The 60,948-nt window shown below is 41.1% G+C and overlaps 4 protein-coding genes across 8 annotated transcripts; 1 reads left to right on the top strand and 3 right to left on the bottom strand.

Moving 5' to 3' along the window:
• The first annotated feature begins 3,412 nt into the window (after positions 1 to 3,412).
• Positions 3,413 to 17,998, top strand: LOC139062055 (uncharacterized). Its single transcript, XM_070542251.1, has 18 exons — positions 3,413 to 3,537; positions 11,566 to 11,653; positions 12,673 to 12,878; positions 13,013 to 13,241; positions 13,378 to 13,453; positions 13,537 to 13,814; positions 13,923 to 13,994; positions 14,361 to 14,446; positions 14,531 to 14,608; positions 14,689 to 14,894; positions 15,002 to 15,101; positions 15,222 to 15,378; positions 15,795 to 15,892; positions 16,148 to 16,292; positions 16,367 to 16,487; positions 16,668 to 16,671; positions 16,798 to 16,876; positions 17,966 to 17,998. The coding sequence occupies exons 1-18, from the start codon at positions 3,413 to 3,415 to the stop codon at positions 17,996 to 17,998; spliced, it is 2,181 nt and encodes a 726-aa protein (XP_070398352.1).
• Positions 17,999 to 18,515: 517 nt separating this feature from the next.
• Positions 18,516 to 31,054, bottom strand: LOC107395523 (uncharacterized). Its single transcript, XM_070548044.1, has 7 exons — positions 30,919 to 31,054; positions 22,054 to 22,724; positions 21,933 to 21,978; positions 21,713 to 21,804; positions 20,989 to 21,099; positions 19,077 to 19,353; positions 18,516 to 18,812 (listed from the first exon to the last, which is right to left on the bottom strand). Exons 2-6 carry the CDS (start codon positions 22,719 to 22,721, stop codon positions 19,227 to 19,229), a joined length of 1,044 nt encoding a protein of 347 aa, XP_070404145.1. The 5' UTR covers positions 22,722 to 22,724; positions 30,919 to 31,054; the 3' UTR covers positions 18,516 to 18,812; positions 19,077 to 19,226.
• A 327-nt stretch (positions 31,055 to 31,381) lies between these two features.
• On the bottom strand, positions 31,382 to 43,260 carry LOC129165506 (zinc finger protein 862-like). 2 transcript variants are annotated; one of them, XM_054748792.2, is made up of 5 exons: positions 40,034 to 43,260; positions 39,684 to 39,907; positions 38,204 to 38,313; positions 35,387 to 35,524; positions 31,382 to 35,171 (listed from the first exon to the last, which is right to left on the bottom strand). In XM_054748792.2, the coding sequence occupies exons 1-3, from the start codon at positions 40,634 to 40,636 to the stop codon at positions 38,277 to 38,279; spliced, it is 864 nt and encodes a 287-aa protein (XP_054604767.1). In that variant the 5' UTR covers positions 40,637 to 43,260; the 3' UTR covers positions 31,382 to 35,171; positions 35,387 to 35,524; positions 38,204 to 38,276. The 2 variants fall into 2 exon arrangements, with proteins under 2 accessions (XP_054604767.1, XP_070404146.1); XM_070548045.1 differs by having other exon boundaries at positions 35,387 to 38,313.
• Positions 43,261 to 43,382: 122 nt separating this feature from the next.
• Positions 43,383 to 47,411, bottom strand: LOC129165503 (uncharacterized). Of its 4 annotated transcripts, none has more exons than XM_070548051.1 (12): positions 46,158 to 47,411; positions 45,981 to 46,058; positions 45,602 to 45,765; positions 45,396 to 45,515; positions 45,273 to 45,320; positions 45,109 to 45,199; positions 44,620 to 44,997; positions 44,140 to 44,200; positions 43,992 to 44,042; positions 43,859 to 43,903; positions 43,527 to 43,635; positions 43,383 to 43,408 (listed from the first exon to the last, which is right to left on the bottom strand). In XM_070548051.1, exons 1-6 carry the CDS (start codon positions 46,279 to 46,281, stop codon positions 45,128 to 45,130), a joined length of 606 nt encoding a protein of 201 aa, XP_070404152.1. In that variant the 5' UTR covers positions 46,282 to 47,411; the 3' UTR covers positions 43,383 to 43,408; positions 43,527 to 43,635; positions 43,859 to 43,903; positions 43,992 to 44,042; positions 44,140 to 44,200; positions 44,620 to 44,997; positions 45,109 to 45,127. The 4 variants fall into 4 exon arrangements, with proteins under 4 accessions (XP_070404152.1, XP_070404150.1, XP_070404149.1 ...); XM_070548049.1 differs by having other exon boundaries at positions 44,140 to 44,804; positions 44,932 to 44,997; XM_070548050.1 differs by having other exon boundaries at positions 43,390 to 43,408; positions 44,932 to 44,997.
• Positions 47,412 to 60,948: the final 13,537 nt, after the last annotated feature.

Here is a 60,948-nt window from a genome sequence, read left to right as displayed (position 1 = left end):
CAGGAAGTACCTACTAAAACCTTACAGGGTACTCTGGTACCTGTCAACCTACACTATGTTCTGATTAATGAATCTCTACGTGCAATCAAGACTTTGTCTGAATCCATACATCAGGATATTGTGTACACACGAGTGGTGAGAGATGTGATGCAGGACCTGCTCAGGGAAGTAAGCTCCACGCTAGACAGCTTGGATGAAAGTCGTATTTCCCCGTACTTACCCCTCTACTGTGCACCTTTCACAAATCCACCTAGCGTACAGCCTAGGTAGTGCAATTCCCATTCAAGTTGATGCAGAAAAAATTAGAACTCGGTTTCCTGTTACATGTTCCCATAATTGTGACACCTCACATCTATAGGTTTAAGTCGATGCTTAACATTGGTATTTGAAAGGACGGTAGGCATTTCCACCTTGAACTAGAAACCTGGCACTCCATCATCTCAACCTCGAACAGCATGACTCAGAGATTGAAATCATGGACGCTTTCCAGGGTTATAACTTTACAATCGATTTAGAAATTGACCAACAATTACTGATTGAAGGAACGAAACTCGTTAAGTTCACACAAACCTCGCGTGAACTTACTTTGACGCCCATGAATAGATACCCAAGACGCTACATTGACACAGATTATACCACTGTAATCTGCACATTGGTCGCCCTGGGGATGGGATGGCTCATCACGGCCGTGATTGCTTATTCCGCCTACAGGCGTGTTAAGAAACTCCAAGATAAGATGCACTTGCTCACCTACGGTGTGCCTCGTAACCGCGTTCGGGGAGACTCCAAGCGTGAATGTACCACACCTGTCTAAAGGGGGTGAGCAATATTTTCTTTGTTATTTTGTAACCCTACGAGTAGTTCTCACTTTAGTCTACCTCACATTTTTATCTGAGTGTTGCATTATGTCACATTCTTTATAAGCTAAACACTGAATGTATAACCTAAGAATGTTTTTTATGAGACCTCAAGGTTGCTATGAATGTTCTTGGATGTTATATGTTTTTTTTTTTTTTGTTTTGGGTTTTCTGTATTTTTGTTTCGTACTTGGTCACATATTAACTAGTGGTTATGTGCCGGCCCAGCTCAGTCTGTCAATGACTCTGTCTGACGCACCAGCACATTGTAGTACCTCTTAGTTTTATGGTCCTTGTTTTAGCCCAAAGACTGTCCTGATCCACCCTTTGGACCAAAAAGGGGGGAATCTTGGGACCACATAGGTCAATGCGCGTTTGCGGACTATGGACCTCGTACATCACCGCGTGCTCCATAAACTGAACTGTATGGCCGGCGGTGAGATGCCTTTGTGTCCCCTCGTGGAGTTAACCGCCCACCGACCTTCCTCCTTCTACACTACTACCTCTCGCATGGACGACATCATCATTGCGTACCACCTGCGTGAGTGGCTTCTTCTCGTTATGCGCGTTGAGGACTATCCCGTTTCCTATCCTCTTTTGTTTTGTGCCTGACCAGGATCCAAGACAAAGACCAAAGACAAAGGCGTCCAAGGAGACCAACGTCCTAAGGGACAAACCCACCTGTGCTTCCGACAATCAAGTCGACCTACGTTCATGAGGAACAAACCCACCTGTGCTTCCGACAATCAAGTCGACCTACGTTCATGAGGAACAAACCCATCTGTGCTTCCGACGATCGAGCTTTGGGCGCGATCCCCGAAACCAAAAGGGGGAATGTTGAGGGTCTGACCTCATGAGGAAATTACTATGCAGTGATTTTCTCCAAAATGACTGTGCTTAAATTGCTCTGAAAAGCAAATAATCACATCAGCGCCAAGAAACTTCATTTCCCATGATGCTTTGCACACGGAAGCATTGTGATGATGTCACCGCCTAATACCAGAAACACGTTCTGCGCATGTGCGGGAGGCCGTGGAGCTTTTCCCGCGAACTAAGACCATAAATCTTCAGCAGAGACAAAGAAATCTCGTTCTTTTGCCCAGGATACCTGGCGGTAAGGACACGCTTGTCGAACGCTCCGACTCCCTTGAGCACGCGGAAGCTCTAAGTGCCCAAGATTGAGCCACGCAACCGCTGGAAACCACTCCAACTCCATCGGGACCTGACTGGGAACGAGCGGAGCTCCATCCAGCTCTCAGAGACGCTGTAAGTTGTCAAACTCAGCACAAAAGAAACTTCGTTCTCTTTGTGTCCAGCCCGTGGAGAAACACTCCCGGAGAACGCCAAAACAGCGGACAAAGCCATCAAACCGACGGACGACGCCAAACTGCGGAGAAACACGGAGAACCGTCAAATCAAACAGCGGGGACGCCTTGCTGTTCTGGTGATCAGAAAACTCAGTTCTCTCTCTCCTTTTCTTCTCCCGTTTCCTCTATAGTCCAGAATAAGCAATAAAACCGCGCTATTGCTTAAAAAGTAGCTTCGTGTTTTCCTCTTTCGTTCCCAAACACGTCCGTCGGGTCATTTTGAAAGAATAAACTGCTTATTGATCATTGTTTGGTATCTTTAAATGTTTTCTGCTTGGCCACGTGGTTAAACTAAAAGATATTATTCGTGATTAATCTTTTGTGTTGTTTCATGATCCTTTGAAATGTTTTGAGTGAATTTAAGGTTAAGTTACTTATGATTCTAAGTGCCTTGGAAGTTAAAGTGCAAGTTGCCACCCACACTTTAGCCAGACAAAGGGGTCAGCCATCTTGCATACAGACTCCATTTTAGAAACACACACACACACATACATACACACAAAACACCTTGAACATTATTTTGAATATACATCCTTTTATTATATCACATGGTTATTATTCATTTATGCCACTGTTTATTCATTTGACAAATTGTTAATTAAACGTTATAAAATTCAGATTTTCGTCTCCAGTAGCTTTGTTGTGTCGAAGAGAAGTCTCTGCTCCAACGATTCTACGAACTTCAAGAAAGACTGATAAGAGTTTTGGATTCAATTTTTCCCCAGTTGAAGGGGAATGGTGCCCCGGAGATGTCTAAGAATATCTTAATTAATTAATAAATCAGTAAATATTCTCATATTTACAGAATTTATTGAAGAATCCAAAAGTAAGTTAACGCTTACTAATTGTTCGCTCCTAATAACCCCTACAATGTGGAGCTTTTATCTTTTCTTGCTGAACATGATACCGACTTGCATTACCACCTGACCACAAACAGGGTCTTTACTGGGACATCAGGCAGAATACAAAACAACCTCATTTATGCTATTGCTGAAGTGATGGAAGATGAGATCAAAATGGAGATCAGAAGAGCCCCTATTGTTACCATCATGGTTGATGAAACCAATGACGCTCGCACTCGTCCTGCGCTATGAGACATCCTCAAGTATCGAGGAGCATTTTGTCAAATTTGTGGATGTAACTAGTGGCAGGCGAGCTGATGACTTATTTTCCATATTCTTGAGGAATATGAACGCTGTTTGGACAAAGGTGTTACAGTGTTACGATGGCACAGCGGTGATGGCATCTGGACTAAATGGGTGCAAGCTCAAGTTAAGGAAAAGGCACATATGGCCTTATTCATTCACTGTTATGTACATAATCTTAATTTAGTGCTGACTCAAGGGGCCTCAAAGCATAAAGAGTGCAAGGTCTTTTTTGCCAATCTGAATGGCCTCGCTGAATTTTTCTCCAGATCCCTGAAGCACACACACCTGTTCAACTTCTCCTTAATGCAATTACCTAATCAATCAATCACATGGCAGTTGCTTCAATTCAATTCAAGTTTATTTATATAGCGCCAAATCATGACAAGAGTCGTCTCAAGGCACTTCACATAATAAACATTCCAATTCACAGTTCATTAAGCCAATCAGAAATAATGTTTCCTATATAAGGAACCCAGCGAATTGTATCAAGTCACTGACGAGTGTCGGTGACTATACAGCATTCCTCATACTAAGCAAGCATGCAACAGCGGAGAGGAAAACTCCCTTTTAACAGGAAGAAACCTCCAGAGAATCCTGGCTCAGTATAAGTAGCCATCCTCCACGACTCACTGGGGATCGAGAAGACAGAGCAGGCAGGCAGGCAGGCAGACACACACACACACACACACACACACACACACACACACACACACACACACACACACACACACACACACACATACACACACACACACACAATAATGTGTCTATAGTTAGGGCTGCTCAATTAATCAAATTTTAATCACGATTACGATCTGAGTTTTGAACGATTATAAAAAACAAAACAAGTCGATTATTTGCACCTCCCACTTGCGCTGCCCTGAGATGCAAATGAAGCGCTCCTCCCACAGTGTTGCCAACTTCGCGACTTTGACGCTATTTCTAACAGCTTCTCAGACCCCCTTCTTGACTTTTTAAATCTTAAAAGTACCTAGCGAACACCTCCGAAACATCTCTGGTAACCCTTAGCTACTTTCTGGATAACTGTCGTCGACGTTTCCTGCAGGTTTGCTAAACACTCCGCCTGCGCTCCGGACTGTTCTTCACAACATTAGGAAAGGGAATGATGTAGTGATGTGTCGGTCGCTAAAGAAACAGCTCTCGGAGCCGGCTCCCTGTTGGATTAACCAGAGTGAGTGACACACACACCGCATCTGCGGACTCCTGGCTAAATGTGCGTGTGCGGCGCGCTAAACACACGTGCAGCTTGCCCCGACTGCTGAGACCGGGTTGGGGGGTGGGGGGGTGCAGCTGTGGTTGGGACATTTATTACATTAACTGATGGACTTGTACATACATAGTTTATAAATAAGGTAGAAATAAATAGAAGTAAGTTCCTCATGCTGATAAATAACTAATCTCTGAGGACACGGTGCTAGTGCACTCTCCTACAGCACCTTGACACTACTTCAATACATGTTATGCAACATTTTGTGAACATCAATTTATTTGTTATAAATGCCACTGTATAATTCTTGCTGTCAGTGTTTGCAAGATATTGGTATTTGGATATGTACTGGTTAGACTTAAATGAGTTAAACCAAGGTCTAAATGCCTTGGGTCATAAACTATGAGCTATAAGTATATTGGTCTTTTTATACTGGGGAATCAGGAGTTATTTTAGTGATCATCTTGTTTCTTAGTTATTTTTGTCCTGATTGTGCCCTGAGCAATTTTATGACTGAATAAAAACAAAAATCAACATAAATAGAAAAATCTTCCTAAATAATCACGATCTCAATTTCACTCACCATAATCGAGATTGTTATTTTTGCCATAATCGAGCAGCCCTATCTATAGCTCTATTGTGATGTCTTAGTAAATATTCTGTTTGGTGAGATCAACTTTATTGTATTTATCCTTGAGGATCTCTAATTAAATGGGTAAACTAGCAGTAACACGTTCAACGTCAAGGAAAGCAAAAAGTTATTATCAGGAGAAGGAGAACGTTTAAGTGATTAGCAGCAGTGTGTTAGACGATGGCCCCCTCCATGAGGCCACCACAGCTCAGCAGAACATCATTGTAGCTTCTTCTGGGGAGAAAAACACTTTGAGAGAAAATAAAGTTAACAGCTGAAATTGCAGAAAGTTATACAGTTAAAGAGCAGATAGTAGAAGAAAGCAGTAGAGTGTGGAAAGTGGTCAGTGTATCCTCCAGCAGTCTAAGCCTATAGCAGCATAACTACAGAGATAACTCTGGATAATCTATCCTATTTAGATGGAGGCATGTTGGAGGCAGGGCAAAGGAGAGTCGCCTTTACCGACTGTACACTCCACCTCCCTCTACTCCCCCACTTGTCCTGATTTAGGCTAACATCAGATTTTAACCATAGGCCCTATCAAATAAAAATGTTTTAAGCCTATTCTTAAATGTAGACAAAGTGTCTGCCTCATGGACTAAGGCTGGGAGCTGGTTCCACAGGAGAGAAGCCTGATAACTAAAAGATCTGCCTCCCATCCTAATTTTAGATATTCTGGGAACCACCAGTAGACCTGCAGTCTGAGAGCGAAGTGCTCGGTTAGGAACGTATGGAACAATCAGATCACTGATGTATGATGGAGCTTGATTATTAAGAGATTTATATGTGAGAAGGAGGATCTTAAAATCTATTCGGAATTTAACAGGTAGCCAATGTAGGGAAGCCAAGACAGGAGAGATATGATCGCTCTTTTTAATTCTCATCAGAACTCTAGCTGCAGCATTTTGGACAAGCGGAAGACTTTTAACTACATTCTGTGGACTTCCTGAGAGTAATGAATTACAGTAATCCAGTCTTGATGTAATAAATGCATGAACTAGCTTTTCAGCATCACTCCTGGAAAGTATGCTTCTAATCTTAGCAATATTCCGAAGATGGAAAAAGGAAATCCTACAAACTTGTGAAACCTGGGATTTGAATGACATGTCCTGGTCAAAGATAACACCAAGGGTCCTTACTTTGTTCTCGGAGATTAGTGTAATGCCATTCAAGTCAGGTGATTGGCTAAGCAATTTCCTTTTCTGGATTTCTGGTCCAAAGATGAGAACTTCCGTCTTGTCTTGATTTAAAAGCAAAAAGTTTAGAGTCATCCAATGTTTTATGTCCTCAAGACGAGCCTGTAATCTACCCAACCGATTAGGTTCATCAGGGTTAATGGATAAATATAGCTGAGTGTCGTCAGCATAACAGTGGAAGTTTATCCCATGCTGTCTAATGATTTTACCAATTGGGAGCATATATATAGTAAAAAGAATTGGTCCAAGCACTGAACCCTGTGGTACTCCACAAGTAACCCTGGAGTATGAAGAAGATTTGTCATGTACATTTACAAAATGAAATCTGTCAGACAGGTAGGATTTAAACCAGCCTAACGCTGCTCCTTTGATCCCTACAACATGTTCAAGTCTTTCTAAAAGAACATTGTGATCAACTGTGTCAAAGGCAGCACTGAGAACTAACAAGACTAGAACAGACACAAGATTCTTATCTGAGGCCATAAGAATATCATTTGTAACTCTCACTAATGCAGTTTCAGTGCTGTGATACTCTCTAAAACCAGACTGAAATTCCTCAAACAGAGCATTAGTGTTTAAATGCTCACATACTTGGATGGCCACTATTTTCTCCAGGACTTTGGATAAAAATGGAAGGTTAGATATTGGTCTATAATTCATTGGGTCATCTGGATCCAGAGAAGGCTTCTTAAGTGAAGGTTTGATTACAGCAACCTTAAAATCTTGTGGTACATACCCATTTTCTAAGGATAGATTGGTTACTGCCCCCATTCTAAATATAATCAAAGGAAATGCTTCTTTAAATAATTTGGTTGGGATTGGATCCAAAATGCAAGTTGAAGGTTTAGATGAAGCTAATTTTTGATAACTCTGAAAGCTCAACTGGATCAAAATGGTTAAAGCACAGATGAGGGTCTAAAGTCACCTCTGATGCTGCCTCACTTACTGAGGAAGAAGAAATCGCATTAGGGAGAATGTTAAAGATTTTGTTTCTAATAGAATTAATTTCACTTGTAAAAAATCCCATGAAGTCATTGCTGCTGAGGGCTAAGGGAATAGATGGCTCAGAGCTATGATTCTGTGTAAGTTTAGCAACTGTACTGAAAAGAAATTTAGGATTCTTCTCAATTAATGCTGAAAAATAAGCAGTTCTAGTTTGTCGAAGCTTATTTTTATAAAGCACAAGACTATTTTTCCAGGATAGGTAGGCCTCCTCATGGTGCGTAGAGCGCCATGTTCTCTCCAATTTCCTAGAGTTTTGTTTTAAGGCTCATAAATGAGAATTAAACCAGGGAGCCAACTTCCTGTCCCTAATTACCTTCTTTTTTAAAGGGGCAACATCATCTAATGCCACACGTAAAGAGGAATTAACATGATGAACTAAGGCATCAATTTGTGAGGGGCTAGAACTGAAAATATTGCCCTCTGCTACGTTCCTCTGAGATGCTGAGGACAGTAAAGATGGAACAGTTGATTTAAAAGATGCAACTGCGTTGTCAGAAAGAGACCGACTATAGTGAAATTTACTTTCATGTCTCGAAAACTCAGTTATAAAAAACTCAAAGGTTATCAGAAAGTGGTCCGAGAGGACTGGATTATGTGGAAAGATCGTTATTTCCTCACACTCTATGCCATAAGTCAGCACAAGGTCCAATGTATGATGGCAGGAGTGGGTGGAGCTATGTATTCTTTGAGTAAAACCAATTGAGTCTAAGATATTACTAAAGGCTACATTGAGGCTATCATTTTCAATGTCCACATGAATATTAAAATCCCCCACTACAATGACCTTATCAGTATTTAGCACCAAATCTGATAAAAAAAATCAGAGGTCTGATCCAAAAACTCAGAGTAAGGGCCTGGTGGACGATATAAAACTACAAACAAGAGTGGTTTCACAGTTTTGCAATCTGGATTAGGAAAACTAAGAATAAGATGTTCGGACGAACTGTAGCTTTTAATCTGTAAGGGACTGATTAATAAGTCAGAATGAAAAATGGTTGCTACTCCTCCTCCTCGCCCTGTACTTCGAGCAATATGATGATTTAAATAATTTGAAGGAGTCGACTTGTTTAAGCTAACATAGTTCTCTTGCTGCAGCCAGGATTCTGTGAGAGAGAGCAAAGAGATCTGATTATCACAAATCAAGTCATTAACTAAGTCTTAGAAAAAATGGATCTAATGTTCAACAACCCACATTTAATTTTTCCGGTTTTCTGCTCAGTTGAATTTGTTCTAATATTAATGAGATTTCCATGGTTTGCTTTATTAAGCCTGATATTTAATCTGTGTGATTTTGGCCGTGGGCAGGACACTGTCTCTATGGGGTAGTGGGTGGTTAACAGTACAGAAGCTGCAGAGGGGTGGGTTAAACTACGACTCTGCTTCCTGGTCTGGACCCTGGGTAGTCATGGAGGACTAATAAAACTGGCCATATTCCAAGAAAGAAGAGCTGCTCCATCCAAAGAGGGATGGATGCCGTCTCTCCGCATCAGACCAGGTTTTCCCCAAAAAGTTTTCCAATTATCAATGTAGCCCACGTTGTTTTCAGGACACCACCTAGACAACCAGCGGTTGAAGGACAGCATGCGGCTAAACATGTCGTCACTGGTCCGATCAGGCAGGGGGCCAGAGAAAATTACGGAGTCCGACATTGTTTTGGCAAACTTACACACCGAAGCAACATTAATTTTAGTGACCTCCGATTGGCGTAACCGGGTGTCGTTACCGCCAGCGTGAAGAACAATCTTACTGTATTTACGCTTATCCTTAGCCAGCAGTTTCAGATAAGATTTAATGTTGCCCGCTCTGGCCCCAGGTAAACATTTAACTATGGTTGCTGGAGTCTCTAATGCCACGTTTCTGACTATGGAGCTGCCAATGATCAGAGTCAGCTTGTCAGTGGGTGCGTCACTGAGCGGGGAAAATCTATTAGAAACGTGGACAGGTTGGTGGTGGCCCACGGGCTGGGTTCTATGCTTCCTGCGTACCGTCACCCAGCCGGCCTGAGGTCCCGGCTGCTCGGGTTCTTCTGCTGGAGGACCGCTACGGGGTGGTTCTGAGCTAGTCAGCCCCGCGCTAGCTAAGTAGCTATGGCTGTTTACGGGTTTTTCAACAGCGCGGAGCCGGGACTCCAATTCCGACACCCTCGCCTCCAAAGCTACAAAAATGCTACATTTATTACAGGTACCATTATCACTAAAGGAGGCAGAGGAGTAACTAAACATCTGACACAGAGAGCAAGAGATAGGAGACGGAGAAGCAGAGATGGAAGTAGCCATAGCCGTGCTGAGGCTAAGCTAACTGGACAGCAAACTGTTCAACACCAAATAAACTGCGTGCGAACTCAAATGGTTCCCTAAAAGCTAGGTGGAACAACAGAAAATGTGTGTTTTGGCGTGCTTATGTGCTACGATAACTCAGAGATATCCTGTTACAGAGAAATTAAATCGGTTTTAGCGAGCCCCAAACACCAAACAGCTTCACGGAGTGCAACACTGAAAACAGGAAACAGGAAACGCCTTACCGCCAGGTGCAGCCAATCAGAGAGACTGAACTCCCAGGTGACAGCAGCCAATCCAAAAACCAAAATAAGCTACTTCAATGCATTTAGGGGAGTGGTCCTGGTCAAGACAATCTCCTGAACTCCAAACCAAATGTCAGAATGGGAAAGAAAGGTGATTTAAGCTAGGGCTGCTCAATTAATCAAATTTTAATCACGATTACAATCTGAGCTTTGAACGATTATAAAAACAAAACAAGCCGATTATTTGCTCCTCCCACTTGCGCTGCCCTGAGTTGCAAATGAAGCGCTCCTCCCAAAGTGTTGCCAACTTGCCGACTTTGACGCTATTTCCAACAGCTTTTCAGACCCCCTTCTTGACTTTTTAAATCTTAAAAGTACCTAGCGAACACCTCAGAAACATCTCTGGTAACCCTTAGCTACTTTCTGGATAACTATCGTCGACATTTCCTGCAGGTTAGCTAAACACTCCGCCTGCACTCCGGACTGTTCTTCAGGACATTAGGAAAGGGAATGATGTAGTGATGTGTCAGTCGCTAAAGAAACAGCTCTTGGAGCCGGCTCCTTGTTGGAGTAACCAGAGTGAGTGACACACACACCGTACCTGCGGGCTCCTGAGCTGCTAAAAACGGCTAAATGTGCGCGTGCGGCGCGCTAAACACATGTGCAGCTTGCCCCGATTGCTGTGAGACCGGGTGGGGGGGTGCAGCTGTGGTTGGGACAATTATTACATTAACTGATGGACGACTTGTAAATAAATAGTTTATAAATAAGGTAGAAATAACTTCCTCACGCTGATAAATAATAACTAATCTCTCTGAGGACACGGTGCTAGTGCACTCTCCTACAGCACCTTGAAACGACTCAATAAATGTTATGCAACATTTTGTGAACATCAATTTATTTGCATTTATTTGTTATAAATGCCACTGTATAATTCTTCCTTTCAGTATTTGCAAGATATTGGTATTTGGGTCTGTAATGGTTAGACTTAAATGAGTTAAACCAAAATCTATGGCCCTTGGGTCATAGACTATGAGCTATAAGTATATTGGTCTTTTTATACTGGGAATCAGGAGTTCTTTTAGTGATCATCTTGTTTCTTATTTTTGTCCTGATTGTGCCCTTATGGCATCAAAATGGGCTCAGCTCAGTGTAAAAATAAAAAACAACATTGAAAACTCGAAAAATGAAATTGTAAAATCTAATGAAATTTCAAAACTTGAAAAAAAAAATTGTAAATTCCAACAAAAAATGGGAAATTTTAAAAATGAATTTGTAAATTCGAACTAAAATATGTAAGTGTGGAAAAATAAATTGTAAATTAATAAATTAAGTAAATAAAAAAATATGACTAAACTTAAAACTGCAAGCAAAAATTAAAAGATTTAAATTAAGGAGAACACACTGAAACAAGTTTCGGCTGAGTTTACCTTTCTGCTCCCCGCCTCTGCATTCAGTCCAGAGATTTACGATTACGTTCAGTTTTTTTTTTTCGTTTACGAAGCTGAGCCTGATTTTATGAGGGGGCGGGCTTTGTGCTCATTGGCTACATGGAAAATAATTGACATCCAGGTGAAAGCGCCTAGATTTGACGTCATTTCCGGCCGTTCAGTGTGGCGCGGCTGTTAACGCGGCATCGGAGCGGTGTGAGCTGGCCAGCGGCGGTGTATGGCGCGATGGATGACCGACGTTCATCTGCAGTAAGTTGATTTTGTGGTCATGTACCGTTTATGAACTTCAGAGTTTTGTTTTACTTCAGCTTATTTCGCCTGATTAAGCAGCGAGTTACTCTTGTTAGCGGCTAACCATATTAGCTTTAGCTAAATTTGAAAACACTAACCATCTGTGGGAGGTCACCTCCAATTTTATTAAGCTAATTTGAAATCGGTCTTTGTCAGATGACGTACCGGGTGCTGTAGCGTTGTATGATGGGATAGCTAGGTGTATAAACAATGAATGCGTTGGTTGCTTTGTGTTTAGATCTTATAAACCTGCAGAAAATTGTACACGTGCAAAGGGCTGCCATGCCATATTCACAAGAAGGCAACACATTTAAATGGAGGCAGGGATCTCGTTAAAAATAAATTGTGAATTTTTATTCATTATTTGAAAATGAAAATGTTAGGAGGAAAAGATCATTTTTTTAATTCTGTCCATTTAAATTACATCAAAAATCTCTATTGCGACCTCTGCATGTACATAATGTTTCTGTATCTGCTTGTAAATTATGTTGATAACATGTTTAATGAAGGATCATCCAGAAAATAATACCTGGCGCAGCGCCTGTGTTAGTGGAGTCCTGTTTCTGGATGGTTACTTTTACTTAATTATACGTATATGCCAGAATTTTGCTACGCCTACTGAAGTGATATATTTTCAGCAGTAATGAGACGCCGGAGCCCCATTTGTTACTTTAGAGTTCGTAGGGATCTACAATGTTGATTGTAGACAATTTCTGAAAATACCGATTTTTAGCCTCCTTCACAAGTTTATTCCTGTAAGGGATGTGTTCGTCCTTGTTCTTTTTATCCATCATTTTGACTTTTGTGCTGCTTCAACTTCAGTTGTGGCTTTCTCTAGCAACGCGAGTCATACACCCAAAATGGCGCTAAGGGGATGTGGTTGACATGCAGGTCACGTATCTGACAAAGACCAATTAAACGTAAATGTGCGCACATTCTTTGATAATATCTGTCAACTACCTACATTGGCCCTCCAGACAAATGTCAGTGGCGACATTTCATCTGCGGTGCATGCCCTGGTCAGTGTGCTACAGCAGAATTTGCAAGAGGTTCAGGGCCAGACGCCTACTCGTGTACCTAACCAGCAGGGTGAGACGCCCCAAACGCTTCAGCCCCCGATCCAGACACAGTCCCATCAGGGACGGAATCTGACCCCCACCAATGTACACCAAGACATGACCAGGTTTATCTCAGCTTCATTTTGATAAATAAATATAAAGAAAGGGTTAAAATGCTAAACAAGTGCTTTCATACAATGCTGTTTCTCTTAATTTTCTGTGCAGTTTGTTTAGTGACATTGTTTTCACTTGTCTGCAGATCTTTTCCTGCTCTTTTTCAAAGGCACAAATTATTGGGGAAAAGACGATTCCTCGGTGGCAGTAACACAGTCAAAGCTACTAAAGCACCAAAATCTTTTCGTTGTAACTGTTACCTGCTACACAGTAATGCAGAAACTACTCCACAGCCTTCAGAAGAACTTGAGCATGTTCTGGCAGGACTGGGGAAACGAAGTCTCACAATTTCAGAGGACATGGACCATGTTCAGGTAATATTCCTTACAATAAAGTTCTTAGGCTGTTCAAGGAGATGTATTGTCTATAGATATAAAACAATTTACACATTTGAGTCTTGCAAGTTAAATTCACAATTGGAATTGTGGTCATTTTTCCCTTTATCATTAGGTGTCCACTCAGCTGACAGAAGCATATCCTAAAATGAAGGTCTTAACTGGAGGATGGCTGCTTAAAAAAGCATCAGGTGCTTTGCAATGCTACAGTGTATTTTGTACATATATTTATTTAAGAACCACTTAATTAAGTCAGTCTTTTATTAATTTATAGGAGGCCGTGGACATAGGCGTCTTACTGTCCTCCCACCAGATCCTGAGGGCTACACCGGAGCCCAATTAAAGACAGCAACAGGAGCTGGTAAAACAGTCATTTACATTGTTCCACTTCAAGAGGAACTAGATCTGAGTCCACTCCCAGATGATGCTAAGGAATATGAAAAGATGCCAAAGGCAACATGCAAGTCATGTAGTCGTGAAATGCCTCTGCAAGTGTTAGCTCTTCATGTCCAAGAATGTATTACAAATATCACTTCATCGGAAGATGAGCAGGTAAATGATTAGAATTGCCTAACCCATATTAATTTATTAACTTCTAGGTTTACTTTGTTTATGAGATCAGCCTCTAGTTTGAACAAACTTCTCTGGGCTTTTTTTTAGCAACGTGAAGTTGATGGCCCCCTGGACGTTGAAACTAACATTGAGAAATTATCTTCATCTGAAGATGAAATGGTGATTTAAAGCAATTCCAAACTAAGCCTGTTGACATTTTGGTGATTGTCGTGGTGAACCTGAGATGTCGAGTGTGTATGGCAGCTTCACATTTGTTGGTGTGCCACAGGGCTGCCGTGGCTATTTGTTGACTCGTCCCTACCAGAGTGTGAATGTGTGTGGGTGTGTGAATGACTGGTGTAGTTAAGTGTCTGCTAAGTCACCATACACTAGAAAGGGCTACATAGGGACAATTAGCCATTTCCTATCGCATTATTATATGTTGTTTAATGTTACTTGTGTAATTAAGTGGTTGTTCTCTTTGCTTACTATATATTCATGTAACGAATAACATTTTTTTGAAATGTTTTTTGTTTTTATTTTTAGATTGCTGAAAAAGAATGTCCACTATGTGGAAAAATGCTCCCAGAAGCTGACTTACCCATGCACGCCAGTTTTTGTGGAGATATCGGGTATAATTTTAAGTTTCAATAATTTTATATGACAAATGTCACTTGGATTTTTTATTTGACAATTCTAAGTCTTAATTTTGTTAGCTATGAAAGCCACATGATGACAAACACAGTGCCCCAGGACACAGCGAACGACACCACAGAGATGCACAAAATATTGTGGTAAGTTTTAATCTTTGCATGTTCTTAAAATCATAATGTGTTCATTGTGATGTTATTACTTTGTACACTCTGTTCAACAGTGAAGAAGATGTCCTGCGCTGGCTGGCTACACAAATTGACAGGAGTAAAGAGTTTCATCTCTGTGTGACAAGAGATGAGCTTGTAGAGCGAGGCATGAAGTTGTGGCAACGTCAGATAAATGCCTCCCCACTAAACCCACTGAAAGTCACCTTCATTGGAGAGGCAGGAGTAGACACAGGAGCCTTAAGGCTGGAGTTCCTGACAGGTTCACTAATTAGTATTTAATGATATTGCTTTATTTTTAATCACTTGGTAAATATACCACCAAAGACTGATAAAATGGGTTATAATACACTTCTGTTCACTACTCAGAAATGGTTGCTGGCTTGGAGGAGAGACTGTTTGAAGGGGAAGAAGGCAAAGGAAAAATGCCAAAATATTCTATCAGTGACTTAGAGAAGGGACTGTTCAGGTTTGTACATTTTAATTTGCTTTTTAGCCATTTGTACTGTACTGACCCTTTAAATGTGGTTCTAGGAAATTATCATTCTGCATAACAAGTTCCATGGCCATAGTTTCATTCTGTTATCAGAGTTGCAGGGGAAATCTTTGCAGCCAGTCTGGCCCAGGGTGGACCTGCCCCCAATTTCCTGCAGGAATGGTGTTTCAGTTTCCTTGCAACAGACCGGCTGACAACTGTCACCAAAAATGACATATATGAGCCGCAACTGAGAAGTTTGATCATGAAGGTACAAGGTGTCATCAGATAACAGCAACACAACTCTACCACTGACTCTGGTTGGAAACATTGATGTTTTATCTCCACAAATAACACAAACTTGATTGAGTTCTGCCATGAGGTGGATTTGCTAATGCTAACTGTTAGCTCCTACTACTCAAGACATTGTCTGCTATTCAATAAATGCTAAACCAACAACAGCCTTCCTTTTCATCAGTGAAGATGGGTGAGTCCATGAATATTAAGTGACAGTGTGACGTAGATCTGTTGGGTTTATTAAATCCTAGCATTTCAGCCAATAGTTTCTATTTGGAGAAAATGCAGGAAAAAAAATTATAATGTTTTGTGAGTCCTTTTTCAACACTCTGTTTTTATCGAATTTTGACATAACCACTGACTCGTTTCTGCATTTGTTTTGTCTTCAAGCTTGAGGAGTCTGAGGATCTATCAGCGTATACAGAGGAAATCCTAAACTGTGGTTACACAGGGCAAATCAACATGGAGAAAAAAGGGGAGATGATCAGGTGTCATTTTGTCATTGAAACTTCTTTAATGTTGAACATTTTACTATTTTGAATTTGAGTTCTGTGTTATGTTTTCTCTGGTAATGTTTTCCTAGTTAGCGCCTTTTGTGAATGTAATTGCAGTTGTAAATGAAAATGTCCCTACTGAGGGACAATAAATGGATTTTCAATTATATTCTTCTACTTACAAATTATTTTAGAGCTTAATATGTTCTTTCTAATTCTTAATATTTTTTTTTCACACATTTTAAAAAGGGCCATTGTTTTGCATGCAACAATGCAACGCACACCAATGCTGAAGGAACTACGAGATGGCCTGGATTTGTACAAATTTGCCACGGTCCTGAAGGAGAAACCAGAACACTGTCGAGGTCTTTTTGTCACAGACAATAATGACAAGGTATTATTGCCTATTTTGTATGTTGAAGGCCTGTCAGACAGTATAACAACAAGGTCTTTCCATGTCGTTTGCAGGTTGACTCCCACTACATTGTTTCTCACCTTGACCCCCAGATGAGTGACAAGGGCAGCATCAAGCACATCAAAGAAGTTAAAATCTTGAATTACTTTCAGGATTTTCTGATTGAACTTGAGGGTATGTATTATTGACATTATCGGTTGCTTACAAAACAATTCAGCACTTAGGTATAGCAATAGTCTGAGGAGAATATCACTATTAAGCTTTTATGTGACACTCCACAAATAAAAAAACTGGTGACACAAAAGTAATCATGCTTCAGTTCTGACAACTGTGGTATTGTCATCTGTGCCCCAGACAAGTTGGTTCCCAAAGTCAGACTTTCTTGGTCAGCTTAGGCATTTACACAGTAGCATCGGCTCCACTCCACCTGGACCGGGTTGAGTTTCTCATTTAGGTAACCTTTGATTTTCCCATGTGCAACCAGACGTCTTTTCAGTCCTGTTCCCGAGGTGGTCTGTCTGGAGAGGAACTGGTCCAATACCCACAGCTCATTTCTCCCTCTGGTTTGTCTCTGCTCTCTGGGGCGAGCAGCAAACTCATAACTTTATGGTTTTGGTCCATCATGAGTAGAATTATAAATATGTAAAGTTTCCTCTGTGTCAGAGCCGCCATTAAAATCTATATTTTTTCTCTAGATTAAGCTAACAGGACTCCCTCAGCTGACTTCACTTGGTTTGGGAGAAAAAAAAAATTCTCACCAAAATGACTCTAAAAGCCTAAATAATTTATCTATGTGTAAAAAATGTCTAAAACGAGTTTCTAATATGTTTCTCTAAACATTGGTTCATGGGAGTCTAACCTGCAATTTGCTTTAAAATGAGTGTCTGACTAATGTAGGTTTACTGTCTCTTACTGCTGTGAGCAGTGCGTGCACACGCACACACCCTCTTTCAGTCATAATTTGAGGGTAAAAATGAACAACAAAGCAGGATGCCTCCAACAAGATTGCTCTGGCTGCATTTGTTTACAATGAAAACAACACAAACTTCTTTGCAGTCTCTTGCCCCGCCCACATGCTTGGAGATGCGCTCATGACGTCACACGCCTATGTGCTCAATCAGTTATGCATTGCATGGGCGTCTCACCCAAAACACCCACATTTTCCCTGCAGTTTAGCTCAAAACCTTTACTTGGTCTGGTCCCTCTGTTTCTTTCGCTGTATTTGCCTTGTCCTGTTGCTAATTGAAACCCACACCTGTGTGCACCGAACGTCAGTATCATTGTTGGAAAAATGTTTCACCACCGCTCACGTTGCAAAAATGTGGGCACTCATTACAAGCTCGCACCTGCGGTGGTCTCTGGTTTTAATCACGAGCCACAGATCTAAGTTGTTTATTTATGAAAACTTTGTAGAATCTAGTTACAGTAATGAGTGCCAACTAAGCCTAGCTCTGGTGTCGCAGTGACAGTTAATGTGATAACCAGCTCCTGTCTAACAAAGACGGAAGGTGGAATCAGGACCCAACTGGGGAAATTCCCGGTGGGCCGATCTGATGTTGTTCTTTGGTTTTTCTGGCCAGTGGGTCTTTGTAAAGACATTTGTTTTTGTTTAACTTGACAGGTGTTAAAGTGTGTTCTTATTTTTTTTCAAGATAACCAAGAAGATGGAGGAAAAGATCAGCTGACTGTACCAAAGGTCCTGCAGTGGTTCACAGGACAGTCTCATCGGCATCTCCTACTGTCAGAAAGACAGCGGTTCAAGATTACAGTCTGTTTTGACCATGACTGTTTTGAGCGCATGCCTAAACATTCATTGTGCTTTCCAGTTGTGAGTGCATGTTCACACACTGTAACTTTTCCAACTGCTCACCTATGCACTTATGAGGAGTTTAAAGTAAACATGGCTACTGCAATTACGTGTGGCAAAGAATTCCACATGATCTAGGAGTGATCTGTGGTGAGTAAGTTGGAATTGCAGCTTTTGTTCCTACATGTGTGTCAGTGTTCTGTTACTCATTTAATATGTTCTATATATTAGCTCTTTACTGTACACTCAAGCTTTAAAAGTAAGTAATGCCATGGTGTTCCAACATGGTGCTTCTGTTTCTCATCTCAATAAACTCAAGATTTCAGTCTCGTGTAACTTCATTGAAAAACATTAATAAATGTGTTAATTAAAATTCTTTAGAAGATGAAAAGAAACAAAGTATGTAGTTAATTTATTGATGTTTCAAATATGCCTACATGTTTATTTATCCTTTTAATAACTTACGCCTTGCAATGACATTTTGCATTTTAGAGTGAGCTGTGAAGCTCAACGTAGTTTACAACAGAGATGTACAGTCCTCGTCCATAATCATCTGATGGTCCATTGGGATTGATGGTGGCTCTGAGGTCTTCAAGACCCTGCTGTGTGAGAGGACATGTCACAGGTGGGACCACAACACCTGGAAGTTCTTCCCCATCTTCAACAACTGCAGGACATTGCTCAACATCATGCTGTTCAGAAAGTTAAACCAATATTAGTATTATGATTTCAGTCTGCTCCTGTCACACTCAAAGACCGGTTTCATCTGTTGTGGACAATTTAATTAAATCCAGGGTTAATATAAACCTTGTTTACTAATCCACTTGTTACGCATGTGTTTGGGAAATTTATGTAAATTTTAAAGATGACTAGACTGCTACATGCTTTGACAATGATATCATCTTAGAAATGTTAAAGTTATCAAGCCAACATGTACAAATAACGGGAATCCATACCTGTTGATGTTCTGCTGAGCAGACTGGATTTTGTGCCCGCCCTATCTCCCAGAGTTGGTTTGGTGTCAGGTTCTGCTCTGTTCGGAGAGGATGATTATTCCATCCATGAATGAAGCTGCACAGTTCTAACTGTAGTCGGGGTAGGAACACCTAATGGGCAGCAAAAAGGTGTAGATAGCTAGTGGGGTCCAGTGAACCCTCCTCTTCAAGGCTGTGCAACATATGGTAGTATGTGCTTGTGACTGCCATCCACAGGTCCCGCCATAGTCTTTCTATGCTGCAAAGACAGAAAGGAAGAAAAATGGAAATATAAGATGAGAATTCTAGTTTTTTTGAAAAACAATTAACCGACCTAGTGAAATACCCTGGGAAAACTAGAGCTATGTGGTTATTTCCTCTTTATATCCACAAACACTATGAAGATGTCCATCTCTTATACATATATATATATATATATATATGTATCTCTCTCTCTCTCTCTCATTTATATTATATATATATATATATATATGTATGTATGTATGTATATATGTATGTATGTATATATATATGTATGTATATATATGTATGTATATATATGTATGTATCTCTCTCTCTCTCATTTATATATATATATATATATATATATAAATGAGAGAGAGAGAGAGATACATACATACATACATACATACATACATACATACATACATACATATATATATATATATATATATATATATATATATATATATATATATATATATATATGGTTTGGTAAATTGGGTGCTTTAAGAGCTCAACAGATATATTACCTCTACTTATTTACACCATAGAAAAATGATAATGGATATGAAAATGAGGTTTGCTGAGGTTCTGGAAACTATGATGTCATTATTTTGCTGTTGATGTTATTGTCATTGTTGTCATTACTAGTACGATAAAATGTTAATGCAAAATGCTCACATTAGTAGCTGCATATATATATATGTATAAGTATATATTAATATATATATATGTATAAGTATATATTAATATATATATATATATATATATATATATATATATATATATATATATATATATATATTAATATGTATGTATGTAGATACAGATGGTAATTTGTAAAGTAAATTAGTAATGCGAGACAAGTTGGTGGGATTGAATAAGCACTTGCTTCTTCTTACTCCCTTTGGACAAAAACATTTTTATTGGTATATCGTTTCTTTTCTATTTTCATTTTTTTTTTAAATATTGTCTTATGTTCAAAAAATGTTTCAATCAATCAAACTTATGACCAATAAGCTGTAATACTCTATAGAATATCACGCTGCCTGGCCTTTATTATGCTTTAATCAGAAGATTCTAGGATTCTTTTATTAAGGAATTGTATACACTTTGTTTTGATTCAGAAAACAGGGTTATAAAAGTAGGAATTTATTTTACCAACAATTAAAACATGACAAATTAACATTACTGTGAGTGGATGAATCTAAAGTGAATGGAATGTGATGTATGGTGACTATGTGTGAATGAGATTTCAAAACTTCTGTATCTCGGAGAGCTGCGTTCTGTAAAAATAATTTGGTTTGCGTTAAGCTATGAAGTTGATTTTTAAAAACCACATCAGACGCAATCTCGCTGTGTTCTACCTCACCCATTCTGGAGACCCCCATTTGGATCAGAGATGTCAAGGAGCCGATGACCCCAATGCACGTGGTTCGTAAAGAAACCTCGATGCGACCAAATCAGTCCCGAGATGTCTCTGAGTCACCTTGTAGTTATCCTCAATATATCGTGATATTAATTTTAGGTCATATCGCCCAGCTCTAATGCAAACAGTCATGCACTGCTGGTGATAAGCGACCTTGTAGTCACAGTTGCCTCGAGGCGCAATGACATAAGCACGCAGATTATGTATGGTATTCAAACATACCGCTGATTGTGAACACTCTTTCCTGACATGAAACTTCCTCTTCCACATCCACGTACTGTGAACATATATCTTGCAATGTCCACATTTTCTACTCCCTGATCTCCTCGAACCCTAAACACAAAGTAGTGACAATACAACATATAAACAGTTTATTCAATGAAGACTCAAAAGATATTTGTAGTTGCTCCACCCATTTTTACCCATCAAACACAATTCAATACTTATTTTTGACTACCACAAAATGTTAATTTGACATTTTCATTGTGATGGAAAAGTTTCAGGGGATTTTTTTTTTACAGTAGCACACCTCACAAATTAGAAGTATTTTCCATTTAGTATTGTTTTTATAATTTTGTTGTTAGGTATTCTAAATATATGACGTAGATCTACATTGATGCTACTGTATTGCTGTTACCACTACTGCCATGTAGTGTGGTCAATCCACAGAGCTCCAAATGAGCTCAGCAGATGCAAAACTTGCATCTTTATTTTTCCCATCCTGTTGGTGCTGAGTTTCCTTTTATCTTCACCAAAATAGCATTTATTGCTTTTATCTTAACATAGACAGATCCATTCCGTATGGACTTTTCAATTGGCATTAAAATATATATAAAAAAATATGGTGATTTCAGTTTTGAAAAATGCAAATCCCTTGTTGACAAAAATTACTTAATGCATAAATAATGCATCAGTGTGCGTAGCATTGAGAGAAAGAGAGTCTCACCGCAAGGGAAGTCCATTCTTCTCAACAGATCCCAAAAACAATCCAAGGGCAGTAGATGCTTTGTTGTCAGTTGAGGCATCCAAGTACATGATCTACATATAACAGAAGTTAAAGACAGGAAGATATTGTTAAAAGAAACCAGAAAACATAAGATAACTTTTCCATGCAATTCCAAAGTCAGTACTTTTATTATCAAGTATGCTCCAAAACACATTCTTACCTTTCTAGAAAAGCCATCTATGCCTCCAAATATGACAAACCCATACCTACAGAACAGGAAATGCTAAAAACAAAGAAATCTTACAATAAAGATGAACAATTTTGATATGTTGAAAACTAACCTTATGAGTTTATGATTTGTATCTACATGAACCAAGGAAAGTGGCGCCTGCACAGTGTAGGATCTCCTGACCACACATCCAACAAGTGTGGCTCTGGTCGCCACACCTAAAGCATCTACACGCTTCAACGATGCCCATATCCTTGTCCATGTAATGCGATGACCAAGTGCACGTAGTCTTCCCTTTAGCATCCGCGACCCAATGTTTGGTGCTGTTATCTTAATAGATCCCACAATATCATCCAGTTGGTCATCTGAAATACTGCTGTATGATCTTCTTATAGATATGTCATTTTCACGTAGTGCACGTTTAACTGTTGATTTCGAAATGCCCATAACAGCTGATATGCTTGGGATCGATAGATCCAAATCTACTAAATTCTGCAGACACTCTTTATTGACCATGTATTTCTGTTGGCCTGTAATTCCTTCAACCAACTCTGTGCCTATTGGATGTACAGTCCCTTCTTCAAGTTTTGCAGCCACCACTTCACTGAGGTTGGACAGGGCCATTATCACATCTTGAGGAATGGAAATCTGGTTGGTAAGTGACTGGATGAAAGTCAGCTCATGATTGCAGACAAAATGCAGGAAATGAAGATCCAATGGATGACGACTTGCCTCTTCAACTCTCAGAAGAAGCCTGGCCATAACCTCCTTCTCCAACATTTCCTGTGAGCAACAAGATTATTTCATGTAAAACAGGTTTCACTAGATATTTGTGCTACTTTATTAATGACTAAGTAAATATAAAGTTTGTGACATAAATCTAAAGCAGGGGTGCAAAACCCTGCCATATGGTCCTTATATGGACAGCAGTAGCTCAGGAGGTAGAGCAGGTTGTCCCCTATTTGGAATGTCGCAGGTTCGATCCCGGCTCCGACCAGATAATTCTGCTGTTGTGTCCTTGGGCAAGACACATAACCCACCTTGCTTGCTGGTGGTGGTCAGAGGCGCCGTAAAGCGGTGAAAGATTAGGAAGTTTCTAAGGGCCCACAGCTGTCAGGGGCCCAAAAAAGTTTCAAAGTTGAATAAAAAAAATAAAGTTTAAAAATCACAAGTACTTTATTTTGCAGTATTTTTCTCATTTAAGACATTAAACAAACAATCTTTTAGTCTTTATGAAATTTATATTTATCTGATATTTATTCAGAGGTCCCTACTTTATTTTGACTAATTAATATGAATTAATTTGGTGAGTGGTTAAATTCAACCTGTTAGCTAGCTAGCTCTGATATCCACAGTGAGAGGAACTATGTTCCATCTAATTATGGTAAATGGGTTGTTGTCCTTGTCCCTACCAGAATCAGCAGCTGATGATATGTCAGCCGGTGTCCCCTCACAACCGAATGAACCTCAGAAGGTGAGCAATGTAGCATGTTAGCTAGCAGCCTCATTTAAGGGGGTCTGTGGGAATCACTTAAGGCTCTCTTCTTTATCAGTACTATTACAAAGGAATATAAAAAGGCTATTTTTGGTGATAAACACATTGTTTTTCCACATAATGATAATTATACATATCAATCAGTAAAAATGTATAGATGGTTTTGGATGCTGGGCAGGTTCAAATTTTATCATCAAATAAGATTTTAGAATAAAAAAACACATTTTAAGGGAGTAAAAGGGAAAAGGAGATTAACACCTTTCAGCATGTGCATTTCCTGCTTTTTCCAGCAGTGATATTGCTAATTCTGTTGAAGGAAATTTACTGTTTAATGAGAGACAGCTGGTGAAAATGATATGTAAATAAATAAGAATGCAAGTAGACCCACATAATTGAGCAAAACTGAAACATTAATATAAAGTATATATTATATCTTTTTCTTCCTTCGAATCTGGGAGGGTGGAACCCCAGCTCCGGCAATGGACAAGCCCCCAGGGGGCCCAACTTGATATTTTTTCATGGGGCCAAAAATCTCTGGCAGTCCCCCTGGTCAGAGGGACTGATGACGCCTGTGTTTGGCAGCCTTGCCTTTGTCAGTACGCCCCAGGGCAGCTGTGGCTACATCGTAGCTTATCCCCACCAGTGTGTGAATGGGTGAATGACTGTGTTGTGACGTGCCTTGGGGGTTTGTAGAACCCTATGAAGGCGCTACACAAATACAGACCATTTACCATTTTTTTCATTTAAAATCAACTACCCAGCAACATGTTAATTACATACATCAAGCTCTGCAGACTTCTATTAATCACCTTCTGATTTGTGCAATCAGGAGTGAGCAGGATAACAACTAAAACATGCTGGAAAGTGGATCTCAAGACCAAGGATTGGGGGCAAGTAATCAGAAGCTTGATACAACTTGAATTTGTTAGTGTGCTAAATAGTATATATGCTTCATACTCGGTGGTTAGGCTGACTTTCATATTGCAGATATCTCAGAGAATGTGCGCACATTCAATTTCAAATTAGCTTAATAAAATTGGAGGTGACCTCCCACAGATGGTTAGTGTTTTCAAATTTAGCTAAAGTTAATATGGTTAGCCGCTAACAAGAGTAACTCGCTGCTTAATCAGGCGAAATAAGCTGAAGTAAAACAAAACTCTGAAGTTCATAAACGGTACATGACCACAAAATCAACTTACTGCAGATGAACGTCGGTCATCCATCGCGCCATACACCGCCGCTGGCCAGCGCACACCGCTCCGATGCCGCGCTAACAGCCACACTGAACGGCCGGAAATGACGTCAAATCTAGGCGCTTTCACCTGGATGTCAATTATTTTCCATGTAGCCAATGAGCACAAAGCCCGCCCCCTCGTAAAATCAGGCTCAGCTTCGTAAACGAAAAAAAAAACTGAACGTAATCATAAATCTCTGGACTGAATGCAGAGGCGGGGAGCAGAAAGGTAAACTCAGCCGAAACTTGTTTCAGTGTGTTCTCCTTAATTTAAATCTTTTAATTTTTGCTTGCAGTTTCAAGTTCAGCCATATTTTTTTATTTACTTAATTTATTAATTTACAATTTACTTTTCCACACTTACATATTTTAGTTCGAATTTACAAATTCATTTTTAAAATTTCCCATTTTTTGTTGGAATTTACAATTTTTTTTTCAAGTTTTGAAATTTCATTAGATTTTACAATTTCATTTTTCGAGTTTTCAATGTTGTTTTTTATTTTTACACTGAGCTGAGCCCATTTTGATGCCATATGCCCTGAGCAATTGTAGGACTGAATAAAAACAAATAAAATCAACATAAATTGAAAAATCGTCCTAAATAATCGAGATCTCAATTTCAGTCACCATAATCGTGATTATGATTTTTGCCATAATCGAGCAGCCCTAATTTAAGCTATTTTAAGCATGGCATGGTTGTTGGCGCCAGACGAGCCGGTCTGAGTATTTAACAATCTGCTTAGTTACTAGGATTTCCACGCACAACCATTTCTAGGGTTTACCAAGAATGGTGTGAAAAGGGAAAACATCCAGTATGCGGCAGTACTGTGGGCGAAAATGTCCTGTTGATGCTAGAGGTCAGGGGAGAATGGGCTGACTGATTCAAACTGATAGAAGAACACATTTGAAATAACCACTAGTTACAACCGAGGAATGCAGCAAAGCATTTGTGAAGTCGCAACACGGACAACCGTGAGGCGGGTGGGCTACAACAGAGGAAGACCCCACTGGGTACCACTCATCTCCACTACAAATACATTACATATTTTCGTGAAGTCTGATCTGAATTAGTTGAAAGCTAATTTTGCCTTTTTTTCTGAAATCATCCTATTAAACCTGGTTTTCACAACATGTTATTGGTTTTATTCTTATTTGTATGTTTTTCATTTTAGTTTTCATTTATTCTTTCATATTTACTTAGTAGTTGTATCTTAGTTGAGTGTTACTAGGTTAGTGAGTTTGTTGATAGAAGTTTATTAACTGAAATGTTTAATTGTTAAACTCTTACCTATCAGGGAGAAGTTGTTTGTGTTTATTCCAATTATAAATGTGCAGTTTCTTACTGTTCAGAAATAGAGCTGAGGAAAATAATCAAATAATCGATGCATCGGGATGCGGACATAAACGATTCTGTATCGTAGAAGAGTACGCCATAATCGATTATAGTGGAATGTAGTTTTGTTTTTTAACAGCGGCACCAGCGCACCATCCAAATCTGTCAGAGTGAGCGTCCTCCACATTTACCAAGTGGTTCCGCCTTAATGTGGTACTGCAGGGCTGAGCGCTAGAGTTGTAACCCGAGACCGAACCGGAACTGTATCAGCCCGACCGGTTGTTGGATTTGGGCCGTGAATGAAGCGGGTTGTCGCGTGGCGCGCTCCGCTCGCTCGATCAGCGACTGAGAGAGAGAGAGAGAGAGACACTGTCTGCTCACACAAGAGAGAGGATCGGAGGACGCTCCTCCAAACCGATGCTCCAAACACACGTTATTATTTTCGTAATTTAATTATTATTTCTCCTGGAAGCGCTCAGTCAGACTGCTTGTTGTAATGTAGGGAGATCCGGTCTCGGGGAGGGGGCGGGGTCAATGACGGCGGCTGCAGCGTGATCTTCTGTCTCTTTAATTTAGGGACACGGAGAAGTTAAAAGGAGAGAGAAATAGAAGATAGAAGTTCTTGTTCCACTTTATTATTTTGTTTCATGATGATAAACTGATGTGAAATTCAGTTTAAAGAGAAACTGGGAGGAAGCTTTGGTCCATTTTAGGTTACAGGAGATCTTGTTTCCTATCTGCTCCTCCAGAGACAGCATGGACATGAGGGTTACATGGTGAGGGTCACACAGGACAGGTTAGTGGAAAGGTTTGTAGTTAGCTGGTTAGTGAAGGAGATCCATCAGCTGGGTAATTTAATCCTAATCCAGCCCACAGCCTTCTGCTGGTGTTATTATCAGAAAGAATAAAACACACATCTTAAATATTATTGGAAGTGTAGAATTTGTTTTATGTTTTATTATTTTCTGCATCAAACAGAACTTGATTCATTCTCCAACACTTCAGAAATGAACCACTGGGTTCAAATAAAATAACAAACTAAGTCAAACATTTCATTTGGTGTTATTTCTGACACCCTTCAACTGTGGCATAAATGTTTGACTCTAGAACTGCTCAGAGACATTAAACACTCATATATGAACCCATTATGTATTTTATTATTACATTATGTGTCCTGTAGGTTTTCAGTACTTTTTTAGATTTTGTGAGTTTTTGCAAAGCATGTTTTTCTCAGCCTGAGGCGTGGTGTTGAATGAGGAAACAGATTGTTTTACTTTGTTAAATCTTCTTAAATGTTTAAAATGTTTTGACCTAAACTGTTGTGAATGGAGAGCTTTTGAGGGATGGCAGGTTGTGTCTAGGGTTGTCACGATACTAAAATTTCAAACTCGATTCGATACTTGAAAAAACTCGATACTTGATTTCGATACTATTTAAAAACACCCATTTATCAAACAAGTTTATTCAAAAAATAACATTCCTCAATTTATATTACAAAAATTAAATGTTAAGAATTAAGTGTATAAAGTGCTTAAACCTTTCAAGTATCAGCATTTTTTAAAACGTGCATACAAAACTGGTGAAAGTTAACACTTTAAATCATGAATTGTCTCACTATATATACACTATTTGCAGAGTGATGTTTTGCAGCTTAAACTCTGTTTAAGGTGAATTTTTGTCATAAGATGTAATGCCATATGTTTTGTTCTGTACTTTTGAACAACTCTGTTGGTCAATAAAGGTAGAAAACGAATTTCTCCACAGTAGGACAAAGGTACATCTACCGATAATCTTAATAAAAACAGATTGGCGCACGGCAGTGACGTCATTAAAAGCGCCGGTTAGATTAGCCGCAGCTAGTCTGTTTACGCCTAGAAATCCCAGACCCGCTCCAAACGAACAGGGGGAATCACGTTAATGATTCCTAACAAAACCTTTTGACATGAAGATGTTTTGGTGCAGATAATGTCTTATTTCGAGGCTGCACCATGGGTGCCCGTCCGCACCCGTTATATGGATATATACGCAGACGGGGATTCGCCGATGGATCTAAATACCCCGGGGAATCCAAGTAGCACCAAAGTTGTCAGCGTGAGTAAACAAACGTACTGCATGCTAGAAATTAAGTCCGGGTTGCAATAAACGGGAGTTTTCCTTTAAGCACATAAGCGTGAATATTCAACTACGTGTCGGACTTGGTGTGCTAATTAAGTTGGGCTGTGAAGCTTCTCCCAAATTCGCTGTTTATGTTTTTGTTTATTTATTTGGCAGACAAAACTTGGATTGGAGACAACTTACGTGGGAAATTGCAATGTAGCCATGCGGCGTCTGCTTCTTCTGTTTGTCTGGGAGGCGGAGGTTGCTTTACGGCATCTGGCTGTCGTGCGTGTCGGTGTACTTGAAGAAGGCTGTGTATAATAGTCCATAATATCGATACCACAGGGATGGAACATCTCATTTAGATACCACTTTTAGTATCGATTTATATCTGGGTATCGATTTTTTTGACAACACTAGTTGTGTCAATTACATTTTTGATTAAAAAATAAAAAATAAAAAGCAATTATCTGACATCTTCTATTTATCGATGAAAACAAATCAATATGAAATAATCGGGATGCATCGGGATATCGAATCGAATTGAATCGTCGACCCAATGATCGTAATCGAATCGAATCGGGAGACAAGTGAAGATTCACACCTCTATTCAGAAACACATTTTTTAATATTTTTATTTTTTAAATATTTTATGATATTTTTAATCTCAGCCTGAGCAGGCAGGTATTCATAGATAACAGAAATACTCCGATTAATCACAAAGGGGGGAAATTAATTCGCTACAGCAGCACATATCCTTGGAGAAAAAGAAAAATAATAAGATTACACTTAAATACACGAGGCAGTAAGCTATTGTAACCTTCAAAAAATACACAACTCTAAGAACCAAGACTGAACACTTTTCCTGATATCCAAGTGGTTGTCTGACTTGATAGTTTAGATCAAAATGACAGATTTATGTTATGTTAAGTTATTCATAGCCAAACCGAAGCCTATTGTTGCACAACAACACATATAAGTATTTCTTCTCTCTCACGCAGCAAGATGAAGTTGATGAAATGGAGCAAGAGGAGGAAAACAACCCCCCTGCACATAACCCCAAGCAATCCAGTGCTTTGGAGTCTCTCCTTGGGGAAGCCTACATACCAAGAGAGGAGAGGGGACATGCAAAGAAAACTCTTGCAGAGGTGGCAGAAGATGAGATAAAGAGGTACAGGGCGAGGAGACCTGCAGGACAGCAGGACAATCCTCTGGTCTGGTGGAGAGAGAATCAAAAAGAGTATCCTCTTTTGGCTCGCATGGCTAAGCGACATCTCTGTGTCCCTGGGACCAGCGTCGCATCTGAGAGGGTTTTTTCAACTGCAGGTGATATAATCACTGCAAAAAGAAGGTGTCTCACCCCTGGTCATGTGAATCAGCTACTTTTCCTGCAGAAGAATCTTACCATTCCCAAGTGATGTTCATAAAAGGACAGTTTACACAGTCTGTCTTGAGTCGAGTTTAATTACCTGTTCAGTTTTGTTTGTACATTAATATGGAATGCCTTTCAGTTTTCACTTTTCACAAGTTTACTTTTTTGTACTTTTAACGGCATTTGAAAGTTTCTGGATACTTGAAGTGTTTAAGTTTTTGCATAAGACTGTGAAACAGTTGTTTAAGGTTCTGTACCTTTTAATTTCTATTTGCACAAAGTAAAACGAAAGCAGTTAATTTTAAGCTTTCTGCTTCTGTTTACATTTGCACTGGCAAATAATATCTTTTTTCATATGGTTAAACTTATTTGAATAAAAATGGCATTTGCTTTCAACAGCAATAGCTTTTGGCTGAATTCCTAACGTCTGGAAACACTTGACATTCTGGGAAAGGGACTGATCCTTACAACCATTTTTAATAGCCAATATTTCATTAATTTATCATTGAATGTCGATATTATCAATAAACTGCACAACTATGTAGTCATGCAATTAAGGTAACTGCAAAACTGTTTTTAAATTGATGACTTGAATACTGACTGATAAACAACACAACACTAGGAATGATGTTGTGGAATCAGACAGTTTTTGAGAAATTAACCATTGAATATAGTGAAAATTGTCTCTAAAGTCATATTTGATTGCACTTTATTTTGAAATGCCACATCAGATCCTTATGAAAGTTGGGGAGGATTTAGCAGTCGGTGTGTACTTTAAGACTGATGTGGAATGATGTTATGGAATCAGACAGTTTTTGAGAAAGAAACCATTGAATATGGTGAAAATCGTCTTTATAGTTAAATTTGCACTTCATTTAGACCGCTTTTGAGTATGAAACCATTGAATTTAGTGATAATTGTCAATAATTTTCACTTTCTTTTGAAATCCCACACCAGATCAGGATGAAAAGGAGGGGAGGGATAAGAATTGCAAAGTAGAAAAATGTGTTTATTCTTTTAATTTAAAGTATTTTTAAATGGATAAAATCATAAAAAACACGGTTTTATCATGCACACAATTTTGCACAAACACGTTTATACCGTGTTCATTATTTTAATTAAAAGTATTTTTTTAAATAGATCAAATCATAAAACGCAGTTTTATCGTAGACACAATTTTACACAAACTTTGAAATGTGTTTTGAGCGCTTTTATTTTGAAAGGCACTCTATAACGAGGACATCGTAATTTCTCTTGTAGTTGCGCCCGTAAAAATCGAAAGACGGCTGGCTAAAAGGCAGTCAGAAAACTGAGGTCCGCTTGCTGGAGACGATCTACACAAGAAAGCAGCTTTCTACACACCTTAAATAATAATAACAGGACAGGGCCCCGGGCATAATTATTGTCCCAGTCAGTCTCTGCACGAGTCCCGCTGGTGTTTCATACCTGCTCCGTGTGAGCGGCTCTGTGGTTCCCAGCTCAAATCCGACAGTCTGCGCTGATCACCGAGCCCTTCCTCGAACTGGGCCGAGGCTTCTTCAACCTTCGTGATGAGTTTTCTAGCAGTAGCTACTTGCTTGTTGACAAAGTCCATCAGAGACTATCCTGAATCCATGTTTAACCCAGAGACTCAATATTCACCTCATACAACACGCTAACTTTGCCAACAGTCCTTTATTTCTTCTTCGTCTTAGTTTTGGTTGGCGCTCGGAGAACAATGAACGTGTTACCGCCACCTGCTGGTCAGGACAAGAACGACACCAAGTGAGAACTTGGAAGTACAAATCCAAAATATAAACTTTCTTTCATTGTAAAAACCAGGGTTCAAAATTAACCTTTATGATCATCACCTTGGATTTCCACTAGCCATTTTTTCTGCAGTCAAAAAAGAGATTATGAATGCCCCTGATTGAAGATTTTGTCATTTTATTAACACTGCTGCTGTGAAAAACGCACACATACTGCAATACACACAAGAACATATAGAAAGTGCAACATTGATTTATTTTTTTCCCACTGTATCTCTTTCCTCTGAATCAAACATCCTCATCCTCAGAGCTCTCTGAACTTGTTTCTTTTTCTGAATCTGAGTAAGCATCACTTTCTTTTGTTGCATTTTTGCGCACAAATTCAGGCCTGCGTCTGCGCAAACTGTCAGCATGCCAGATGTCAATGGCTTTGGTTGGATCAAAGTCTTTAATGTCAGGTGAGCACAACTGGGTTTTCAGGAAGTCAGAGAGGGTCTCACCTTTCAGAATCAAAATCAGAAAAACTTTATCCCTGAGGGGCAATTAAAAATATATATATATATAAATAACAGCAGAGCAGCATGATGTTGGACATACGAACATTGAATAAATAGGCAATAAGGAAGTAAAAAAGCAGCAAGAAGATGGATAAAACAGTAAAATATGCAAAAATCACTGAGTAAGTGAATAAAGTGACTAAAGTGTCGTCTGTATTAGGGCTGCAACAACGAATCGATAAATTCGATGAAAATCGATTACTAAAAGCGTTGGCAACGAATTGTGTCATCGATTCGTTGTGTTGCGCAACTCTTCCAAAAGCCCCCTCCCCTCCCGCCTGCCCGCCGTTGCGCGCAGACCGCAGAGCCTGCAGGTGTTTGGAAAGAGGAACATGGCAGAAGCAGCGAGACCCCAAAAAAGTAAAAACTTCTAAAGTTTGGGAGCATTTTCAGTTAAATCAGGCGAAGACATTCGTTACCTGCAACGTTTGTAGGTCAGACTTAGCATGGCACTGGAGTGCTGCAGTGATGATGCAGCGTCTTAAACGCAAGCATGCAGAGCCGGATTAACGCAAAGGCAAAGTAGGCACGTGCCTAGGGCCTGATTGGCTGGATGGGGCCCAGACAGAGGAACAAAATTAAAAATAAATAAATTAAAAATTAAATGTACAAATGTCCTATGATAGAATTTGTAGCTAGGACTCCTATCTACAATTTGTTTCAATATTTATTAATTAACTAAAAATAGTGACAATGTTTATCTTAACCATAGACCGTTTCATTGGCTACGTCACATTAAACCTCTGGGGTCCACGGACGAGTATATGCGTCTTTTGAACAGGTCTTATTTTGGACGCTGTGGGAGCAAGACTCCGCCTCCCTGAGTTTCGGTTTCAATTCGGCTTTAAAAAGGAGATTATAAACTACACCCCAGTTTTTAAAATTTGTTAATAGGCAACGTAAAAGCGGAGTTACAAAAAAACGACCTATTTTTAGACAATCTGATAACTTGTCAAAACAGCAGTTTAGTAATCCGTGAGCGCAAGCATGTCAGGATCATCAGCGAGGAAGGAGAGAGCTCTATGTGCGAGTAAGTTAAAAACTTTTCAAAAGTGATTCACCCAAGCCCCGGATTATTACACAGGCTAGACATGCCCAAAGCTCGTTAAAAAAGTCTATAAAATCGTGAGTGCGACTATATCACATAAGGGGGGGGGGGGGGACTCGCGCCGCTGCGAACCGGTTCCGCCGTCACATTCCAGCAGAAACTGGTTGCTCACACCGGGGCCAGACTACTAGCATGTGGTTTTACAACCACGTTGTCCTCAGAAGTGAAAACGCTTTTAAAAGGGAGGGAGGAGTCCTAACTGTTGCTGCAGGCGTGTTGTGTGAGAGAGAGTGCAGTTATATACTGGTTAATATATTTCTGGGTTCAGTTGCTTTCATGTGGCCTAATGTGAGTCTATTTGGGATCATTGGAATGATCAGCAGCATTTCTTGATGTGACTTTATGGCAGTTGCCCAGGTCATCATCACAAGGAGGGTGGCATTCATTTACTTTTGTTTTATTTGGTATTTTTTCTGTCATTTTTGGAAATAGTGATTAATTTTGATTAATTCACAGCCTATGTTAAATTACATTTAAAAATTAGTTGTTTGACATCCCCAATTATAATAAATGTCTACAGATGAGATCAAACAAAACAGATGAGAAATGCCCTTAAGCTGTTTAACTTGGACCAAGCATTTTAGGTCACAGATAGGTGTAGCTTAGGGTCTCTGTCTATACACCTTATAAGACAATTTAGGTGATGGCATGTTGTTTTTCTGCTATTGAACTGTTTTCTAATACTGTAATGCTGTGTTTAATAAAGTGAAGGAAGGAGAAAAATAACGTTTCCCTAGCAGTTTTTAAAAATGTCCCTATGTAATCCGATTAATCAGTTAATCGTGTCGAGAACCCATCCGATTCATCGATTATCCAAATAATCGTTTGTTGCAGCCCTAGTCTGTATAAAAGTTAAATATATGGAGAGCCCAAGGAGAGGGTTTATCAGGGGACGGTCTTATCTGCTGGAGTTAAAGAGCAGAATGGCTTTGGGGACAAAGGTGACTCTCCTCCTCTCAGTCTTGCAGGAAATGCAGCGTAGGCGTCGCCCAGAGGGGAGCCATTGAAATGCGGGGTGGAGAATGTGAGAGGGGTTGTGGAGGATTTTGGCTGCCTGTCTCAGGGCTTGTTGATAGAAAACCTGAGCAAGAGTTCTGACAGGCAGGCCCACGATTTTGGAACACACTGATGTAGTGTGCTGCAGTCTGTTCCTGTTCTGGAGGCTAAGAGAGTAGAACCAGCAAGTGATGGAGAAGGTCATGATGCTTTCCAGGAAGGCACAGTAAAAAGTCATCATGACTGAGGAGCTGACTCCAAAGGAGTTGAGCTTCCTAAGGAGATATAACCGTTGGTGGCACTTCCTGAGAATCTCCTCTGTGTTAGCAGAGAATTTCAGGAGGTTGTCAAAGGTGGTTCCCAGATACTTGTACTCCTCCACTACCTCCACTGGGTTCCCATGGATAATGGTGGTGACTGAAGCAGCCAGATCCCTCGGCCTCCTGCAGAAGGTCACCACCATGTCTTTGGTTTTGCTCACATTCAGTTCAAGTTTGGAGCTGTCACACCATTCTACAAACTCCTGAAGAGCAGGTCTGTGGTGTTGTGAGGAGCCTGACAACAGTGATAGGAGGACTGTATCATCAGCGTATTTCACCAGGTGACAGTTGGGATGTGTGGATCTGCAGTCAATCAATCAATCAATCAATCAATCAAAGCTTTATTTATCGTCGTCGTCGGTGTAGAGGATGTAGAGCGGGGGGACAGCACACAGCCCTGGGGGGAGCCGGTGGAGGTGGAACGGAGACCGGAGAGACAGTTGTTGATCCAAACTTTCTGAGTCCTGTTGGTTAAAAAGTCCAGTATCCACAGGGTTAACTGGTCATCTAAATGAAATTGGGAGGAAAGTTTAGTTGCCAGGATGTGAGGCTGCAGTGTTGAATGCTGATTAAAAGTCAACAAACAGAAGCCTGGCGGAGGAGTCAGGGAGCTCCAGATGTTTGTGGATGGAGTCCAGGATGAAGATTTTTGCATCATCGGCGCCTCTGCGTGCACGATAAGCAAACTGGAGTGGATCCATCAGGGGCTCAGTTGCTCTTACAATGTGCTCTTTTATGATCTTCTCCATGGCCTTCATCACCAAGGAGGTTAGAGCTACAGGACGAAGATCGTTAGGAGACTTTGGGCGTGAACGCCAGTCACTCTTTACCTGCTTCATGACACTGAACCCTCTTTCACAGTCAGCTGTACTTGCAGGGATGGTGAGGAGAGCATCAAAGAGGTAAAGGACGTCAGGACACCGATGGCGCAGCATTCTGTTCACAGTAGGCCAGGTTTTCTCAAAAGTTCCTGCAGAAGGGTCAGACAAAATTACAGTCTAGCAAGCAATAGTTTAAAATGCTGCTTTATATATTATTTTAAAGACATAATTAGATTTGTAATGCGCTTTTAACAAATTCAAATCTTACACTATTAGACATTTAGCTTTTCAAGGACTTGTTAAAAACTTTGCCATTTAGGAACATCAATGTTAATTTTTTTCTCTAACATAATTCTCTAAATACCTTGGCTAAATCCTGCTGTGTACAGTTCAGCCTTAAGAATTGTCCATTGATCAGGGATCAAGTCCACATCCACTCCAGCAGACAGCAGAAGAGGTCGGAAGTGACTTGTGAGCTTGTTTATCTCCTCATCACCAAAATCTGAGCACAAGGGAAAACATTACTACAAAGTTCAGAAGTTGTCGTAAATCATAAAATGCATTGGCAAGATGTGTCCATCACTAACCGAAACTCGTGTCTGCCTCTGGCCAGCACTGGAAACTGGTCAGTCGCATAGCATGCAGGACACCACTGTTCACATCACTAAATCTCGCAGCGATGCATTGACACAGATGAAACGATGCAATTAACATCCCAAATTCAGGCGGCGATGCAAAGCGCTCTCCTGCCAATGATGCAAAACACTTTCCTTCCAATGATGACTAACATGATGAACATGATCTGCAATCTTCAGAAAGACGTAGAGGGCGTCAAACAATTTGTGCGTGATTCTCAGGCGACCCGGTCAGAGACTCTGTGTTTGCCTGAGAAGCCACAAAATGAGACTGAGATGCTGCAGGCTGATGTTTTCACAGGTTCTGACTCACAGGAAAACAACAACACCTCAAAGGAAAGCGACAACACCTCTCCGGTCGTTCCATCCGTGGCGATGTTAGGCGATGAACCCACAGATGACGACCCCAGTACCGCTACTGCTACCGCCGTAACTGAAAAAATTTTGCTTGCACCTCTGGTCGTGAGAAAGGGATCTAATAGGCCCGCGGTGGAGGTCACTGTAAATCAGAGACATCGCTGTGTCGCATTATTAGACACAGGAGCGGACATCTCGCTCATCAGCGGAGTTCTTTACAGCAGCATGTGCGAACAAAGGGGGGAGGACATCTCACCCCCCACACTCATTTCGGGCCCAAAGGATTTTGACGATTTCTATGGTGCTCCCTCGTCCGCGGCTGCGACGACTGAGGTCAACATCTCGATAGGAGGCATGTCCTTTAAACACCTCGTGTACATCAGCGAGGAGATGAGGATGCCCATGCTCATAGGGTTGGACTGTCTCCAACGCCTTGACGCTAGAATCAGCTGCGCGTCCGGACAACTGTTTGCACGTGTGAGGAAGCCAAAGCCGTACAAACCGTGGCCTCACACAGGCGGACGCCTTTCTGTGGCAAGTCTTTCACGGGGGGACGCGATTTCGACCTCACCACCACTCTCGAAGCCACCGGGTAGACCCCCAGAACTTCTGTCCCAGATTGAGAAGGTCATAGACCAGCCTGATGCTCTCACCAACGAGATCGAGCGAGACTACTACGACCAGAACCTGAGAACTCACCTGCTTGCAGCATTCTCGTTCGCACAGGCATCTCTGGAAAAGTCAGCTGAAGGCAGAAAAACTTATTACGATAAGAAAGCCTCACATTCCGAACTCGATGTAGGTGATCAGGCCTGGTACTACATTTTCGCTCCCAAAACGGGTAACAAGAATGCGACCTCGGGGAAGCTGACTAAGAAACTTTTGCCCAAATGGTCGGGTCCATACCTGATTACAGATAAGATCTCTCCGGTCGTGTATCAGATCAAGATCACCGACAAAAACAAGGCGCCCGTCTACAAATGGGTACACAGGGACCATATCAAACTGCACAAGGGTCCCACAGATTTGGCCGATACCAACAACAACAATCCACCGACTTCAAAAGAGGGGTGATAAAGACGTCCCATTGGTTCCACAGATTTCTATCTCTGATTACACACATTTGTTTGTTTGTGAGTGTACATGGTTGTCTTTCCTGTTATACGTCATGTGCAGACTTAAGGTGTGTTGAGACGGACGTGCTGTGGGCTCCTGGAGTCAGGTGAACGGCCAGGTAACAGTGAGTGGGTTAGGCCACATAGTACTGTTGTCCAAAATTTTGTTTTTTTTAATCTTTACTAATCACAATTCCTTAGGGGTACATAAACATGAACATGATTACTAACCACTGATTTACATTTTAGTACTGATTTACATTTCTGTTTTTTTATAGTACCTTTGACCAGTTGATTTTAACAGTGAATATTGTGTTTGTGATTATCAATTCTTTGATTTATCCTACGGGGCTATAACCAATTTTGCCCCTGTCCTGACAGCGTGTATTTACAGTGAGGATTCACTGATACCAGTTAGGGTTTCTTTCATTTTTCTGCTTCTCGCATCATCCCTTTTTGCATCTAACACAGACAGGGCTGCATCCATTTCTTCACTTCATGGGTAATTACACATAAAACTAACACATAGTACAAGAGGCACTCATAGAGTTAGGTTTTTATAATTTTTTATTTCTTTGATGACATGAAATGCACTTTTGTCGTGTCTACATTGAAGTGCCTACACTGTGCTCTCTCTCCTCTGCTGAGCTTGTGAGGATCCTGCTTCCTGGGGGTGGATCCGTGACTCGTCATCTGCATCGACTACTACTGAGGGTGCTCCGGCTCGTTGGCCTTGGACGACTGTGGTTCCGGCATGGCTGCTGGGACACCTCATTCGTTGGGATTACTGTCAACTGCTCTTCCCTTTTTGTGGATTACGATAAGTACTCTTTCAAAGTTTGATTTTTATTTGGAATATTACCCTGCCTGTGGATACAACAACCAATTTTTAATTGGAATACTACCCTGTTCGTGGATGCGTGCAAGATTTGCTCCTGCTTTGCTTTATTGCCCGTGAGGATATAAAGTTGCTATTGCTTCGTTTATGGCTTCCATGGGGAATAATTAATAACCTGCTGACTTGTGTTCTTCCTGAGGAGTATGCGAGACTGTTCTCCGGCGTGGGGTACGTACCTCACCACAGATGGCTGTTCCCTTGGGATCACATCCTGTTCTGTTGTCGAGATTCTTCATAACTTGGGTTTGTTCAACGACCAAGTGGTCTCTTGAGGGACCACATTGACCTTGAAAAGGGGGGATATGTAAGGTTATGAAGTTCATTATTTTCAGCTCCACACAGCTGCCCCTGTGCACAGTAACACCCGTGTTGAAAACGCCAAGGTCAGGTGTTCCTCAGACTGTTTACATTCCAGGAGGAGTCCGAAGGAGAAGAAGAACGCTTTCAATAATCAAAGTACTTAATTTGTGATTAAAGCTATTCGAAACAGATGTTGATCAATAATTAATCAAGTGAATGATCTGTGGAATAAAGATGTCATGATTTATGTGTTTAATGAAAACAGGACTATTGCACAGACAGACTGACCCTCATCTCCATACAAACGCATGACACATTGTTCAAACCAATCAGAGCTTTCGGCGTCCGCAGGAGAATCTGGCTTGTTGACTTAAAGTGTCCAATCCGCTTTACTAAAACTTATCAACAATTCAGAGATATAAAACAAGGCAACGCCATTTTAAGCTCAGTTCCATTTTGACTTCAGTTCTATTCACCGTCATCCCAAAGAAAAGCACAGCCTGGCCAGATGTGTTTTCTTCTTTAAACTAAGAACTGTGAAGTTGGAGATTTTCGTCGTTTAACAACCAGACGACATCCTTTCAAAATAAGAGCACCTGCTGACGCTGCCGATTGGTACCGGGGTCGACCCTTCAGACGGGCTTTGACATGCTGCGACTGCTGCTCCGAACAGCTCCAGTACACATCCGAGGTTCTTGGACCTGACATTTCCTGATCTACCTGGGAGGCCCCCCACTGGGTACGTACACGGCAAAATAGCAGCTCATGTCATCACTTTATAAGCCTCGTGATATCTAGTCATAACAAAGACGACCAGATTCAATGACGTCAGCCTAAGGAGTCTGAACCAACCACACACACACACACACACGCACCAACACAACATCCAAATCCATTTTCATACATCACAGAGTTAGTCCTGGTAGATTGTTAAGAATTTATAATTAAGAAATTAAAGATTCTCAAACGATCCCAACTCTCTCTCTTTTCTTGTCTCAAAGTCAATACAGAGTGTTTAAATGAACTCCCGGATGATAAAAACAACCTATTCTTCTGATTATAAAAAGTGATCTACTTACAGTGTATTAAAATACAACTCTAGATAGTTACATCACTCTATTCCGTTACACAGAGAATCGATCAACGCGTTCTTTGCCTTGTTGTGCTGGCCAGCATCAGAAGGCTTCAGAAGGACTCCCTCATATGTATCTGTGTCCAGCACTGATCTCAGCTTAGGCTCAGGTCTACAGTTGTGCAGATAGATTGATGGGTGTCATTTCATCCATCCACGTATCTACAGTATTTATTTGAAAGCAACACAACCTAAAATCAAAGAATACAATGTAGGTTACATACCTTGACTTGTACTTTTGAATGGCAGCTTGAGTAGAAGACAGGCAACTCTGAGCTTCAGCCAGGGTTGACACGGACCTCTGCAGTGACTTGGAGAGGCTGCTCAGTTGATAGATGGTGTCATGGAGAAGACAGCAAAACCTGAGCACCCCACCATCCTTGGCTATGTTGAGGAACCCCTTGGCCTTTGCCCTCAGAACTGCATTGGTGTTCGTGGTATTTTGGGACTACAGACAAACAAACTAAATTATATCACAGCCACAGATCGCATTAAAACTGATGATAATGAGTATCAGATTTAGAGAAGATTGTATCTATCTACACTAGTTTTAGTAGGCTGTAAATTAACATACCTTCTCCTCTAAGTGGTGGACAAAGCCAACATATCCCCTGAGAAAATGATCAAGTGCATTGAAGAAATGTGGGAGCCACCAGGTTCCACCTATTCTGGTTGGCATCAAAGGCTTCAGGTGGAGCTCCCTGAAGTGATCCTTTAGGCTGGCCCTGTTTACGCCACTCGTATGACATAAGGTGTAGAGTCCACTCAACAGGTCCTCAACTTTCCTGACCATCACATTCTTCCTTATTCCATCCGAAAAGGAGAGTTCAAGCTTATGGGCCATGCAGTGGATTCCAAGCACGTAACATCTGTCTCCACGCAGTTTTGTAACAACACCATTGTTTACTCCTGTCATTACAGATGCTCCATCAGTAGTGATGGCAACCAGCTTCTTCTTCCAATCAGTGCTGACTTCACTGTCCAACATACCGCACACAGCTTCAGCTATATTTGCAGCATCAGGCTTTGAGACTGATTTAACCCCAACAAAGTCAACTTGAACTTTTCCTTCACTGGCACTCCTGACATAAACAATTTCTTCTTCCATCACTGCACTGTCCAGGGATCCATCTGACATGACTGACATGAACTTGCCATCTAATAATCTTGTCTTCATTTTTCTCCTCTCATCCTCTGCTATGTAGTGTGTGAATTATTTTGCTTGGTGGTCATTTGTATGTTTCTCTCCTATCTTCAAGCCTTTCTTTCTGTCCACCCTAAATTAATCATGTGAATAAAGACAAAGTTAGTGCAGAGTTCAGTTACTGAGTTCTTTTCTTTTTTCTTTTTGAAATCAAGCATAACATTTCATCTGTGTCAGTAAAGGCGTGTACATCATCACTCTGTATCAGTTTAAATGCACTGATTCTGAAACATGTAAATGGAATGATTGATTTACTTACTCACACATCCATGCGAAGTCGGTGAAAGGCCTTCCCTTTTTTGCGATGGCATGAGCATTTCTAAAAAGAAGCTGCATCTTTTCCAACTCCAAACTTCTGAGTGAAGAGAGGCTTTTCCCAGCAACACTCTCTTCAACTGGAACTGCCTTAGCAATTTTCATTTGGAGGCTTTCCTGGTGACTTCGAGCTTTCTCATGGTCCTTTACAGCCTCGATTTTAAAATTATTAGTCCCCACCACAAAACTGTTAGTTTTGTTTTATTTTTCGTGTACACTCGGCAAATTTTACAAAACATTACTGCATTTTCATTGTCAAACACAAGCCATTCACGGCCTGTCTGCCATTTACTATTGAAGTTTCTTCTCTTCGCTTTGCACGCTCTGTCAACACTCTCATCTTCTGCTTCCTTCCTCTTCTCACCTCCTCCAGACGTCTGTCCTAACCACCGCAGCATTTTATCCAACTTCGCCGTCCAGCTCTGATTTTTCTTTGTCTTCGCTCTTCATCACGTATTTTTTGCTTGTGTTTTCAGGCGTTTCTGGTGTCGCGCTCTCATTGTTGATTGGACCAAACTGCACAGCAGACAGAAGCGTGCCTGTGCGCTGCAGCCAATAGGCATCTAAAACGTCACAATTAGCACACGGTTTACGGTAGTGTCGTGACTCGTCTTCAAAAGGATCTGGCTGCGGCCGCTGTGGAGCTCCACAGTAACCGGAAACACGTGACCTCCACACTAACCGGAAACACGTGATCTCCACAGTAGCCGGAAGTACGTAACTTTACTTAAATCGACTTTGACCAAATTGCGATTTTGTTACTATTGATGCTGCTGAGAAATAAAAAGCTCCTGTGTGAAATGTATGGTTGTAATAGTGTGTCTTAGCTGTGGAGCTCCACAGTAACCGGAAACACGAAAGAACTATTTACGCGTTACCATAGCGATCAGAGAGCATTAAGAAGCATGCCCGTCTGAGAAAAGTGTATAAAGCATGTAGTGAGGGTTTTTTACAGTCTAAACATCTATAATAATTGTAAAAAAATAAAGTTGGCTACTTCATGGATTTCACCTACCGCGGGTTATTTTTAGAACGTAACTCCTGCAATAAACGAGGGACTGCTGTATTATTAGTAGTAGAGTCTGGGACATCTAATTGATTAACATCAACATTGATTATTATGCACTATTATTTTTGTTCAACGGTGATAAAGTCCTAATGTCTTCATGATAGTTCCTTTTTTTCCCCATCTGAGCATCGGGGAAAAGGCTGTCTTGCAATTGTTGAGGTCACTAGTGTGTGCCCCATTTCTTCCAGGATCACTCTCTTTATAGGTTTTAATGGACTCCTAGTTCTGTGAAGTGGTTCCATGGTACAAAGGCATTGTATTCCAAGATCTGGGAGACTGTAGAAATGAGCAGTGATGTCCTTCTTTCCAGAAAAATAAGTGATCTGGAAGCTGTTAGGCTTATTTACAGCAGAAGCACTTTCTGCACCTGCATAAACTCCAGGACACATTTACCAACAGTGTTTGTTGCTGTATGTGCTGCAGCTTTGAATTTTTTAATAATATATATTTTGTTAATATTTTGGCTGTGCTGTCTTGTTATGAAGTGTACAAGAATAAAAGTGTTTTTAGCATGTGCTTCAAAGCTAAGTTTGACTGGGAAACTCAAAGCTCAATAGTCTGTATCAACAGAAATTCACTGCAGCCTATGTAATATTTGATGCGTCATAATTTATTCTACTCTATCTTGCAAATACATATTTGTGTGGCAATGTCATGCACAACACACACAACTATTAGATCCTTAAGATCAAACCCGTGTCATTCTTTTGGTCCACTGCAGTGCAGCAGTCAAAAAAAAAAAAAAAGAATAAGTGAATCTTGAGCGAAGTGGCCACAAATGGCCAGGATAGAGCCCAGAGTGCTAATGCTTAAAATGTATACAAATATTATTGAATACAATTCTTTACTGTTAATATCAACAATAAGCTTTTTATTTTGAAATTACAAGTATAAAAAATGCTGTTACATTTACATTTAATGCTGTTACACTGTAATCCTTTATTATAAGTATGGACATAGAATCAAGTGAACAACATTTTGAAATAAGTTTAATTGGAATTTTGTACTATACAAAAACAAAACAAAAACAACAACAACATATTAAACAAACAAACAAACAAACAAACACAGTCAGTGCCTTCATTTGTCCATTACATGTCAAACATAGCACTGACCCTTAGTCCCTGCTCATCAGCACATGCTTTCAAAAAGAGCTCCATGTCCTCTGCAAACTGAAAAACAAACAGGAACATGTCCCTTGCTCCAGTGTCTTCTTCCTCTCACATTTCTCTTAAGACCCTCTGCTGGTCCTCTTGATTTAAGGACAGATATTTTGGCATTGTTACGTGTCCACGGAAAAGTGCCTTATTTTGGACAACCCACTGCACAGCAGGACGCAGATCTTCAACAATTGCTGGCTCCTGTGTCAGGCACATGGGGATAAAAACACAGCTATTTCTCTGTTGCAGAACAGTTTTTAACAGTTATTCAAATGTCACTTACCATGTAATTACACTACTGTTTAAAGTGAATACTGACCTGACTGACTTCCTGGAACTTGTGCTTTTTCAGTCTGAAAATGGGCACGTGTTGTCCTTCAAGCACAGCTTTGGCTTCCTCTCTCCAGTGTGCAAATAGCTTGCCAGAGCTTAACAGAAAATGTTGATATTGTTAAGGAGTGTAAACTTTAACACAACATAGAACAGAAGTCAAAATATAAATACCTCCTGAGATCTAACTTCTCCATCAACAGCAAGCACCACCATTTACGCAAGTAGGGCATGTCTGACTAAAATATTAATATGAAACATATTTAACAACTTTCAAAAGATTCAAGACTCCATTGCTGTGAAAGTAAATAGAATACTTACTATAGTATAGTCAAATGGTGCATCCAGTGCCACGTACAGAGCAGACTATTTGGAAGAAAAAATAAAAATGTCATTTTTTTAGAAGCTTAAATTAGCTTCTGTATGAATCTCAAGAAGAGAAGAGAAAAATTACCATCAGCATGAAGATCCCACAGTCAACTCCGTAGTCTTGGCTTGGAAAACCCTGTATTACATTGAAAATAAAGGCTGGTTAATAAAATCCTTTAAAAGAAGACTAGTGTAATTCATATTATTCACCATACACTTAAACTAGCACATACCTTCAAGTCAAAGCTGTTTTTTTCTGACCACTGCCCGGGAATGAGCTTCACTGCAAGACTCCTTTTTTTCAAGACAGTTACATTCACAAGTTAACCGACATCATCATGGTGGGTGTGAAATGTTTATTGCTAATAGCACCAACTGTAACTACAGGTCTTAGGAACACGACCTCAACAAAACAGCATAACAAAATGAAAACGTACAGTCACATGCTCACAGTTGGTCAAAATAAAGCATTTTCAGCTTTAACTTGAGGTTGGCATATTTTATAAACTAATATTTAATGGTGTTTTATGTTAAACTAATACGTTTGAAGACCCTATTTATGTCTGAAACTCATCTAAAGACAGCATCACTGACTTGATCAGAATGTGAAGATGAGAAATAGAATAAAATGTTGAAGCATTGTGCTGATATAGTTTATAAAAAAGCATGTGAGTGCACTGTATGTGTGAACAGAACATGATCATGCACTTAACCTGGAACACTGAACAGGTTCCCGAAAATTCTGGAACAAACCAAAAATGCTTATAAAAATGTGACCTCAAAAGTGAAACATATTGTTGGCCACCAAATCCTGCCTTTGTGTGTAACGGGTCAAGAAAGAGGATTTCTCTTTTAGGTGGCTTCAGTACCTAAAAGACAGTTAGCCATGACTTCAAACCTGAAAACGAAGTCATTGCAAGCGATCACAATCAAAGACTTTTGAAACTGCGTCATAAAAGCTTGAATACATCTCAGACACATAGCGACATTCTAACAGTTTGTATGTGTCAAAAAACAAGACTTACACACAGCTGGAAATGAGCAGGTGTCCAGAGAGGGAGAACTATGATGTCCATCCTCTGAGCATCAGTCTGAAACAGAATTTTATTTTGAAGTATTCTGTATATGAACTCTCACCAAAGTTAGAAAAAAAATAACCTTTTTGATTACTTGCTTGTTTCTTTAAAGGACGGTACACTTACAGGAAAGGACTGCAATGGATCACAGCCATAGGGTGTAAGCCAAGTCCGGGTGACGTACAGATTTTCTATGTAAACGCTTATCCCCTAGAATCTAAAAACAGCACATTTAAAACAACAACTCTTTAAATTAAAGCTTGACAATCATCCTATACAACATACAGTACCTTTGACTGAACAATTTTAGTGATAAGCTCAAAACAGCCATTTCCAATCTGAAACAGAAAAAATCATAAAAAAAAATTAAAGTACACTTTATTATTTCATATTCATAGAAACAAAATACTTACAGTCGATTCCATTTCTTTGTTTAAACCCAGTGTCCAAAAATCTGCCCGCGTGAGGCATCCAGAAGACGTTTCAACAATCAGCTCATCTTTGGGTCTGCCGATGTCCAGAACATAGTTAAGCTAAAAAAACAGAGGTGTCATAGACTGTGGATGACCAAATCAGATAAGCACATTGCACTTTGCGACATCTGAAAACTTTAACATACAAGCTGTTGTTGGCCAGGGTGCGGTACAAAACACCATGATGAACGGCTGGCCAAAATGTTCTCAGGCTTTGTCAGAGCTTCGCACGGTGGTCCACACAGGTCAGGAAAAGTTGCATCTGTTGACCTTCTATTGGCTTTCTTGTTGTCAACTCCTTCCTGAGGATCTGTAGGGATTTTAACAGGTTTCAGACAAAACACTGCATAGAATGCATATTAAATGCATACAAATGCAAGAAAAATAAGCACTGTTTACAGAAGGAAATTCATTTGAAACAGCAGATAAGTTCGTTTACGAGCCCGCAACTACAACAAGATAATGAATGCAAGATTATTATTTCACCTGTATATGACAATCACTATTCAAAATAAGAAATTTTACCATTGTCACCAGACATTGAAGGTGCTGGGTTCAACACCGTTTCTGTGGTTTCTCTGGGTTTATTGCACACCTGTGGGGCTAGGTACACAAAGAAAACAATATAAACACACAGATAGGAACAAATCTAACATGTGACCAATGGTAGCGTTCTGGTCATGAGACAATGCATGTACTTACCTACGACAGCTTGAGCCAGTGCCGACAATGAGATATTGATCTTTCCAAGTCGACCATGTCTTAGCTGCCTCTCCAGAAGTTTCTTGTTGGTGACAGTGTTATAATGATGAGTCATATTTCTCATCAGAAACACGTGTGGATGGACTCATGTTACTTAAAAAGTAATTGTTTTTCCTCATGTTTGCAAAGAACTGTTCAACAACTTGACTGCTCAGCCAGCCTTTCAGCTCTGGGACAAGTTGAATTCTGCGTAATATGTCCTTGGGATCTTTTGTTTTTCCCTCATGAAATCTGTCATACAGGACATAATGGTCAGATGATCCAGTGACAGGATGAGGATCTTCATTTACACTATCCCTCCTTTCATGTAGCCATGGAAGATTCACTTTCAGGCTTCCATCCTGTGCAGCCTTGACATTTTCCTCAGTGGGCTCAGCCAGTCGACCTTCATGTGGGTGAAATGGCAGTTTATCAGGAACCCGCAAATTGGTGTGTGCCGCCAAACCCCTCGCAAAATCGTAAACACAGACGTTTGGCATGTGCTTCCAGGACAGGAGAAGGTCAGCAAAATCCCGGGGACTTTCAGCACGAAGATTAAATTTAACACTGTATACAATGCCATGTGGACATAGTATTACAGACCATCCTCCTGCAAGCAAAGATTTAAAAAGTTGTTTGTGATTGTAATGACATATTTTAATGTAGGCGGCATGAAGAATCCATGTTTTCCTCTGAACGTGAACTGGCACAGAAAACCCATGGCCCGTTCTCTGCACAGCAAATAACCCTGTAGTTTCTTCTACACAAACACACTGCAGATGACTGGCTAGGCAAACATCTATTGACTGGTTGGAGTGCTTCCTCATCATGTGAGCCTTGGTTTTTGGTACGAAGAGTAAGGCCACAGTGAGGACATGTCGTTTTCATGGACTTTCCATCAGCTGCAGTTTTGTTGAACACAGAGGGTAGAGCATATGAATGTTCTACCAAAGATTCAGAAAATGGTTCAAATACCGAAGACAAAACCTTGGGGGGGAGACGGGGCTCCTCGAAGTGTACTGCCGGAGGAATACGGGTCTCCTCAGAGAGTTCAGCGGGGAGCAGTCCTGATAATGGTGGCTGACTTGGCATTGAAGAATGCTGACAAGACAATAAATGCCTTGCCATATCCCCACGCCGTATGATTGTAGTCTTACAGACAGGGCAGTGAAAGTGTCCTGCTGTCCTACAAGGCAGCTTGCACCGGCAAATCATTGTATCTGTAGGAGAAAACAAACAAAGAAACAGATGTAATTTAAATGTAGTTGTATAGAATGCAATCAATTTATCTAACAATCAGATTGTACATGTTAACAAAAACATCCAAGCCAACCTCAATAATGAAACCAAAATGGTATGGATCACAAAAGTGATGTCAAGAAAAGTGGTGAAAAGTAAATAAAATATATTTTATAAAAACGCTGTTTTGTGGCAGATGAATGCACTGAACTGTACAATGTCAACAGCAACTTTTAAGTCAACAAAGATACTGCAGAAGTGCTTAAAAAGTGCATATTTATAACTATAAAGTATATTTAATACAAACATACCGTTGAAATGCAAAGCATTTTTCATATGCACACTTAGATGCTCCTCAATCTTTGCCCTGACAGTAGGGCTGGAAGTGGGGCACAGAGGGCAGTGAAAGAGTCCTCTGCAACACGTGTTGCATTCCTGCAATTCTGGCTTTAAGCCCGAATTCCAGATTGATATGTGCATCTAAAACAGAGAGAAAAACAGATAAACACCATCTACACATTTAAGTTCAGGTTTTAGCAGAAATAACACATTACAGTTAGCATGTAATAGATTTGGGAGGAAAATTCTTGAAAAAAAACAAACATTTTACAAGACACTTTCATTTGTGAGATATGTTTCTATTAACATATAACAGTCAATTGAACAGGGGCTAACTAAAATCTGGGCAATAAAAAAGCTGTACAGGATAGAATAACGAATACAAGTATTGATAAATATATAAATCTGTTTGTGACGAAATGTGCGGTGTTGACGCTAACCTAAGGTGTCAAAAGTGCACACGTTCCTTACTACAGTTTAGATACCTGTTTAAAAATAGTCAAATAAAAGTAGAAGCATTGACTCGACTTTTTAGTCAAGTGGAAGTAAGAAGTACAGGGTATAAAATATAATTTATGTACAAAATCCTGAAGTAATCTTGCGTCCAAAGCACGCGTGCGGGGGGCTGATTTACAAATGTTCGGATTACAAAGTACAGACACGCGTGCTAAAATGTGAGAAGTAGAAGTATAAAGAAGTATACAGTAGGCACAAAAAAGTACAACAGTAAAGATACCAGAAAATTCTACTTAAGTACAGTATTGAAGTTATTTTGCATCTCTGACGCCAACAATAAATCATACTCTAATGCAAAACGTGTTTTTTCTTCTTCTCGCCCACAGAAGCCGTTAATCCAACTCTCTTACTTAAACCAGGCCCAGGAAAAAGCATATCTGTGTGTTTCTCTGCCATGGAGCACGATGGGAAAAAAAACAATTAAATAAGAAGGAATGTTGTTGTAACGCAAAAAAAAAGTGGCAACATGATCACTGTAAGAAAACCAGAATTATGAAATCACTAACGGCGAGTTTATTTAAGAAAGACTGTCCCAACCTTTGCAAGACGTCCGCGGTATCCATGTGTTTATTGCCATTGTGGTGGTCACGTGCTTCCGGCTACTGTGTAGGTCATGTGTTTCCGGTTCGTGTGGAGGTCACGTGTTTCCGGTTCGTGTGGAGGTCACGTGTTTCCGGTTCGTGTGGTGGTCACGTGTTTCCGGTTCGTGTGGAGGTCACGTGTTTCCAGTTAGTGTGGAGGTCACGTGTTTCCGGTTACTATGAAGCTCCACAGCGGCCGCAGCCAGACCCTTCTCCTTGTCTTCGAGGAGGGGAGGAGGGGGCAAACGACCCAGAGCGTCTCTGACATGAATTGCTTGGTTGCCTCACGGATCACCGGCCAAACTGGCTAGTAATATTTTAACAGTACCCGCCAAAACGATTTTTAACCCGCATTTGGCGGGTTGGTGGGTGTTAATTTCGAACCCTGGTTGTAACATATCATCATCAGAAGTTTCTGTTCATAGGAAACCAAAAATGGGTATAAGCTGACAAACCATTCAAATTAAAGCTGCATTAGCAAATCTGCAAGGAAATCTAGCTTTTAAACACAAACACGGTCACAGAACACTTAACCCATCATCCCTGAGTCGCGTCCGGCAGATACCGGAACCAGCATTGCCACAGTAATCAAGAAAGCACTAAACACCAGTCACCATTACCTAGGTCTAAACATATTTTGTTGTCTGTGACTTCTAATAGTGTTTTTCTTTTTTTGGACTCTGGTAGTTTGTCCTAAAGTTCAAGTGGTAGCGGTTGGCTGTTTCTCCTTCTCTGAAATTGTTGAGCCAAGAGAACCTCTCACACCAGTGGTGTTCTGCTGCAAAAAAAACAAACAAAAAAAATCTCATTATGAGCGGAGGACCCAGGAAAGTGTGGCGGTTTGGCAAAAGCGACAACCAATACCGTAGATGCTTCAGACAAAGCCATGTTATTGGCGGGGTTTTTAGACAAATGCAAGAGAACCACAAGTTGTTGTATTTAGAGCTGAAACGATTCCTCGAGTACCTCGAATAATTCGAATACAAAAAATCCTCGAGTCAAATTCTCTGCCTCGAGGCTTCATTTAATTCATGTTTAATTAATTCATGGCTTTGCAATCGCCCGGGGTCATGTTTCACCCGGACCGAAATAAGTGACGCACATGCCCACTGGACTGAATGCACACGCGAGTAGCGAATAAAACTTTACTTTCTCTTAAGCCATGGCGGACAACGTGGACCCCGGTGGAGTGCGAAAAAGACAGAAAATGTCAAAGGTGTGGGACCATTTTTCACGTCGTAAGGTGGAAAACGTAGTCCAGTATAAATACTGTAAAATGGATTTAGCCTACCACAACACCACATCCTGCAGCACCTGTAAAAGTCACTTCTGCAAGCGGACTCGGAGCCTCTACAAGATAATGCATTTTAGCCTGTTTTTCTATATATTCTGCAGACACTGTGCGACTTTTTCGTTTGTAGCACTCAGTTTCAGCTCACACCGTACGTCTGGTAGCAACACGTCAGACTTAAAATGTGCTAAAAAATAGCAGTTTTTACAACACGTCGGACTTTTTATTGTGTTATTGATGTCTGTTGTCCCTCGGGGTTTCTGCAGGAGGACACGGGTATTTATGAGTGGCGGAGGAAAACGAAAGAAAGTAAATAAATATTTTGTGATCAGTATAATTTGACAAAACCACAGCAAACATGCTTTTGACAATCCTTGTTAGTGTGAGAAAAAAAAAGTGTAGAAATTAAAACGGACGTGTGTTAATAGGGAAACAGCTGGCGAGCTGTTTGCGCCGTGAGCAGTTCTGGTTCTGTTTGGGCCGCAGCCGCTCGCAGCGTTATTCTCCTAGTTTTTGTCTGGCTTGCAGGCTAGCAGATTCTCGCACGAGGGGAAAATCGGCTCAGGTTGTTTACTTATTTTTTGCACAGGCATTTGTTTACTGTGAAGTAAAGTTGAAGTGCTGAAGTTTTGCAAACTAATTTTGAATAAAACTTGAAGAATAACTGGCAATTGCTTTCTCATTTCAAGAGGTCTTTCATAATTATAAAATGCTATTTGATATCAAATCAAATCACTTTTATTGTCACGTCACATGTGCAGGTACACTGGTACAGTACATGAGAGTGAAATTCTTGTGTGCGAGCTTCACAGCAACAGAGTTGTGCAAAAATACAGTAATGTAAAAACAAGTAAAATATAAAAATGGCTAATCTAAGTATACAAATGAATAAAGTAAACAATAAGATAAGAGATGTAAAATGTACAGAGGTTGGTATGTGCAAAACAGTGGCATTAATGTACAGTATGGAGCGTGTAATGTTGGAACTTGGTGGAGCTCGCGACGAGGCAGCCATACTCGGCGCCATCTTGGCTCATCAATATATGATATAATGGTTTACAAACACAAAAGGGTAATTTATTAGAGTACTCGATTAATCGAAAAAAAGATTCGATAGAGTACTCGATTACAAAAATATTCGATAGCTGCAGCCCTAGTTGTATTTTCTTTTATCGCAGCAAAACATTTATAGCTAAACTATGTTAGAACGTTGTTAAGAGGCATGAAACAATGTTTTATGCTAGTTTGTTTAGCAGAAAAATATATTTTTAGAATCTGTTAGTAACTTGTCTTTGTTTTGTCTCCATCTGCTGGCAGATGTTTTGTTTTGCTTTATCATTCAGATATTTTTAAGCAAAATCCCAAAAAGATGTAAATGTAAAGGTAATTTTCAGACTAATTTAGTCATTTTTTCTTCAGTTGTTTTGAGGTCTAAATTTGCACAGAAACTCTATTTATACTACATTTTCTATTAATATTGTATAAATGTCCTTTTCTTGTTTGTGGGCATTTTTTAAATGATTAAGCTGTTTGTGCTTCATGCTATTCTATTTTTATTTTAGCCAGTTTGTTACATAGTCTAGCTCATGTCATTATTCAACTTTTCTTATTTTGCTTTAATTTGTGGATTGTTTGCCAGAGTTAGGCACCAGCTCTCCATGACCCGTATGAGGATTAAGTGGTATAGAAAATGAGTGAGTGAGGTTGTGGGCTATTTTTGTGGTTGCATTACCCTTTATAATAGTTAAATTGTCTCATGTTGTCCCCTTTGCAGCTCCCGTCTCGTCTCGTCTTCCTCCGCTTATCCGGGTCCGGGTCGCGGGGGCAGCATCCCAACTAGGGAGCTCCAGGCCGTCCTCTCCCCGGCCTTGTCCACCAGCTCCTCCGGCAGGACCCCAAGGCGTTCCCGGACCAGATTGGAGATGTAACCTCTCCAACGTGTCCTGGGTCGACCCGGGGGCCTTCTGCCGGCAGGACATGCCCGAAACACCTCCCCGGGGAGGCGTCCAGGAGGCATCCTGACCAGATGCCCAAACCACCTCAACTGGCTCCTTTCGATCCGGAGGAGCAGCGGTTCTACTCCGAGTCCCTCCCGAATGTCCGAGCTCCTCACCCTATCTCTAAGGCTGAGCCCGGCCACCCTACGGAGGAAACTCATTTCGGCCGCTTGTATCCGCGATCTCGTTCTTTCGGACATTACCCAAAGCTCATGACCATAGGTGAGGATTGGGACGTAGATCGACCGGTAAATCGAGAGCCTGGCTTTCTGGCTCAGCTCCCTCTTCCCCACGACAGATCGGCTCAGCGTCCGCATCACTGCAGACGCCGAACCAATCCGCCTGTCGATCTCCCGATCCCTCCTACCCTCACTCGTGAACAAGACCCCGAGATACTTAAACTCCTCCACTTGAGGTAGGACCTCTCCCCCGACCCGGAGGTGGCAAGCCACCCTTTTCCGGTCGAGAACCATGGTCTCAGATTTGGAGGTGCTGATCCTCATCCCAGCCGCTTCACATTCGGCCGCGAACCTACCCAGCAAGAGCTGAAGGTCAGAGCTGGATGAAGCTAGGAGGACCACATCATCCGCAAAAAGCAGAGACGAGATTCTCCTGCCACCAAACTCGACACACTCCACACCACGGCTGCGTCTAGAAATTCTGTCCATAAAAGTGATGAACAGAACCGGTGACAAAGGGCAGCCCTGGCGGAGTCCAAACCTCACTGGGAACAGGTCCGACTTACTACCGGCTATGCGGACCAAACTCACGCTCCTCTGGTAAAGGGACTGAATGGCCCTTAACAGAAAGCCACCCACCCCATACTCCTGGAGCGTCCCCCACAGGGTGCCCCTGGGGACACGGTCATAAGCCTTCTCCAAATCCACAAAGCACATGTGGATTGGTTGGGCAAACTCCCATGCCCCCTCCATCACCCTTGCAAGGGTATAGAGCTGGTCCACAGTTCCACGGCCAGGACGAAAACCACATTGCTCCTCCTCTATCTGAGATTCAACTATCGATCGGACCCTCCTCTCCAGAACCTTGGAGTAGACCTTTCCAGGGAGGCTGAGGAGTGTGATCCCCCTATAGTTGGAACACACCCTCAGGTCACCCTTCTTAAAGATGGGGACCACCACCCCGGTCTGCCACTCCCTAGGAACTGCCCCCGATGACCACGCAATGTTGTAGAGACGTGTCAACCATGACAGCCCTACAACATCCATAGCCTTGAGATACCCAGGACGAACCTCATCCGCCCCCGGGGCTCCGCCGCTGTGTAGTTGTTTGACTACCTCAGCAACTTCTGCCCCCGAGATCGGACAGTCCATCCCCAGGCCTCCCAGCTCTGGTTCCTCCTCGGAATGCGCATTGGTGGGATTGAGGAGCTCCTCAAAGTATTCCTTCCACCGTCCGACTATAGCCTCAGTTGACGTCAGCAGCTCCCCATCCCCACTGTAAACAGTGTGAGCGAGTTGCTGCCTTCCTCTCCTGAGGCGCCGGACAGTTTGCCAGAACCTCTTTGGAGCCGATCGATAGTCTTTCTCTATGGCCTCACCAAACTCCTCCCACGTCCGAGATTTTGCCTCGGCAACTGCCACTGCTGCACCCCGCTTGGCTATCCGGTACCTGTCTGCTGCCTCCGGAGACCCACAGACCAGCCACGCCCTGTAGGCCTCCTTCTTCAGCCTGACGGCTCCCCGAACCTCTGGTGTCCACCAGCGGGTACGGGGGTTGCCACCACGACTGGCACTGGCCACCTTACGACCACAGCTAGCAACAGCCGCCTCGACAATCGCAGAGTGGAACAAGGCCCACTCGGACTCAATGTCCCCCACTGCTCTCGGGATGTGGTCAAAGCTCTGCCGGAGGTGGGAGTTGAAGACCATCTTGACAGGTTCTTCTGCCAGGCGTTCCCAGCAGACCCTCACTATGCGTTTGGGTCTGCCAGGACTACGCGGCATGTTCCCTTGCCATCTGATCCAACTCACCACCAGGTGGTGATCAGTTGACAGCTCCGCCCCTCTCTTCACTCGGGTGTCCAAAACATACGGCCGCAGGTCAGATGATACGACTACAAAATCTATCATCGACCTGTGACCTAGGCTGCCCTGGTACCAAGTGTACCGGTGGGCATCCTTATGTTCGAACATGGTGTTCGTTATGGCCAAACTGCGGCTTGCACAGAAGTCCAATAACAAAACACCGCTCGAGTTCAGATTAGGTGGGCCGTTCCTCCCAATCACACCCCTCCAGGTCAGGCTGTCATTGCCCACGTGAGCATTGAAGTCCCCCAGCAGGACAATGGAGTCCCCTGATGGAGCACTATCTAGCACTCGTCCCAGGGACTCCAAAAAGGGTGGGTACTCTGAACTGATATTTGGCCCATAAGCACAAACAACAGTCAGGACCCGTTCCCCGACCCGAAGGCGCAAGGAAGCTACCCTCTTGTCCCCCGGGGTAAACCCCAACACACAGGCAGAGAGTCTCGGGGCTAACAAAAAGCCAACCCCAGCCCTCCGCCTCTCACCCGGAGCAACTCCAGCAAAGTAGAGTGTCCAACCCCTCTCCAGGTCTCGGGTTCCAGAGCCAATGCAATGTGTCGAGGTGAGTCCGACTATATCTAGCCGGTACCGCTCAACCTCTGCCACAAGCTCCGGCTCCTTCCCCGCCAGCGAGGTGACGTTCCATGTCCCACAAACTAGTTTTCTTGTCCGGGGATTGGACCGCCAAGGCTCCCGCCTTGGTCTGCCACCCGATTCGCAGCTCCCTTAACACAAAAGAAATTATTTTTGACATTTTAAACAATAACCTCTGAACTTTAGTTACAGTTGCATTTCTCACTTGTGTATACCACGAGCTAAGTGTGATCAGATGGAATTCTTGTGTTAGGTGTGTTTAAAGACCATTCAGCATAACAAACAAGTGGTTTTTCAGGGTTGTGTTTGAGCTATAAAATGTTTAACTTGTTTTTTCATAAAGCACCTAATTTCTGTTGGCTTTGATCACATTTCTGACTAATACTGCAGTGTTCTGACAGTCGGACGGATGGACGACAGAAACACAAACACTTCTTGTTTTTGTCCAACAGGACAGGAACGTTAAGGGAACATGACCCGGGTGTATTACAGAGAAGCTGTGGGAGCTCTGGTGGTCTTCGACATGACGAGGCTGTCCACGTTCCAGGCTGTCCTCAAGTGGAAAGGAGATCTGGATTCAAAGGTAAGTGAATTTGCTGCAGTAGACTGTTGTGTCCACTTGGGGGCAGACTAGACTCAACCTGTGGCAGTTCCAAGCAAGTCTGCTGTTCCACCAGGTCACCCTGAGCAATGGAAGGCCGGTTCCAGCGGTTCTGTTGGCCAACAAATGTGACCAGCGTAGTCACGGTTTGTGTACCAAACTTCCCACACTGGACAGCTTCTACCAGGCGCACGGGTTTGTTGGCTGCTTCGAAACCTCTGCCAAGGCAAGACGCAGATTTTATTTTCAGACAGCAAATTGGGCATTTGTTTGTGCTTAACCCTCCCACTGTGACCCCGTGAGGAAAGTTGACCATTGAGCAGGGTTGATGTTTATCCCTTGGGTCCATGTGGCAGGGGTGAGGAGTGAGCACCACCTCACCCCGCCACGTGGACCTCAAGGGATAAACCACCAATCCTGCTCAATGGTCAACTTTCCTCACGGGGTCACCCATAAAGACAGTGGGAGGGTTAAAAGTGATCAACTTAATGATCAGGTTTGATTCAAATCAGGGGAAAAAAGGACCAAACCTCAAAAACTAAAAAGTGTCGGCGAACCTCTCCAGTAGGTGCAGTAGCGAATATCTGCATCCATCTATAAAACACACAGAAGGCTCTGTGATGATTCAGGCATTCCATCTAAAAGGCAGTTCTGAATAAAGAGAAGTACCACCCAACCTTATCATACAGAACCATCTGGAGCACATCTGCTTTATTATCAGAGCAGTAGAGGCTTATCACGATAGAGAAGACACACAGAAACACCATCAGTCATGGCTCAACCTCTGCAGAACCCAGAGGAGTCAGAACACAGAGCAACCAGGAAGTAAAGCTTGGAGACAACTTCTCTAACAACACAATAAAAAGTCTGACATATTGTGTAAAAACTGCTATTTTTTAGCACATTTTAAGTTCGACGTGTTGCTACCAGACGTACGGTGTGAGCTGAAACTGAGTGCTACAAACGAAAAAGTTGCACAGTGTCTGCAGAATATATAGAAATACAGGCTAAAATGCATTATCTTGTGGAGGCTCCGAGTCCGCTTGCAGAAGTGACATTTACAACAAAACTCTAAAGGAGACGGTTTTGGACCTTCAGGCCCGCAGCATGAGGGATAATCTGGTGTTCGCAGGTCTGCCGGAGCAGACGGGAGGGGCGGAGAACTGCGAACATACAATCAAGAACTTTCTCCAGACAGAAATGAAGATTCCAGAAGAAACGATAAAAAACATCACATTTCACCGGGTACATCGCCTTGGAGCTAGACGAGGAGACAGCAGAAGACCTCGTCCCATCGTGGCTAAATTTGAACATTTTAAGCAGAAGGATCTTGTTAAAAGTCACGGAAGAGAGCTTAAAGGGAAAGATTTCAGCGTGAATGATCAGTTCCCGAAGGAAATTCTGGATCGGCGCAGGGTTCTCTTTCCGCTGCGTAAAAAGTTTATCCAGGATGGGAAGAGAGCTGTCATCTCGGTGGATAAGCTTTATGTGGACAATAAGCTTTACAAGGAGCGAGGAGTGACTGACTGGCTGTATTAGCCCAACATCAGGTCAGACATTTATTATTCTTATCAGGATTCACTGGGTTTGATCACGTCAGGATTAAACAGCTGCTAAATCCGTTTTCTAGATGATAAGATCACCTGTTCATCACCACTTCACACCCCTATCACCTCTTCTTTTTAGTTCTTTCTTCTTTTTTAACCTGTATCTGTACTTTCCCTTCCTCTTTACTTGGTTCTGTTCCTTTACACCTGTATGGCACAACCACACAACTTTCCAACACTGCGTCAGACTCGACACACGCACACACACACACACACACACACACGCACAGCACACACACACACACACATGCACACACACACACACATACACGCACACACACACGCACACACACACACACACACACATACACGCACACACACACACACACAGCACACGCACACATGCAAACACACATGCACACGCACACACACGCACACACACACACACACAGATATATTAAATTCATAGCACAATATCATAATTTATGCGTCAAATAATACAACCACAAACACTGTTGGATCTTTATTATTATTATTATTATTATTATTATTTACTTTTTTTGTTATTTATTAACATACTATTTATACATTTATATACTTATTCCATCCTATTCACATGAAGGCGTCATATTTTAGCTACTCACACACACATCTATGGGTGCACTAAGATTTGTCTCATGGAACGTACATGGAGCTGGCTCTAGAGAGAAGAGATTAAAAATATTTGATCAGTTAAAGAGAGTGCAAGCAGACGTAATATTATTACAAGAGACTCATAGATCTGCCACATCTGCAGATGAACTTAAAACACCTGAGTTTCCCAGCATGTTCTCTGCCTGCTATAACTCTAGGCAAAGAGGTGTAGCTATTTTAATACACAAAAACATCAATTTCACAGTATTGGACACAGTTTCTGATCCAGAGGGTAGATTTATAATGTTAAAATTATCTGTACAGAACCAACGCTTATGTATCGTCAGCATATACTGTCCAAATATTGATGACCCTCCATTCTTTCATAATTTTTTCTCTGTACTCTCCGAACACTTGGACTGTCCACTTATACTTGGAGGTGATTTAAATTTTTGGATGAATTCCTTAACAGACTGGCTCAGTACAGCTGGGACTCAGCGCAATTGGCAATCCACTAACATAGTTAAACAGTACATGAGTGATTATGGGCTTTGTGATGCATGGCGATCTCTTCATCCTAACCGTAGAGAGTATACTTTTTTTTCGCACGTCCATCACTCTCACTCACGTTTGGATTATTTTCTAGTCAGCAGCTCATTGTTGGCTGACATTTCAGACACTGAGATACACCCCATATTTGTCAGCGACCATGCTCCGGTTTCTTTAACTCTGGTAAATAAGAAGACAATCCCACCAAGCAAAAACTGGAGGTTTAATACATCACTGCTTAAAGACGAAGGTTTTATAGATTTTTTTAAAAAGGAGTGGGCTTTATATTTAGAACATAATGACCTGCCTGGAACATCAGCACCTATCCTTTGGGAGGCAGGAAAGGCAGTGATGAGAGGTAAAATAATCTCTTTCTCATCACATAAGAAAAAAAACAGAAAACAAACGTATTCAGGAGTTAGAAGAAATCATCAAGTCTTTAGAGGCGTCCACAGAAGAAGAGTCAATGAGCAAATTACGTAAAGCTAAATTAGAACTTAATGGAATTATTGACAAAAAGACACAATTTTTAGCACAAAGACTACGAATAGAAAACTTTGAACATAGTAATAAATCAGGTAAATTCTTAGCTAGCCAATTAAAAATAAATAAAGAGAAAACTACCATATCTGCTGTTAAAGACTCAACCGGGAATATAGTTAATGACCCTGAAAGAATAAACAACACCTTCAGAGACTTTTACCAAACTTTGTACTCACCACAGATAAACCCATCAGATAATGAGATCAATGAGTTCCTTGACAGGATAACACTTCCTAAATTATCAGACAGCCAAGTTACAGTCCTGGACTCGCCACTAACATCAGCGGAGCTACAGGAAGCCCTTAAATCCATGACGAATAGGAAAGCTCCAGGTCCAGACGGGTTCCCAGTAGAATTCTACAAAGAATTCTGGATCATTCTGGCTCCAACATTTTTCAGAATGGTGAGGGAAATCGAAGAGAGCGGCAGATTACAGCCAAACATGAATTCAGCCAATATTAGTCTCTTGTTAAAACCAGGCAAAGACCCAGCATTTCCAACCAGCTATCGCCCAATTTCTCTTATTAATGTTGATCTCAAAATAATTTGTAAAGCCCTGGCCAAAAGATTAGAGAAGGTAACCCCCTTCATAATACACCCTGACCAAACTGGTTTCATTAAGGGTAGACAGTCATCCACAAACTCACGTAGATTACTTAATTTGATAAGATTTCTCTTACAGTAGAAACATAGAAACTAGTATATTATCTCTAGATGCAGAAAAAGCTTTTGATAGAGTTAACTGGAAGTTCTTATTTAAAACTTTACATAAATTTGGCTTTGGGAACTTCTTCATAAACTGGCTAGAAACATTATACAGTTCACCAACAGCACGTGTCAGGACGAACGACCAAATATCAGCTAGCTTCTGTCTTCAGAGGGGGACCAGGCAGGGATGCCCACTCTCCCCCTCACTATTTGCTATCTTTATCGAACCACTAGCAGCAGCAATTAGGCAAACAACAGATATTAAAGGGATAAAGTGTAAGAAAATAGAACATAAGATCAGTCTTTATGCAGATGATGTTTTACTCTTTCTCCAGAATTCTCAATCCTCTCTCTCCCAAGCAATAGAACTGATAAACTCTTTTTCAAGAGTTTCAGATTACTCTATAAACTGGTTAAAATCCACAGTTCTACCAATTAATTTCTCATTTGTCAATTTGCTTAATACACAATTGGAGTCAGGGAATATCGCATACCTGGGAATTAATATCTCTCCCAAGTTAGCAGATCTAACCAAACTAAACTACATCCCACTTTTAAGGAGAGTGGAAGATGATCTTGCAAGATGGAAATCCTTACCAATATCACTCATGGGGAGAGTGGCTACAATTAAAATGATGGTCTTACCCTGAATAAATTACTTATTCTCGATGATCCCAAACAAACCACCAGCTGACTGGTTTAAATCTCTGGACTCCTCAATTACTAAATTCCTTTGGCAGGATAAACCTCCACGAATTAGCTTAAAAACGCTTCAGAAGACCAAAGACAGAGGAGGACTGGATTTACCCAACTTTTATTATTATTTCTTAGCCAACAGGCTGCAATATATACCAAGATGGTTGCAAGATAACCCATTAGACGAGTCCTGGTTAGATATAGAACAGACACTTTGCAATACGATAGAGCTTTCAGACTTACCATTTATTAGCTCAAGCATAAGAAAACATGAAAGCTTCAAAAGTATTAGTATCAGCACCTCTCTGACAGCATGGTGGGAGTATCTTAAAATGACAGAGTCTTCACTAGTACCATGCAGACGCACACCTATCTGGAACAATCCTGACATTTTGCAAAACAACAAAATGATGAACCTTCCGGACTGGAAAAATAAAGGAATCCTATACCAGGAACACATATATGAAGGATTGGACTTCATCCCATTTAATCAAATAGTCTCCCAATTTGGAATGGATAAGAATAGCTTTTTAGAATATCACCAAATTAAATCTGTAGTCAAACAAAAATTTAAGCTCAATAAAATAGAATTACAAACACCACCAAGGGTATTAGACTTTTATAATCTCAAACCCCCCAAACTACTGTCTAAAGTATATAAGACACTGTCCAAAATAGACGATAAAATTGCAATCCCTATTGAAAAATGGGAGGTGGATCTATCAGTTAGCTTTGACCAGGACTTTTGGTCCCAAACTTGTTTAAAAACTTTTAAAATGATCAGACACCCCAATTTACAATTAATTCAGTACAAAATTCTACACAGAGTACACTATACAGGTCATCGGATGTTCAAGATGGGGTTTGTGTCGT

The sequence above is a fragment of the Nothobranchius furzeri genome, chromosome 2 (genome assembly GCF_043380555.1).
Source record: "Nothobranchius furzeri strain GRZ-AD chromosome 2, NfurGRZ-RIMD1, whole genome shotgun sequence".
Taxonomy (NCBI): domain Eukaryota; kingdom Metazoa; phylum Chordata; class Actinopteri; order Cyprinodontiformes; family Nothobranchiidae; genus Nothobranchius; species Nothobranchius furzeri.
The sequence above is the reverse complement of the archived record's forward strand: the minus strand, read 5'-3'. Positions and strand labels throughout refer to the sequence as shown.

Bases quoted from the DNA above. Each gene is read 5' to 3' on its own strand.
- LOC129165503 (XM_070548048.1), bottom strand. From the start codon at position 46,281: ATGAGAAATATGACTCATCATTATAACACTGTCACCAACAAGAAACTT. The intron at 46,059-46,157 runs GTAAGTACATGC...TTGTGTACCTAG, and splicing joins ACTGGCTCAAGCTGTCGTAG to CCCCACAGGTGTGCAATAAA. The intron at 45,200-45,272 runs GTACTGTATGTT...TGCTGTTTTTAG, and splicing joins CTAAAATTGTTCAGTCAAAG to ATTCTAGGGGATAAGCGTTT.
- LOC139062055 (XM_070542251.1), top strand. From the start codon at position 3,413: ATGAACGCTGTTTGGACAAAGGTGTTACAGTGTTACGATGGCACAGCG. The intron at 11,654-12,672 runs GTAAGTTGATTT...TTGGCCCTCCAG, and splicing joins ATGACCGACGTTCATCTGCA to ACAAATGTCAGTGGCGACAT. The intron at 15,893-16,147 runs GTGTCATTTTGT...CATTTTAAAAAG, and splicing joins AAAAAAGGGGAGATGATCAG to GGCCATTGTTTTGCATGCAA.
- LOC129165506 (XM_070548045.1), bottom strand. From the start codon at position 40,636: ATGAAGACAAGATTATTAGATGGCAAGTTCATGTCAGTCATGTCAGAT. The intron at 39,908-40,033 runs GTATGTTAATTT...GTTTGTCTGTAG, and splicing joins TCCACCACTTAGAGGAGAAG to TCCCAAAATACCACGAACAC. The intron at 38,314-39,683 runs GTATGTAACCTA...CCCCTTTTCAAG, and splicing joins ATTCAAAAGTACAAGTCAAG to GTCAATGTGGTCCCTCAAGA.
- LOC107395523 (XM_070548044.1), bottom strand. From the start codon at position 22,721: ATGTTGGAGAAGGAGGTTATGGCCAGGCTTCTTCTGAGAGTTGAAGAG. The intron at 21,100-21,712 runs GTGAGACTCTCT...CTTTGTGTTTAG, and splicing joins AAGAATGGACTTCCCTTGCG to GGTTCGAGGAGATCAGGGAG. The intron at 19,354-20,988 runs GTATGTTTGAAT...CTGTCTTTGCAG, and splicing joins AAGAGTGTTCACAATCAGCG to CATAGAAAGACTATGGCGGG.